Genomic DNA, 72,089 nt, shown 5'->3' with positions numbered 1-72,089 from the left:
TATGGCAAGTATAATTTCATCCAGTAAATTAAACTGTGTTATACCGACCAGTGTAAATATTTTGTAAACTAATCTAAACTATGCCAAAAATCGCCTCATAAAAGACTGTCCCTGTGTCCTGGCCCGGCGAGGGAGTCATAATAATTCTGTTGATTAAGTTGGGAGAAGTTTGGGACCCTCCAGCCGCTCAGCGCGTCCCGTCCCGTCTGTTTCTACTACCAGCCACGCCACGCCGGAGCCACGCCACGCCACCCCAGGGCCACGCCACAGTCACGCCAACCCAGAGCCACGCCACGTCACGCCAATCACACCAAGCCAGAGCCAAGCCACGCCACGCCAAGCCAGAGCCACGCCACGCCAGTCACACCAAGCCAGAGCCAAGCCACGTCAAGCCTGAGCCAAGCCACGCCACGCCACGCCAGAGCCACGCCAAGCCAGAGCCACGCCACGCCACAGCCACACGCCACGCCAGAGCCAAGCCACGCCACGCCAAGCCAGAGCCACGCCACACCACAGCCACACGCCAAGACAGAGCCAAGCCACGCCACGCCACGCCAGAGCCACGCCACACCACAGCCACACGCCAAGCCAGAGCCAAGCCACGCCAAGCCAGAGCCACGCCACACCACAGCCACACGCCAACCAGAGCCACGCCACACCACAGCCACACGCCAAGCCAGAGCCACGCCACACCACAGCCACACGCCACGCCAGAGCCACGCCACACCACAGCCCCACGCCACGCCAGAGCCATGCCACACCACAGCCACACGCCACGCCAGAGCCAGGCCACACCACTGGCACACGCCACGCCAGAGCCATGCCACACCACAGCCACACGCCAAGCCAGAGCCACGCCACACCACAGCCACACGCCACGCCAGAGCCACGCCACACCACAGCCACACGCCACGCCAGAGCCATGCCACACCACAGCCACACGCCACGCCAGAGCCATGCCACACCACAGCCACACGCCACGCCAGAGCCACGCCACACCACAGCCACACGCCAAGCCAGAGCCACGCCACACCACAGCCACACGCCACGCCAGAGCCACGCCACACCACAGCCACACGCCAAGCCAGAGCCACGCCACACCACAGCCACACGCCAAGCCAGAGCCACGCCACACCACAGCCACACGCCACGCCAGAGCCACGCCACACCACAGCCACACGCCACGCCAGAGCCACGCTACGCCACAGTCACGCCAAGTCAGAGCCACGCCAAGCCAGAGCTACGCCACACCACAGTCACGCCAAGCCAGTGCCACACCACAGCCACACGCCACGCCACGCCACACCACAGCCACGCCAAACCACAACCACGCCAGAGCCACGATCTTCTGCCCTCCCTCTCCGACACCAGCAGCGGCTCCAGTCCAAATGACGCCTTCCTGAGCTGCTGATTGATGAAGCCATGCTGGGACCCGCGACACACACACACACACACACACACACACACACACACGACTATTTTCCCTCCCTCCTAAACCGTCTACATTACCTCCACCTGCACCACCACCACAGCCTCCGCCTCGGCCACCATCCAGCCCCTCGACACGTTAATGTAGTCAGGTATTTCTTTCTTTCCCTTCCTATTGACATTTTCGAGCCGGCCAATTCAGGCTCGTACTCTCCAAATGCTTCCATAAATCACCGTAAATATTTGCATTTCTCGAGGTTTTCCCAAGGGTGTTTTTACAATCGGCAGCCCATCACTTCCCCTTCCCTCCTTTCCACCCCGCCTGGCTCCCTACGTAACTGCCTGCCTCTCCGCTCGTGCCGTGAAAAACTCGTCCCCACCTGCCTCAACTCTCTCGGGAATCGACAAACCGTTCTCGCCATTCATTATCCAGACAGCCGCGGCGTGAGTCTGCCAGTATTTGCCGCCGCGGAAACCTGTTCTTGGGCTGGTGCGGCGCCGCTGTGCTTATGAAGGCAGCAGCAGCACCACCACCACCAAGTTCCTCGCGCCGATAAATAACTCACGGTAAAATAAAATAAAATGTCTAAGTATGGATAGTGATTTTTATCCACGGCCTAAGTTGTAATATTTTCATGCAAGGATATGATTATCTATTACGATTTAACGATAACTACTTAACCGCTTATTCATTAATGATAAACTCCCGTCCATTCCGGCGTCCCCAGATGTCCTGCATTAGTCCTTGATGACGCCTTGCTGCCGCTGCGCCACACGCGGGAGGGAGGGATGCTGGCTTCCTCCTACCCTAGTCAGCGCTGGCGTTGCGACGTTGTAACTCTTGCAGATGCGTTGGCAGCTGACGGGCGGAGTCTAATTAGTTCTTTACACGATCACCGCTGAGTGCCACGGTGAAGGGTGCCCACGCCAGGCGTCTTGGTGCTCTTGGAGCCCCACGTAGGCGTTAGTTTACTCGGCCTAATGAGTTTTCTACATGTGTACAAGGACACGTTGTCACACCTAAATTAATATCCAGATGTACTCCAAGGTCTGACTTAGACGCTGCAATACATCGCAGTGCCCGCGGTAGATTTTAAGAATGCATGAAGCATGTTTATTTTAAGAAAGCGCCCTTCCGGTGCAGATAACATACTGCTGGGAAGCGTGGCTATCACCATCATCGCGGTTAACCTAAAATTTCCATTATAATACTGCCCCCTTCTCATGCCAATTTTCCCCCATGGAAGATAATTCCTTTTGAATCTTCACATGCCCCGTGAAAAGTGCATGCCCTCTGACAGACATCCACTTGCATACCCCAACTTTAAAATTAATGCTCACTTGACGTGTAAAGGCGCGCGCTCAGCCTCAAAAGACAGCACAGCGAGTCATGTTCGCTTCATCAGAGACCAGTGGCGGACTGCGGACGGGGGCGGCGGTAATCAGCCTCGAGCAAACAGTAATCATGGCTGAAAAGAGCGAACCGGAGACCCTCCGAGGCGCCGAGACGCTTCGCTGAGTCGGTGTGGGAAGGACGGGAAGGAGGCAAGGCGGCGGGTGGGAGGGAAAGGGGTGCGGGGTGAAGGGGGACAAAATTGGACTGAGATCAACGGAGTGGCTGACGATAACGAGGCTTCTCTGCTATTAATTAATGATGATGCCCTCCACCCAAAGGAGAGGTCACCGAGGATCCCATAATATTTACAAATCGCGTCTGCGCATCTGCGTGTGGCGGAGTGAGGGCGGCAGCGGGCGAGGCGAGGGGGAGGAAAGCGGAGCGGCGGCAGGCAGCTTCCAACAGATGAAAGGAATCAAACACTGGAGGCAGAAAACGACAAAGTGGCTTTAAAAACTCCGCGACGTCACAAAATTAAAGTCAACTACTGCGGACAAGACTGATGACTATTATGTTACTTTGAGAGGGCGGGATGATGCCTGCCTTCCTTTCCTCGCCAACTCAGTACAAATTTTACGGCGCAGTTCCCCGGATGGTGCAATGACGTAGAACGAACACACGAATTCCATACTTTATTTATAACACGCCAAGTACTGACACCAATCCTTATATGAAGCCTCTTCTCTCCTTCCCTGGCGGCTTCATCTTTACAATCACACATTTCACGTCTTATTTCTGCCTGCCAGCCTCGTATAGTTATTAGGTATACTGCGTAGTGTATTGTTCGCTGGTATATTTCTTCGATCAAGTTGAACGCAAAGTTCCATTGTTAGTCTCAGTAAACAGACCGCGGCCGCACACACACACACACACACACACACACACACACACACACACGGTTAATCACAAGCCTGCAATTTTTTCTCTATTGTTATGCTGGCGGCGGCGTTTTAAAGTGCTGGATTTTGTCATGTTAATTGTTTGCAGCAAATCACTCATTTCAGCGATGGGTGTTCTGTAGCGGGGAGGGGCCTATCTAATCACCACGCTGACAAATTAGTAGGGAACACACATTACCCCCCCACCCTTTTCCCTCATCACTTTTATTGAACCATCCATTAATTAAACTGTTATCGGGATTACAAAAAATTACGCAACGCAATATATATATTGAAGCAATGCACACAGCAAAGTCCTCAAAATATATTATAAACTAGATAAAAAGCTAGTGGGTATTTAACCACTCGCAGTTAGCCCCGCCCCGCCCCGCCGCCACGGACGGACACCAGCCAACCGGCCATTGTCCTAAATGGCACCGTGGTCCTTTCTCCACGCGTAGCCTGCATTGTCTGCAAGATGCACACACCCTCCTAAACAATGTAACGTAATTAAGGAAGTAGTTTTGCACCGCATTGCCTCCGTCGCTATCATGGCTGATGCTAGTTTGGTTGTAACTATCGGAAAGCCTAATTTTCCCCGCCCCTTCCCTCCCCTCGATGGACGCTCCTGCCTGAAGTGGGTCACGGGCATTGCTGCTGCTGTGAGGGCGTCATATTACCCGCTGTCCCACAGGCATTCATGCACCATGTCGTTGCTGACAATATAACATTCCTGTTCATCGCTGAACCCTGCTTCCCATCTACCCAACTAGGTATCCACTCATAACCATCATTATCATGTAAATATAATCATTCGATTGACTACTACTACTTCGATATATTTCACCCCCAAAATACCAATTTGACTACCTACTTTCAACGGTGAAGATGAGGGAGAGAGGGTACAATGCCAAAGCTTCTTGTTTTTAATAAAATATAAAGACCCTGACGATAGAAATTGGCACTGCCCTTCCCCCCCCCCCCCCTTACAGTTCATAATCCAAGCATCTAAAAGTGATAATGCCATGACCGTCCCCGACCTGAGTACTGGTGACTTTACCTGAGCTGAAGCACGCAGGCAGTCCGGGGTAAGGCACACCTCCATCTTGAGCTGCTGCAGGTCCTTGGGCCACAGGACGGTCATCACCAGCACGGCCACAGCCAGCACCAAGCACAAAAAACCGACCAGTATCAGCAGCAGCAGCCCCTTCTTGGTGAGGCCGTGCCGCTGCGCCACCTTCTGCAGCTTGCCCGGCTTGCCCTTGATGTCATCCTCGTCGTCGTCCTCGTGGGGCAGTGGGTATTTGACGTGGTGGTGGGCGAGCATGGTGTCTGTGGGCGCTGCGGCCTCGGCCTCGTGGTCATGGTGGTGGTGGTGGTGGTCATGCACGGACCCCCGTTTGTTCCCGTTGGGCCCCTTGTTCAGGTCCCCATTCACCGACAATGGGAAGTCAATGTTGGTCTCCAACACCCTCACCGGAGACTCCCCGACCCGCCTCATGGCTCTCTTTACTCGCGGCACTGATAAACTGTTTTCACGGATCCACAGATTCGGTAACTCACTCGACATTCACCATCTTGAACAATGCTTGTTCCGAGGTCCCTTGAACACTGCCCCGGGGATCTAACAAGGGGACTGGAGTCAGCACGGCTGCAACTCGGCGGCCACGACTCACTGGGTCAAACTTGACGGCAGCACAGCACAGCACACACTCAACAATTACATCACAGCTACAGCCAGCAACACAGCCCCTGTCACGCCCTACACAACAAGCCGCATCACCACCCACGGTTTCTGTACGTCTAGGAGTCGCAAAATGAACTTGTTTAAAGGAAAGTTATTTCGTAAATTAAGTAAAATCGAGAGCGCATGGAGAGGCCCCACGCGAGCATGAGTGACGCAACCAAACCAACACGAACGCTGGAAGCAGACTGACGAGCGTGCGGCCGTGCGGGTGTCGGGAGGAGGGACGACCCGCCGCCAGATGCCACCGAGCGCCGCCGGTGACGATTGTATCACCTTATTGTCAAGAACAGACAATGGTCACAGATCCGACTAGTGGTCATTCAAGAGAGACATCTTTTACTCGTTAGGGAGACGGAGAAACAAGCAATCGCACTAACAAACACTCGAATCACCACGATAAGTAACCTCATGTACGGCAAAATTTTGTCCATTTACAGGTAGAGTTAAAAATATATATACCATTCCACTAAATATTCCAAAAACACGGAAATATAATTACCCAACAAAATATATATTCAAACACAAATGATGTAATTGCTTTTGTTTTCCCTCACGATATTCCATGCGTTCATACATCCCTTTGCCATCATCCCATCCCCTACTACCACTAGTCCACCAAACAACCATACTATGACCCCACGATGCCACGTAGAGGTGTTCCATAGCAGGGGAAATTACACCCTGGGAATGAGGAAGAAAGGCAAGGGACGGTCTGTATGGCAAGAGCGGCCGAAGTGGGAGGAGGATTGAGGCTTGTCCCGCCCCCCTCACTCCCCTGCGCAGCTAAAGTCCCCTCCCTCAGCGCCCCCTTCCCCATCTAACACGCCCCCCACCCCCCTTTCCAAGTCCGAACCACCACGCCGGGAGAGGAAGGAGGAAGAGTGGAGGAAAGCCAAAACGGAGAGAAAGAATGGAATGTATAATGGAAGATAACGAGGGTGCGAAAGCGAGAGAGAAAAAGGGATAGATATGGAAGCCTAAAGAGAGTGGGAGCAGGGAGAACGATAGAGTTAATAGATGTGGAAAGTAAAGTAAGTAGTTCTCTCTCTCTCTTTCGAGTGTGGGAGTAAAATTACGCTGCAGAAAAAAAAATGCATAATGGAGGTCAGGCTTGGGGTGTGGGGGGAGGGGGGGGGCGTGTGAGGAGAGGAAAAAAAAAGTGCTGATAAAAGGAAAAGGTATAGTGAAAGGCATCGATAACATTAAAGAACTATCATTAACGAAGAACAAAAAGCTTCCTTATAAAGATGGTGGAGAAAAACAATAACAAAAACAAAGCTATGAATAATATAAATGATAATAATAGATATAATAATAATAATAATAATAATAATAATAATAATAATAATAATAATAATAATAAAAATAGTAATAACCAAACTCCCTAATTAATTTCTTTTTTTCCTTCTTTCATCTTCGTATTCTTTCCATTTATTTCACCTTCTTGAACAAAAATATATATAAAGAATAAGACGAAAACCCCATTTCTTTCCTTTGGGCCTGAGTGGCTGAACGCAGGCAATTAAATAAAAAAAAATGTTCTACCTGGAGCTTTTATTCAAGAGTTTCCTCTCTTTCTTTTCTTTTTTTCTTCCTTTTTTTTTCATCGCGGGTGTCCGACAAATGGTTCCCCCCCTGCAGCCACTCCTCACAACACTTGCCTCGGAGCCTTGGAGAGAGAAAAGCGAAGCAGAAATGAACCGAAATGTTGCCGCTTCTAGTTTTCCCTTCGAGACAACGAGCCATATTCTTAAACATTTCGGCACCTAAGCACACACACATTTGACAAGGCTTTCGTAGGCGTTTTTGGACATTTGCAAGGTAGTTTTATGACCCTTCTGGTAGTTTAATTCATCATTCTTTTGTGCCATGAACCCACAAAAACAAGGCTTTCGTGTGAATTTTGGGGCATTTGAAAGGTAGTTTTATGACCCTTCTGGTAGTCTGATCATTCTTCGGTGCCATGAATCTGCAATAACAAGGCTTTCGTAGAAGTTTTTGGGCATTTGCAAGGTAGTTTTATGACCCTTCTGGTAGGTTGATCATTCTCTTGTGCCATGAACCTACAAAACAAGGCTTTCGAAGGAGTTTTGGACATTTGCAAGGTAGTTTTATGATCCCTCTGGTAGGTTCATCATTCTCTTGTGCCATGAACCTACAAAAACAAGGCTTTCGAAGGAGTTTTGGACATTTGCAAAGTAGTTTTATGACCCGCCTGGTAGGTTCATCATTCTTTTGTGCCATGAAAATGCTAAAACACTCGTTAGAAGGCAGTTGATATTATATTCGGCCTTTGGAAATTGCGGATGTGAGAGATGGAGGCGTCTGAGAATACTGACCAACCTCCCTTCTTTTTTTATTTTGACAGCAGAGGAGACAGTGCAAGGGCGTAAAAAAAAAAAAAAAAAAAATGAAAAAAAAAGCCCGTTACTTACTCCTCCTTACCCCTCCCATCCAATCCCTACCACCACCATCTACCTTCACCGCCTTTGGGAGACTAAACGGAGATAGATTTACCATAGATGGCTTCTGTAGGGCGCTTGTAGATCCTTACGTAATTATTTTCGTGGGTGCTTTTCGATATCCCTGCCACCAATTGTTTTAGGTGAAGCATCTTGTTGGCGTTTACATCTTTTATCTGTTTATGCATTTATATATCTATCTATCGGTCTGTTTATCTATCATTGTGGCCATTTCTGTTGATATCTATGTATTTATAAGTTAATATATTCAGCTGTAATATTTTTCTGCTTAAAGGATACAGATATTCATTACACGAACTGGCCTCTTCCTCCTCCTTTTCTTCCTCTTCCTCCTCCTCCTCTGCCTCGTACTCCTCCTCCTCCTCCTCCTTTTCTTCCTTTTCCTCCTCCTCCTCTGCATGCCTCAAACTCCTTCTCCTCCTTCTCCTCCTCCTCTTCCTCCTCCACCTCCTCCCTAATCCTCATCCTTCTTGCCTTTTTCCTTCATCCTCGGCAAATGAACCTAAAAAAAGTATTTATATTAATTGCCTTCGTTACCTGAAAACATTTACTCCTCACCAAAGTTCGGAAGGAAAAGATTACAAGGAAGAAAAAAATATTCGAGACGCGATCTTCAGAAGTTTCTCGCAAGATTTTACGTCTAGCTTTTTTTTTTTTTTTTTTTTTTGGTGGCTAAGTGAGTACATTAATCTAAACTTGCACCGACTTTACATTTTCTGTCATGACGAGTTTACGTGTGTGTGTGTGTGTGTGTGTGTGTGTGTGTGTGTGTGTGTGTGTTACTGCAGACGTCTTGGTTTCTCTCTCTCTCTCTCTCTCTCTCTCTCTCTCTCTCTCTTGAAAGTAATAATATTTTCTTCTTTCACTTTTCTCTTTATTACTTCGTCTTTTTCGTCTCCTACATTTTTTTTCATAATTTCATCTTCCTCGTGTATGTGTGTGTGTGTGTGTGTGTGTGTGTGTGTGTGTGTGTTGATTAATCTATGTGGGTCGAGAAGATTCATTCAGCGCATGTATTTGGCTCTGCATGACACACACACACACACACACACACACACACACACACACACTCCCTTCGTCCTCTCTTAATAGCCTCGCCATGCATCAAGTTCAACTCATCCCTGAAATAGCACACCTCCCCCTCCCTCCACTCCACACCCCATCCCTTCATTTCTCACTCCCTTTCATCTTCACCCCTTCTCTTCCCATTACCTCTCTTCTTGCCTTCTTTCCTTCCCTCTCTCCTTCCTTTCTTCTTCTTGTCAACCTTCCCTTTCTCTCCTATCCTTCCTCTTACCTCCCCTTTCTCCTTCCCTTTTCATTACCTCTCCTTTCCTTTCTCTTCCTCTCGCCTTCTTTCTTTCCCTCTCTATTCTTCCTTTGGCTCAATCATCCCTTTCTCTCCTACTGTTGCCTTCATCCCATCTTTATTTCCTTCATCTTTCCTCCACTTTCTTCACGTTCTTCCCTGCCTCCTTCTCTTTCCATTACCTCTCTTTTTCTTGCATTCTTTCCTTCCCTCTCCGTCATTCTCTTTTTTTTTCCTTTTGCCAAACCTTCCCTTTGTCTGCTACCTTCATCCCTTCTTTCTTTCTCTCCTCTTTCCCCCCTTCCTTCACTCTCTTATTCCTTCTGTTTCCCCTCCCTTCCGTCCTTTTCCATTTTCTCTCTTCTCTCGCCCTCTTTCCTTTCTTCCTTTTTATATTTTCTTTTCACCAGTCCTTCCCTTTCTCTTCTATCCACTTACCTTATTCCCTTCCTCTCGTCTTCTCATATTTACTTCCCTTCCTTCATCCCGCCTCTCCTTCGTCCTACCTTCCCTCCCTCCCTTCCTCCTTTCCTTCCTATCTCTCCATAGATTGTTTAACCCCTTCGTCCTATTTTCCTCTCCCTCTCTTTCTTCCCTTCCCCCCTCTTTTTCATTCCATCTTTTCGCATCTTCCTCCCACCCTGCCTCTCCGTCCCTTCGCCCTCCTTCCCCCGACGCTTCAGTCTCCTTACCACCCAAATCGCCTCAGCTTCCCCCTCCCAAAAGGGCGAAAAAAGAGTAAAATGGGGAGAAAAGATTGACACATTTTTCTCACGGGTCTCAATACGGCGGCTGATTTTGAAAGAGTCCCCCACGCGGAGAAAGGGAAAGAAAGAATCGGAGGGAGCTAATCTTCAACTGGACATTTTAATATTGGGGACACTGCGCAATTAGAGTGTGTTTTCTTGTGGGAGTTTCTTTTTTATATATAATTCAGGATCACGTGAGGTAAGATGCAATACAAAAAGAGTACAGTTGTCTTCCGTTCGAATGTTAAAGGACAGCTCACCTCTCTTTAGCCTCCTTTGTTGGTCGACGTCCTAAGCTTTACATCGAGTGTGTGTGTGTGTGTGTGTGTGTGTGTGTGTGTGATGAATCAGTGAAAAAATGAGTAAGAGAAAAACATATAAATGGACATCTAAAAAGACATAACAGACATGCCATATGCGAGTGATCTTTAAACACAGATACCTCGTGCAGTGCTTCGTAGGGAGAGTGACTGAGATTTCCGGTTAGTAAGTTCAGTCCGTCTGCCTCTGAGTAGTCTTTCTAAAGGGATTGTGAATGCTCATGTTTTACAGTATAGGAGGCATCTTAAGGACCTATCTTTCGGCCACTCCTCTTAACTCTTTTGTAGGGGCAGTGAGTAGCGGGCTTTTTTTCATTATTGTTTCCCTTTTTTTTGCCCTTAAACTGTTTCCTCTACTGTAAAAAAAAAAAAAAGCCTCATTTGTTCGCATCTTTCGGCCACTCCTCTTGACTCTTTTGTAGGAACAGTTAGTAGCGGGCTTTTTTTCATTATTGTTTTCTATTTTTTTTTGCCCTTAATCCTCTCCTGTAAAAAAACAAAACAAAAATGACACAAAAAGCCTCATTTGTTTGCATCATTATCGCAAACAAACCAGGCCTACGCGAACCTAGTCACCATCAATGAGATTCAACCTTTCCCAGTCTTATCTACCGAGTGTACGCACGCAGCTTGCTTGTGGGCTTGTTAAGGATATACACTTCTTGTCGTACTTAATTAAAAAAAAAAATATTATTGTTTTCTTTTTTTGTATGCCCTTGAGCTGCCTCCTTTGTTGTAAAAAAAAAAAAAAAAAAAAAAAAAACGGTTAGATAAGAAAGCCGCTTGGGTGGTGGAGCGTGACTCACTGTATCTCTCAGTCGGGAGGTGCTTGGGCGGTCTCACGAATCACCGGTTATCACGAAGGTCGCTGATATGATGGAGCACGACTTATGTGAGACAGTGAGTAAATCTTGTCGTCATGAGTAAACTAGAAATCAACTTCACAATATAGATAGTAACAGAAGTCATGAGAGAAAATGAATAAAATTAAACAGAGTGATGAACATGAATAATAATAAAATGCTAAGAAATACTAAGCAGAAAAGATGATTAAGATAAGTAATAATAATAATAATAATAATAATAATAATAATAAGAAGAAGAAGAAGAAGAAGAATAGCGAATGATATGAGTGACAATAATAGCAATATCGAACACAACAACAACAACAACAACAACAACAACAACAACAACAACAACAACAACAACAACAATTCAAAGTCCTCCATCAGTAACAAAAATCAAAAGGAAATAAAAACACTCGCCTCCTTGTCTTCCTCCTTCCCCCTCCTCCTCCTCCTCCTCCTCCTCCTCGGCGGACCCAGCCATCTCCACCTCTGCTCTGGAGGATATCTGGGTCACTTGTGCCACAAAGCTACCAAGTGCTGTCTTTTTTTTTTCTTCTTCTTCTTCCTCTTCTTCTTCAACTTCTTCTTTTTCTTCTTTTTTTGTTTTTTTTCTTCTTTATCTAATTACTCCTCTTCCTGTTCTTCTTCTTCTTCTTCTTCTTCTTCTTCTCCACCACATTCTCTGTCTCTACTCCTACCTCTACCACACCGTACCATAACCACATCCTCCTCCTCCTCCTCCTCTAAGCTTTTTTACCTGCATTGCCACCACTACCATCCTCACCCCTCTCCTCCACCTCCTCCCCCACCTCCTCTTCTGCGGGCGGACTAATTTATATTCTTGATAGATAAATCTGCCAATACTCATTCTGCACCCGTCTCAACAGGGTCGTCAGAAAGCTGCACTAATTGGTTGTTAGCGGAGACGTCTCTGAGGGCTGTGCTGGGAAGGCAGGAGAGAGAGAGAGAAGAGGGAGGAGGGAGGGAGAGAGAGGGGAAGGGAACTAGGGAGGTAGAGGGAGAGAGAGGGAGGAGGGAGGGAAAGAGAGGATGGGGGAAGGGGCAGGAGAGAGAGAGAAGAGGGAGGAGGGAGGGAGAGAGAGAGAGGGGAAAGGAACTAGGGAGGTAGAGGGAGAGAGAGGGAGGAGGGAGGGAAAGAGAGGATGGGGGAAGGGGCAGGAGAGAGAGAGAGGCGGGAGGAGGGGAGTTGAAAGGAGAAGAAGAAGGGGGAAGAGGGAAGGGAAAGAGAGAGGTAGGTGAGAGAAGAGGGAAAGAGAGAGAGCACGGGGAGAGAAAGGGAGGGGAAAGAGGGAGGTAGACAGAGAGAGAGAGAGAGAAGGGGGAAAGAGAGAGAGGACGAAGAGGGAAGAGAGAGATAGACTGAGAGCAAAAAAAGACGAAAGAGAGGAGAGAGAGAGAGAGAGGACGGGAGGGAGAGGGAAAGGGAAGAGAAAGGTACTACAAGGAGGGTGAGAAGGGGGAAAAAGAGAGAAAGAGAGAGAGAGGAGGAGGGGGCAAGGGGAGGGGAAAGAGGGAGGCAGCAGAAGGAGAGACAGCAGATTGGAGGAGGGACGAGGAGGTGATCTATAAAGGAAAGGAGAGCGGGTGTAGTATTGGAGGCAAGGTTATTTTGGGAGTCTTATTTTGGGCTCAGGACGTACGTAAGGTCAAGAGGGGGGGGGGGGAGGGGGGGGGCGAGGGACCGGGGGGGGGGGCTTGGTTTGGGGGTTGGGGTGGGGGGGTGCGGGTGGTTCTGTGTGTGTGTGTGTGTGTGTGTGTGTGTGTGTGTGTGTGTGTGTGTGTGTGTGTGTGTGATGAATCAGTGAAGAAATGAGTAAGAGAAAAAAACATATAAAAGACAAAGAAGAAGAACAAGCAACAAACAAGTACACAGTAAACAGACGAACGAACAAACAAACAAAACAAACACGTATAACAGACAGACAGCGACGCAGCACAAAAGGACACAGACAAAACAGGCGGAAAATTTTAATGGTCTTACATAAACTTAAAATTCCTTTCACTTACACTCCTTTTTACGAACCCTCCTGCCCTCACCACCACCACCACCATCGCCTTCCCCTACACCACCACCACCACCAACAACAACAACAAAGACAACAACAGCAAGTACCGCCACCACCACCACAACAACAACAACAGCAACAGGAACACATTGCAGCCACCACCACCACCACCACCACCACCACTACCCCCCACCACCACCACCAACAACAACAACAACGTATTCATTCCCCTGAGAAGAAAGACAACCCCTTAAATTAGGTCTTTAAATTATCTCTTTCATGCCTCTTTTCTTCTCTCCAAACGCCTCCTCCTTCTTCTTCCTCGCCCTCTTCCTTTCCCCTATCCTCACCCTCCTCTTTATTTCCTTTCCCTCCTTTCCCTTCCTCTCTACTGATGATACTCCTCCTCCTCCTCCTCCTCCTGTAGCATCCTCTTTCCTCCTCCTTACTTCCTTCTACTTTCCATCCCCTCTCATGCCCTTCCTCCTTCAGTTTCCTCCTATCTCTCCTCTTTACTTCCTTCTCCTCTTTTCCCTTCCTCCTGGTATCCTCGTTTCCCCTCACCTTCCTCTTTCTCCTCCAAATCTTTTTTCCTCCTCCTCCTTCTTTCCCTCCCTCCTCCCTCAGCCTTCTCTCTCCATCTCCTTACTTCCTTTTCCTCCTTTTCTTTCCCTCTTCATGACCCCCCTCCCTCAGCCTCCCCTCTCCTCCTTCTCCTCCTCCTCCATATCTCCTTTCCCTCCCTCCTCCAGTCCTCCCTCAGTCTTATCTCTCCATATCCTTACATCCTTTTCCTCCCCTCCCTCACCCTCTCCTTTTCCTCCTCCATATCTCCTTTCCCTCCCTCCCGACACTCTCCCTTCCTCCCATTTTCCGTCGCACCTCTTCACAAGCAAAACAAGTAAGGCCTCTTCCGTAGATTTATTCCCGGCGTTAAGTGACGATCTGGCAACCCTCCAAGCCGCGGTGACCTAATGCAAATTAAAGCATTACACGACGTTAAATTATTAGACCAGATAATGCAACCACCGCGCGTGTGTGTGTGTATGTGTGACTCTCTCTCTCTCTCTCTCTCTCTCTCTCTCTCTCTCTCTCTCTCTCTCTCCATAATTTTTCCCTCCTACTTTCCCCCCCTTCTCCCCCTTCCCCCCCTTCTCCCCCTTCCCTCCCTTCTTCCTTCCCATTCTCCCTCGTCTTGCATACGCCCCTCACAAAATTTACGAATGGTTTTATTTACGGCAGTGCTTTTCACCTTCCCCGCCATTATTTACACACACACACACACACACACACACACACACACACACACACACAGACACACACACACACACACACACACACACACACACACACACACACAGTAAGGCAGGTGTAGCAGGTGTGTGGTGTCCATGATAGGCGGTAGGAGTCAGAATAATTAACATGCCAGGTGTGTAAATGCGTTACAGGTATGGGAAGGTGGTTCTGACAGATGTAGGAAAGGTTTTGTGGTAGTGGGAGCTGCGGGAGACAGGTGTGAATTTATTATTATTATTATTATTATTATTATTATTATTATTATTATTACTATAACTAACTCATCCTCGTCATTAAATTGATCAACACACAGTTAAAACACGTGGATATTCCCGCGTGTGCAGTATAACGGGGGGGTGACTCCAATCATACAGGAAGTTGAGGTTGTGAAACAGTCTTCCCTCAACTGATATTTGGCCGGGACACTCGTCAGAAGGGCCACGTGGCACTCCTGACTTCCCACTCGTGCTAACGGTCATTAACGGTGAGCTCCTGGTTCGTATCATTGTTAAACATATATACAATTATTCTTTCACTGATGAACTGTAAAGGTATATAGGAATAATCAAGAAGCCTGACATTCATACCGGCAAGCATATTAACACACACAAAGTCCCGGCCTATACGTAATTTTGTCTGTTAAATTACCGCCAAGAACCGAACAAAAAATGTCGGCTTGAAATATAATATGAATGACCGAACAACAACAACAAAAATACTACCAAGAACCGAAAAAAAAGTGATCCCCCGAAAGTGTTCCTCCCACGAAGATGACTAAAGAAAAAAAGATGAAATTAGTTGCAGATTCGTCTTGATACAACGGACATTATAACTGTTCTTCTTTCAGGACAGACGCACTCACTCTTTGACGCGGGCACCAGTAATTAATCTGCCACTGGGGAGGACTCTGGAAAACCCTCGTGGTGTGCGTTGTCGCGGTGTTGTAACGGGAAAAGCACGATAAGGACGGGAAGGACGGGAAGGACGGGAAGCACGATAAGGACGGGAAGGACGGGAAGCACGATAAGGACGGGAAGGACGGGGCACGGGGGAAGGAGTGTGTTGCCAAAGTCTGCTAGGGAGGAAAAGTGTGATGGAAGAGTAATTAATAAGTCTGAAGAAAAAATGACGGTAATTTAAATTCAGTGGAAAGAGGGAATCTGGACTTCATGGTATAAAAAATTGAGAAATAGTAAAAAATAAGAAAAACAATTTGATAACTACCCCCTCCCCCACCTACCCAATCCAGCCACTTTAGCTCTCTCCATCCCTTCCTCCTCCCTCAAACCGCATCCCACAGCCCTGCCCAAGGAGTCTAGAGCCGTGTCCCATCCCACCACCTCACGCTCTGGCTACTCCTCTCGTCACATCACCGCCCCTCACCCTCACCATTACCCCTCACCCCTCACACTGTGCCACCTCACTCCGCATCGCCTCCCCTCGCTAACTTAATAACAGCAGAGTATCATTATCATTATTCACATGTCGCCATTCCTCACCTCCTCCTCCTCCTCCTCCTCCTCCTCCCAGCTGCACCTGCCTTCATTACGATATTAAGCCAGGTGAGTCGGTCCCATACACGGCTGATTGACCGCTCCGCCACCCATCCGTTGATTACTGCAGCCCAAACACACCGTCCGTGCCCCCAACGCTTACCTGCCGCATCATATCAAAGCTCCCCCTTAATTGTGTGAGGCCGTGGCAGGTGTGTCAAGGTGTGAAGGGTGTTTGATGCTCTTTAGAAGGGGTGGAACGATATGACAGGTGTTTAGATGTGGCCAGGCGTGTGAAGGCGTGAGAGGGGTTTGAAGTTCTTTAGGAGGTGTGGAAAGACATGACAGGCATTTTGAGATGGTTCAGACCAGGCTTGGGTACAAGTATATGTACTCGTACTTGTACTCGTACTTAAGTGCACAATATAATGTACTTGTAATTGTACTCGGGGTCAAAACTTCCTTAGTACTTGTACTTGTACTTAAAAACTCGACAATTTTACGAGTACTTTCGAGTTCATTCGAGTAAACGAAAAAATGCAAACGTGTGGCTGGTGCGGTGTTTGACGACCTGCGTGGGTGTAGGTGAGGCCAGGGGGAGGGATTAACAGTGTGTCCTAAACTTGGGCCTTGGGGAGGTCAGGTGGCCTGGGTCCTGGGGAGGGGAAAGAGGAGGAGGAAAGGATGGGGAGGGATGAAGGGAGAGGATGACGAATTGGTAGAAATGAATGTGAAGGAACGTGTTGTTATACGGTCATTAACCTGATACTCCCTTTGGCATGGACTGGAAATGGTCCATCGCCACTGTAGCCATGAGAAGGAGAATTAGGATGAGGGGAAAGAGAAGGATGTAAAAAGAGGTGAATGAGAAAGATGAATGGGCGTTATCCTTTTCCTCGTCTGATTCTTCTTCAGTCTGCAATTCAATGTCAGATTTACACGAGGTCTCGCAGAAAAGAATTCACAAAAGAGGTCAATTTACGGGTCTGAAAACAAAATCAACAAGCAAACTAAGCAATGGGAAAGCCTGAATTGCTGGCGGGTGTTAGGCCTTGTGTGCGTGCGTGCGGACGTGCGGGCAGGCTGGCCGGAACAGTATGCTCGCCGCGTCATGTGCCCCCGAAGATGGCCGCGCGGCGTCAGGCGGGGCCAGGTATCCCTTATTTCCGGGGCATTTTGCGGCCTCCTTTCTCTCGGCACTTTCCGGAAGAGGTGCCGCGTGACGTATGAGGCGCCGCCCTGCAGGAGGCCGCTCGTCCCCGCCATTATCATAATCATTAATATAAACTTGACGCATTCTCTCGCGCCGCCGCGGTTAAGACGTTCCGCAGTGGTGTGCCGCGGCGGGTAATTGTCCGGCGTAGAAGCACCGCCGCGGCCCTCAGCGCGCCGCAAGTTTCCCCGTCAAACATCTGCTTCGGGGCAACGAGACGTGAGGAGCCGCGGGAGGCCGACGCTGACGCCGCCTGACGAGTGGCGCCGCGACACGCCCTCATCCCCTTCCTCCTCCTCCCTCTCCTCCACCTGCTACTCCTCATCCTCCTGCCCTTCCTCCTCCCACTATTCCTCCAAATTCTACTCCTGCCTTTCCTCATCCCTCTCTTCCTTCTCTTCCACCTGCTACTCCTCATCCTCCTGCCCTTCCTCCTTCCACTATTCCTCCAAATTCTACTCCTGCCCTTTCTCATCCCTCTCTTCCTTCTGCTCCACCTGATACTCCTTGTCCTCCTTCCCTTCCTTCTTCCTCTATTCCTCCTCATGCTTATACTCTTCACCATTCCTCTTTTCCTGCTACTTTCCTCCTACTGCCTTTCCTCCTTTCTCTCTTCCTCTTTTTCCTTCTGCTCCTTCTTCCTCTCTTGTCTCTTCCTCCTGCTGATTCTGCCCTTCCTTATTCCTCTCCTCCTTCCCTCCTTCTCCTGCCCTTCCTTCTTACTCTCTATCTCTTCCTCCTTTATTTCTTCTTCCTGCTCTTCCTGTCCTTCCTCCTTTTCCTCCTCCTCCTCCCCCTCCACTTCCTCCTCTTCGTCCTTTCCTCCAATCCTTCCCGTTTCCTTAAGGCTACATTCCCTTTCTATACGTCTTTCCATACCTTTCCATTTCCACCCAAACTCTTCCACATGGTAACTGTCCTCCACTCTCTCTCTCTCTCTCTCTCTCTCTCTCTCTCTCTCTCTCTCTCTCTCTCTCTCTCTCTCTCTCTTGCTCTCGCTTTCTCTTCATTTCTCTTCTCTCTTTTTCTCTTTTTTTATTCCTTTCCTTCTCTTTTCTTCTCCTTTCCTCCCTATTCTTCTGCTTCCATCTCTTCACTTCTCTTCACTTTTCTCTCACTCACCCCCCCCCCCTCTCTCTCTCTCTCTCTCTCTCTCTTTCCCTCCTTCCCCCCCACCTCTCCCTCCCTATACCCCCCGACCCTCTCCACCCCCACCCCTCTCTCCCTCCCTCCCTCCATCCCCACCTCATCCCCATCCCCACCTCTCCCTCCCTTTACCCCCCTGACCCCCTCCACCCTCACCACTCACTACCCTCTCCGAAATTGCCGGACAAACGCGAGGGGCCGTTCAGCGTCAACAAATGCCAAGTCCTTCACGCATGCACAAAGGAAAATTAATTCGGCCGTGAAATGTGTGGCGACAAGGCAGCACCGCGCCATTTGTAAACGACTAATGAGGTGCAGTTACGTGTCCACACCTGCCGCCTACCTGAACTTTCCTCCTCCTGGTATTTATTTATTTGTCGTATTTTTTTTTTATATATACGCAACATGTGATTTTTTTTTTTTTTTTTGGGGGGGGGGTTGTTTCTTCTCTTCCAACCTCTCCCCCCTCCTTTCTTGCTTGGTTCTTCCCCTCCTCCTCCTCCTCCTCCTCCTCCTCTTAGTATTCCTCTTTCCTTCCTTGTTTCTTCCTCATTCCTCTCTTTATTTCATTCCTTTTCCTTCTTCTTTTGTTCCTCTTGCCCAGCCACTTTCTTCTCTTTCTCTTCCTCCTTTATCTCCTCCTCCTCCTGCTCTTCCTGTCCTTCCTCCTCCTCCTCCTCCTTTGCCCCGATCCTTCCTGATTCCTCAAGGCAACATTCCTCCTCTATACGTCCTGCACCTGAATTAAGGATGAGGAATAATGCGAAACGAAGAAGGAAGACATAAATGAATGAATAGATCCTGGGATTCATAAAGGTACGTTTGCTTTTGTGTAACTAGAATATAAAACCATAAATTCATCTTCAAAAAGGAAAGAGGCATTGCTAATCTAACAGAAAGCGAGATAGATAATTCATAGCCATCTCTGTCCCTCTCTGTCTCTCTGCCTCCCCCCCCTCTCTCTCTCTCCTTCTCTCTCTCTCTCTCCCCATGTCCACATTAAAGAGGCTCGCTTATTATTAACTCGCTCAGGACAACAAACAAGAGAGTGAAGTCGAGGTTTTGACAAGAACATTTACACGCCTTGAAATATTACTGCTCGAGACACACACAATTATAGAAACACTAATACTAATAATACTGATAATACTAATGATAATAATGATAACAAGAGACGGGTTTTTTCCCTAATTATCCAACGTGTATTTAGTTATTTAGATACATTTTTACATCCTTATCTATCTATCTGTCTATCTATCTATATATTGTGCGGTGAGATAAAAATATAAACAATTGTCACCTAAATGTTGCTCATATAAAAGGGAAACACTAATAGGTCGAGGGTTTTGTTTATTATTCTCTCTCTCTCTCTCTCTCTCTCTCTCTCTCTCTCTCTCTCTCTCTCTCTCTCTCTCTCTCTCTCTCTCTCTCTCTCTCTCTCTCTCTCTCTCTCTCTCTCTCTCTCTCTCTCTCTCTCTCTCTCTCTCTCTCTCTCTCTCTCTCTCTCTCTCTCCCTCCCCACCCCCACCCCCACCCCCCGTAACAGCCCGTCGGGAGGTCATACATGCAAATGAAGGAGGTAGCGATCAACCCTCCATTACCCTCCCTCCCTCCTATTCTCCCTTTCTCCCTCCACCCCCAGCCTCAGCCTCCCTTCTTTCCTTTCCTTTCTCTCTTTCTTTCTCTTTCTTTTCATTTATTTCTCTTTCTTTCCTTTGTTTTACCTTCCACCTCAACCTTCCTCTTTTCCTCTTCTCTCCTTTTCTTTCCTCAGTTTTCTTCTCTTTCCTTTCCTTTCTCCCTGTTTCTCTCCTCGTTTTCCTTCTCTTTTCTTTTGCGTATTTCTCTTTCTTTCCCTCCTTCCTCTTATTCCTCTCATCTTTGTTTCATCTATTCGTGTCCCATTCTCAACCTCCCTTATTTCCTCTCCTCTCTCTTTCTCCCATTCGTTTCCTATCTTCAACCTCCCTTCTTTCCTCTTCTCTCTCTCTTCCTTTCGTTTTCTCCCCTCAACTCCTTCCTCTCCTCTCCTCTCTCTTCCTCCTCCTCCTTTTTTTTTCTCCGTTTTCACTCTTTTATTTCACCCTTATCCTCCATTCTCTCCCTGACAACCTCCTTTCCTCCCTCCCTCCCTTTTTCCCTCTCTCTGTCTCCCTTCCTTCTTTCCCTGCCTCTCTCCCTTCCTTCCCGTTCTCTCTCCCTCCTAGCCGGTTCTTATCCTACACTCCCTTCCTGCTAACTTCCTCCCTTCCCACCTACCTGCCTCCCCTTCTTTTAACTCCCCGCCCACTGTTCTCCCTCCCTGCTAACCTCTTTCCTTTCTTCATGCCTCCCTTCCCTTCTTTCAGCTCCCCTTCCACTCTTCTCCCTCCCTGCTAACCTCCCTTCTTTCAACTCCCTTTCCACTATTCTTCTCTCCCACTCAACCTCTTCCCTTTTATTTTGTCTGGTTATCCCTCCTTCCTCCTCTCTTCCACTCTTCCTCCCTCCCTAGCTTCCTTCCTCCCCTCGCTGCCTCTCCCCTCCTCTTCCTCCACCTTCCTCCCCTCTGCCTCTCCTCTCATCCTCCCCTCCTCCCCCCTTCGTTACTCCCCACTGAATCGTAGTAATTAAGATCAAAAAGAGCATCGTTTGCCTCTGCCCCGACGAGGAGAATAATAGTAATTAAAACTGAAAGAGATGTTGATTGCATAATGGAGCGCGAGGTGCCACTACACCTGGCGAGCACAACCCTCGTACACCTGCCGACCTGCCATCCGCATGCTTTCACTTTCACATGCTCCTGCTCTTTAATATCCTCTTTCATTTTTCTCTTCCTATTCCTCCTTCTAATCTTCCTCCTCCTTCTCCTCCTCCTCCTCCTCCTCCTGCGTGTCTTCTCTTTCTCATGTTCTTGGTTTTTCATACTCCTCCTTCTCTTCCTTAATGCTCTTCCTCTGTCGTTTCCTCTTCTTTCTCCTCCTCCTTCTCCTCTTCCTCCTCATTCTTCTCCTCCTCCTCCTCCTCCTGCGTGTCTTCTCTTTCTCATGTTCTTGGTCTTTCATCCTCCTCCTCCTCCTCTTCCTTCATGCTCTTCCTCTGTTGTTTCCTCTTCTTCCTCCTCTTCCTCATTCTCCTCCTCTTCCTCATTCTCCTCCTCTTTTCCGCATGCTCTATCTTTCTCATGGTCTTGCTGTCATTTCCTCTTTTTTTTTTCTTTTCCTCCTCTTCCTCTTCCTCCTTCTCTTCCCTCATTCCCTCTTTTTCTCATGCTTTTCCTCTTTCATTTCCTCTTCCTCCTCCTTTTTCTCCCTCCTCTTCCCCCTTTTCCTTCTCCTCCTCCTCCTCTAACTCCTACTCCCGCTATTCCTACTCTTACTTTCCTTCTCTTTTTTTTGTTATATGTTTCTTTTCCCTTGTTCTCCTCTTACGTTCCTCTCCTTCCCCTGCCAGTTGCTTCTACTACTACTACTACTACTACTACTACTACTACTACTACTACTACTACTACCACTACTACTACTACTGCTGCTACTGCTGTTATTAATATACCCTGTTCTGACACTCTGTACTCTGCTCTCTATCCTGCTCTATTTTGCTCTCTTCCTTGTGCTTCCTCTGTTCTGCTATGTTATGTTCTGCTTTCCGTTTTTTTATCTGCTAGTTCTGCTTTTCCTATTGTTGTCATATCCTGTTCTCCCCTGTTGTACTTGCTTTTCTCTGTTTCATTTTGTCCTCTTCATCCTCCTCCTTTTCCTCTCTTCTAAGTCTACTCTCCTTTTTTCGTCTTTTTTTAGTTTGCCCTGCGATATATTTTCCCCTCTTTCTTTCTTCCCTTAATTTTTTCTTATGAGTATTATTGTCGTTCAGCAAATCACAATTATTTTCTCTATTTCTTCGGATTTCTTCTGTCTTTTTTGTTCTCGCTCTCGCTCTCGCTCTCGCTCTGTCTCTGTCTCTGTCTCTCTGTCTCTGTCTCTCTCTCTCTCTCTCTCTCTCTCTCTCTCTCTCTCTCTCTCTCTCTCTCTCTCTCTCTCTCTCTCTCTCTCTCTCTCTCTCTCTCTCTCTCTCTCTCTCTCTCTCTCTCTCTCTCTCTCTCTCTCTCTCTCTCTCTCTCTCTATCTCTCTCTCTCTCTCTCTCTCTCTCTCTCTCTCTCTCTCTCTCTCTCTCTCTCTCTCTCTCTCTCTCTCTCTCTCTCTCTCTCTCTCTCTCTCTCTCTCTCTCTCTCTCTCTCTCTCTCTTTCTCTCTCTCTCTCTCTCTCTCTCTCTCTCTCTCTCTCTCTCTCTCTCTCTCTCTCTCTCTCTCTCTCTCTCTCTCTCTCTCTCTCTCTCTCTCCAATGGCGGTGAAAGAATAATTAACCGTCTTTTCGTGAATCGGCAGAATGAACCTTTTAAGACTAATTCCTCCACTCCCTCTTTTTGCTCTACCTTTTTAATGTTCCCACCTCTCCACCTTCGCTACCACCACCATCACTCCCACTTGTACTAATCTCCTACCATCATCATCAGTACCATCATCTTCACTATCGCTTGTACTATCTAAGGTCTCCACGTCCTTCACCATCGCCTGCATCATCACCAATCCACTATGTCAAGTGTAATGGTTGCCTCTCCTTCTTTTTACCATCACCATCACCATCACCAGAACACCGTCACCATCAACAGCCTTATTGTCACTGTTACCATTTCCTCTCAGCGCCTAGGGAATGTTAGATAATCCTTCAATTCATTAATACAAGTTCTGTCTTTCATTTTTCCCTTTTTTTATATTTCTTTTTTGTTCTCCTCCTTTTTTTTGGGTTATCATCCTTTGTCTATTTCCCCATATTCTTTCTAATTAACGTCCATTCTTTCTTTAGTAATCTGTCGGAATCATCTTTTATTTTTTTTTACGTATTTTTACATCGATGCTAAAGTCCCTCACTCCCTCATTTCCCACCCTTCCCACATCCTTGTTCTCACCCTGCTAACCTCCTATTATCTTTTGTCTTTATTTTCCCCCCCGCTCTCTCTAATTTACATCCATTCTTCAATTTATAATCTGTCGGAATCATCTTTTTTTTTTTTTTTTACTTATTTTTACATCGGTGCTCAAGTCCCTCACTCCCACATTCCTCACCCTTCCCACACATTTGTCCTCACTCCACTAATATCCTTTATTCCTCCTCTAATGCTCTGATATCCCTTTCACCCTTTAGCTCTTAGAACCTTCCCTCGTTTTACTTCCTCGTTATTCTTTATATTTCCTCAAAAGTCCATCACTCCCTTACATATCAGTATTTGCACATATTAATCTCCTTCATCTCCCAATATTTCTTCTCTTCACTCTCCATTCGTCGTTCTATAGGTAGGAGGTATCTCACCTTGTAATCTTACCTACCTTTTTTTTCCTTTTTATCAACCGCTTCCCTTTCCGTTACCCATTCATCCCCTTTCGAATAGTTACCCTCCCATAACCTCTCCACCCGAAATAGACCTCTCCTTTGGTCACTCTACTGTTGCCTGTTGAGGGAGCGGTGAGTAGCGGCCTTTTTTTCTCTTTTTGATGCCCTTGAGCCGTCTCCTTTGTTGTAAAAAAAAAAAAAAAAGAATCCTCTATGCACCTATCACCTATTAGTTATTTTACCTCCTGTCATCTCCATTACCTTCTCATCTCCGTCACGGTCACACCTTTTCTCAGTTTCCCTTACATCACATATTATCGTCTACCTCACACCTGTAGGCATCCGGTTCACCTTTCCTTTCTCATCTTCCAACCCCCATCATCTCTTTCCCTTCTACTCTTCTTCCCACTCTCCCCTGCTCGCTCCCTTCACCACCTGTCCTTTACCTGTCCCTCCCATCACCTCCTCTTAACCTGTCACATCCTTCCTCCTCCATCTTGCTAACACCCACCTTACACCCTCATTACTTTTTTTTTTTGCCTTTTCTCACACTCCTCTTAAACATCCACTATCCTCTCCTCACACCCTTCACCATCTTTCCTTCTTTATCTATGTCACCCATCACCTCCTCTTAGCCTGTCACATCCTCCCCACACATCCATCTTGCTAACACCCACCTTTCACAATCATTACATATTTTACCTGTCCTCACATCCTTCCCATCCCTTACTATCCCAAGACACACTTTTCACCCTCACTGAAACTCTCCCTTACATCACAATCCCTCACTTATTCACCCCCACCACAATCACTACCACTTCTATAACCACAACTTACTACCCGCCATCCCTTACATAGTCTTGACACACCCTTCCCATCTCTACAGAAACAGCCCACTACACACCACTATCCCTCACCTCACCCCCATCACCCCTTACTACCCCTCCCACTTTACAGAAACAATCCACAGTCCCTCACCTCACCCCTACCACCACCACCATCACCACCATCACGCAAGCGCACAGGACCAGCCAACCCCAGTCTGCATGCCCGTGAGCCAAGCGAACCAACCACCAACCAGAAAATCTTGCATTATAATCACACCTCAAGCCTTTCTGCACTCTCTTATTCTTGCCTCCTAACCCCCCCCCCACACACACACACACACATTCCCTTTTCCTGTCGTAAACTTTAATGCCCCCTCCTCCTCTTCTCTTCCTCCTCCATCTCCTCTTTCGTCTCCTTTTCTTTTTACTATCCTTCTCTTTTTCCTTTCCTGTTTGTCTTTCTGCTTTTCCTCTTTCCTTTATTCTTTCTCCCTTATCCCCCTTTCGGTACGTATAGATTAACTCCCTTTCCTCTTCCTCCATCTCTTCTTCCTTTTACCGTGTTTTTTTGCTTCTCCTTCTCTTCCTCTTCTTTCTTCCTATACCTCCCCTTTGAAACGTACGGCTTAAACCTCTTTCTTCTTCTTCCTCCACTACTTCTGCTCCTCTTCCTCCTCTTCTTCTTCCTTCTCCCTTTGCTTTCCCTTCTTTTTTCTTTCTGCTTATCTTCTTCCTCTTCCTCTTCCTCCCTAACCCTCTTCCTAAGTGTACACTCACATCCCTTTCTTTCTCCACTACCTCTCCTCCTCTTCCTCCTTTCCTCCATCTCCTCCTCTTTTACTTTCCCGTTTAATTCTGTTTCTTCTCTTCCTCTTATTCTTCTTCCCTAATACCCTCCAAACGCATACCTCAACCCCCTTCTTCCTCCACCTGCTCCTCCTCCTCCTCCTCCTACCTTTTCGTACTTGCTTCCTCTCTCGTCTCACGCTCCCTCTCCACCTCCTCCTCCTCTCTCCGTTCCTCCATCCCTCCCACACCCCAATTACAGATATGGACCATTCACTACATCATTTTTAATTAATTCTAAGAGGCTTCACTCCGGCACAACCGCGGCTGCTGGGTTCAAGGTGGCCCGGGCTAAGTGAAGGAACGGGTTAAGTAAAGGGAAAAGGGGGAAAGGAGGCGAAAAACAAAGGTTAGACTGAACATAGAGGAAGAAGGGAAAAAAGGGCTGCTTGAGGGGGAAATTAAGGAAGGAGAGAAGAAAGGGTAAGGGGAAAAAGAGGTGGAAAACAAAGGGTAAGACTGAACATAGAGGAATAAGGAAAAAGGGCTGTTTGAGAGGGGAAATAAGGATAGGGAGAAGAAAGGAGAAGGACGCGAAGAAAGGGATATGGGTAAAAGAAGCGGAAAATAAAAGGGAAGACTTGAACATAGAAGGATTAGGGGAAAAAGAGAATAAGAAGGAGATAATAGAGGGAACAAAATGGAAGGAAAAGGAGAGAAAATTAATAAAGAGGAAAGAATAAAGGAATATGAAGGTAAATCAGTGGAAGGGAAAGAAAAGATGAGATAAAAGAAGGAAAAGGAGAGAAAATGAATAAAAAGGAAAGAAAGAAAGGAAAGGAAAAGAAAGAAAAGGAGAGAAAGGGAATAAAGAGGAAAGAAAAAAAGGAGTGGGGAGTAAATGAGATGAATGGAATGAAAGGGTGAGAAAAAAGAAGGGAAAGGAGAGAATAATAATAAAGAGGAAAGTAGAAAGGAATGGAAAGTAAATCAGGGAAAGGAAAAGGAAGGAAAATTATTAAAGAGGAAAGAAAGAAAGGAGTGGGAAGTAAATGAGATGAATGGAATGAAAGAGTGAGAAAAAAGAAGGAATAGGAGAGAATATGAATAAAAATGAAAGCATAAGGGAGTGGAAAAGGCGCCTTGCAGACCGCAGGTGAAATCTCCGCCCCTCGGCCCTCCATCATTACCTTCGTTGTACCTGTCATCTTATTCTTTTACTCTCACCTTTTCCTCCTCCTCCTCCTCCTCCTCCTTTTCCTCGTCGCCTTTGTCGTTCTTTCTCTTTTCTTTCCGGTTTTCTTCTCTTTCTTTCTTTCTTTCTTTCTTCATTTATTTTTCATCTGAGGACGTTACTGTGTCTGTCTGTCTGTCTGTCTGTTAACCTCATTGTGTGTCTGCATGTCTGTCTGCTTGCTTCTTTCTGTCTGTCTGTCTATCTGTTTGTCTGCCGATCTTTATTTGTTTATTGATTTGTGTGTTTGAATTTTTTTTTGTATATGTGTGTGTGTGCGTGTGTTGCCATGTGCGTGCTTTTGTGTGCATATATCTTACTAATTGCCTAATTTATAACTGTCTGTCTGCTTGCTTTTGTCTGTCTGCCTGTCTGCCTGTCTCTGTCTCTGTCTCAGATGTCTGCGTCTCTCTCTCTCTCTCTCTCTCTCTCTCTCTCTCTCTCTCTCTCTCTCTCTCTCTCTCTCTCTCTCTCTCTCTCTCTCTCTCTCTCTCTCTCTCTCTCTCTCTCTCTTTCTTTTCCCCAACAGAACCACATGTAACTTTACGGGTCATTAAGACGATTAGCATTTTGAGTGTAATGGTGTGATGGTGGTGGAGGAGGAGGAGGAGGAGGAGGAGGTGGTGGTGGTGGTGGTGGTGATGGTGGTGGTGGTGGTGTAGGTGCTGGTGATGTTACACGCTATATGCTTCTCCGTTCCCAGTACAGGTATAATTAGACTTAGATATGTATCCCATGAATTAACAAACTAAATAGTGAAAATGCATTAAAGAACACTTAACATTTAACACACACACACACACACACACACACACACACACACACACACACACAAACGGACACACATACATACACATTCCGAACATACTAATACTCTCTCTCTCTCTCTCTCTCTCTCTCTCTCTCTCTCTCTCTCTCTCTCTCTCTCTCTCTCTCTCTCTCTCTCTCTCTCTCTCTCTCTCTCTCTCTCTCCCCACCCCACCCCACCCTCCTTATTAATCACTTTTCAACCCTTCTCATCCTATTCACGAGGTCTTCTGCAAATCCGTCGTTGACCTTTGTGATGCAAGCTGTTGCCCGCCGAACAAGACTGAGTTGCTGATTAGAACTTCTTTCTCGATACAAAGGGACAGGTAGAGACTTCGCCCCGAGAGAAAGGTGTGTGTGTGTGTGTGTGTGTGTGTGTGTGTGTGTGTGTGCGTGATCCGATGAATAGGTAGACACAAGGCGATGAAAAAAAGATTAAAAAAAACATAAAAGAGGATTCATGATATATAAACCATTAGCCATATAAATAAATGAAGAGGGAATAAAAAAAGAGTATATTTAAAGAAGTTATCATTGAAGAAGGAGAATTAGTAAACAGACGTAAATAGTTAAATCCATGAATACAACGGTACATACATACATACATACACACATACATACGTACATATAAAGACTGGTAGATGGACCGTTCGTATTGGCTCGTGGGGAGGGAGTGGGGGAGAGGGATGGACGTCTGGCTGGCTGGCTGCTGGCGGTCATCGCAAAAAAAATGGCAAAAAACTGCGCTCGTCATAACTTTTAAATGACTTTTCACCATTCGTTCGTTCATAAATTTTCACATTAAACTCTACGAAAAAATGACACCAGAAAATAGAAATAACGCGATAACGAATATCCTGAAAATGTACGTAGGAAAAAGATCCAGTAAAGTGCGGGGGAGAAAATACCACTCTTTGTCCACGTGCGTCAGAAAGGTGCGCAGCGAAGGGAGGGATTGGACGCATTTATTATTTGATCTTGTGATAGCAGATACGTCTAGAGGGCGAATTATTATTATTACTACTATTACCATTGTTGTTGTTGTTGTTGTTGTTGTTGTTGTTGTCAGTATCATCATAATCAATGCTACTAATATTGCTACTACTATGCTAATGATGATGATTACTATTGATATACTTTCATTGTCTTGAAAAATAAGCTCAATTGTGACACGGAATAGAAATAAATGACAGCTATCCTTGCTTAACTTGTCCGTCCTAATTATTACGCATTGGTATCTTTTCTACAGTTCGTATTTCTCTGATTATAAAAAAAAAGTCGCTTCAGTAAACACAATTTTTATATCAGCACTAAGAAGCAGCAGGCGCGGTGGTGAGGTACGACAAAGAGATAAACAAAAGGCAAATATAAACTGCATGAATATTCCAAAGGTAAGATTATTAATTAAAAAGAAAAAGGACAAGATGTGAAACTCTACGGAAAGGGTGACCAGTGTTTGAGTATGCAGACAGGTAAAGTTGGAAGCATATGCAGGCCTCAGTGTAGTATTAGTATTAGTAGTATTAGTATTATTAGTAGTAGTGGTAGTAGTAGTAGTAGTAGTAGTAGTAGTAGTAAAAAAAAAATATGGTAGTTGTGGTGGTGGTTGTGTTGGCAGTGGTGATGGTGGTGGGGGAAGCCGGTAAGTATCACAGTCTTAAGATCATTATCCTTACTTTCTTACGATACTAATTGATGTGGCCTCAGTTTGACGATCATGAAAAACAACCTTAATTGGTCTCTGGTTACAAAGCGAGAGCGATGACGTCACGCTCCTGCCTCCTTCCCTCTGTGTCTCTGTCTTCAGCCTTTCCTCTATTCTTTTTTTGTTTTCCTTTGTCTGTTTTCTAAGTATTTGATCGTGGTGGAAAGAGAGTGCGCATTGTGGTTTTGTTGTTGTTCTTTTTTTTTGTACCTCCCGTTTTCCTTCTCTTTTCTTTTTCCTCCTCCTCCTCCTCTTCTTCTCCTCGTTCTTATTCTTGTTCTTTACCCTTTTATTCTTGCTTTCCTGTCTCTTCCTCTTCTTTTTTATAATCCTTCTCATTCCTTTATCTTCTTATCAGGTGGTACTACGACTCTTGTTATCATATTTTTGTTATTCTTCTTTCCGTCTTTCTTTTCGTTCAGTTCAATACACAGTTGTTCTTATCACCAAGCTCTTCCTTCTTCTTTTCTTCTTTTCTTTCATTATCGATCATTTTCTCATTCTTCAGTCGGTCTATTATTTCCAAGCTTTTCTGTACTTCAAGCTGCTTCATTTCGGTTTCTGATTCTACATTATTTTCTCTCTTTCTTTCCTTTTCTTCTTTTCTTTCATTATCGATCATTTTCTCATTCTTCAGTCGGTCTATTATTTCCAAGCTTTTCTGTACTTCAAGCTGCTTCATTTCGGTTTCTGATTCTACATTATTTTCTCTCTTCCTTTTCCTTTTCTTCTTTTCTTTCATTATCGATCATTTTCTCATTCTTCAGTCGATCTATTATTTCCAAGCTTTTCTGTACATCAAGCTGCTTCATTTCGGTTTCTGATTCTACATTATTTTCTCTCTTTCTTTTCCTTTTCTTCTTTTCTTTCATTATCGATCATTTTCTCATTCTTCAGTCGGTCTATTATTTCCAAGCTTTTCTGTACTTCAAGCTGCTTCATTTCGGTTTCTGATTCTACATTATTTTCTCTCTTTCTTTTCCTTTTCTTCTTTTCTTTCATTATCGATCATTTTCTCATTCTTCAGTCGGTCTATTATTTCCAAGCTTTTCTGTACATCAAGCTGCTTCATTTCGGTTTCTGATTCTACATTATTTTCTCTCTTTCTTTTTCATTCCATAATCTTTTCACCTTAGATTTTCCTTGCTATTAATTCCTTTCCTTCGAATTTTCGTATCTTCTTATATGATTTTCTTTTATTTTCTCTCTTTCCTTCTTCTTTTTGTTATTCTTTGGCTGCTCTATTTTTCTTCGCTTCCTTTTCTCCAAATCCATGACCTTCATCTGCTCTTGCTTTCTCCTCATTTTGTTTCGTCCCAGTCGCAGTTTATTTTTAGTATTTCCTTCTCCTTGTCCAACCACTACGCCGCTCCTTCTTGCATCACCCCATTCTTCTCCTCTCGCTACCTCCTTCCCCTCCTCCCCCTCCTCCTTCTCCTGCACACGCACACACTTACACCTGTCGGCCACTCTCACCTCACCAATTACCGCGGGACCAAAACACGTCCTGAGGGATGCTTCGATAATCAATATTTGACTCCTGACATCTTAAGAGCGGGATGTCAAGACCTATCCCCCTCCACCTCCTTTCCTCTTCCTCCTCCTCCTCCTTACCTCTTAACCCTTGCCCTCCACCTGCCCTCCCTAGGTTCCTCTCTTCTTTTATTCTCCTCCCTCCTCACCTTTACCTTCCTTTGTTTTCTCTGTCTCTTTCTCTCTCCTCTCTTTCACCTCTCCCTTGCTCACTTCAATCCCCTTCGCTCTTAAACTAAATACCCTTTCTATTGCACCCCCCCCTTCTCTCTCTCTCTCTCTCTCTCTCTCTCTCTCTCTCTCTCTCTCTCTCTCTCTCTCTCTCTCTCTCTCTCTCTCTCTCTCTCTCTCTCTCTCTCTCTCTCTCTCTCTCTCTCTCTCTCTCTCTCTCTCTCTCTCTCTCTCTCTCTCTCTCTCTCTCTCTCTCTCTCTCTCTCTCTCTCTCTCTCTCTCTCTCTCTCTCTCTCTCTCTCTCTCTCTCTCTCTCTCTCTCTCTCTCTCTCTCTCTCTCTCTCTCTCTCATTGTCTTCTTTCTTTTTTTAATCTATCGTGCGTTCTTTATTCTTCTTTACCCCCCTTCCTCCTCCTCCTCCTCCTCCTCCTCCTCCTCCTCTTCCTTTGATCGAGTGTCCTTACGTAAATAATGAGGAGTCAATATTCGGATTACCAATGATGAAACAGAGGCACTAAAAAAAGATATTAGGAGAAAAATGAAGGAGGGAAAGAAAGCCGAAAAGATGACGAGAGGGAAGGAAGAAAAAGAAAAGGGGGGAACGTGAACACCAAAGACTTATGAGGAGGCAAAGGATGAGGAGGAAGAATAGGAGGAGGAGGAGGAGGAGGAGGAAGATGATGGCTGAAGAAAAGAAGAACTAGGAGAATGATAAACAGGAAGAAGAGGAGGAGGAGGAAGATGATGGCTGAAGAAAAGAATGGGAGAATGATAAACAGCAGGAAGAGGAGGAGGAGGAAGAGAAAGATGATAATGAGTGAGGAATAGAAAAACTAGGAGAAAGATGAGCAAGAGAAGGAGGAAGAGGAGGAAGAGGAGGAAGATGATGACAAGGAAGAGAAGAACCAGAAGAAAGAAGATGAGAAGCAGGAGGAGGAGGAGGAGGAGGAGGAGAAAGAATATGAAATGGAGGAGGAAGAGAAGAAGAAGGAGGAGGAAGAGGAGAAAAAGGGGAAGAATACAGAAGATACAAAAAAAAAAAACTATATATAATTACAAGCTTCATGAGGATGAGAACAACAGGGATGAGGAGAGGAGGAACGAATGCAAGAAGGAGGAGGAGGAGGAGGCAATAATCTCTCCTTCCCATGCAGATGAGGATGCCGAAACGAACGTGATCCATCGACACCATTATCGTTAGAGCTTCCTGCCTGTGCATTCCCCTTCTTCCCCTTCCTTCATCTTCTTCCTTCATTCCCTTCAATCCCTCTTCATTCCCTCTCAGACTTTTGTCCTTCAACCCTCTCTCTCTCTCTCTCTCTCTCTCTCTCTCTCTCTCTCTCTCTCCTGGGTTTTCACATTCAGTAATATTTCTTTTTCGGTAAATTCAAGCGTGTTCATGTGTTTTCTTGGCTTTTTGATCACCACTATCACCTATTAGCTTAGTTTCCCTCTTTTCTTTATAATCATCATACTACTTTCGACATCAACGCATATTCATTCCATATCTTTTGTGGGTAACCGTTCCTGCGCGCTCTCTGAACACCGTTTTCTGTTGGCCGCGAGAGAACGGGACGTGATATCGGTGATGTTGCGTCTACCGCTAACTAATGCTTTCTACTTTTTTTTATCTCGGTATGCTCAGACGCTTCCACCTCTCACATCAACTCTTTCCAAAGGTCGAAAAGAGGATCAATCGGATTTTCATGAGTCCTAGTTCACAATCATAGCATAGAAGAACGGTCAAACTACCACCAGGGCCATTAGACTATCCCTGGAAATGCCTCAAACTCCTACGAAAAGCGTGTCAAATTTGGGTTTCCATGAGTGCTTTGTCACAATCATAGCATAGAAGAAGGGTCAAACTACCACCAGGGTCATTAGACTACCCTGGAAATGCCGTAAACTCCAAAGGAAAGCATGTCAAATTTGAGTTTCCATGAGTGCTTTTTTACAATCATAGCATAGAAGATGGGCCATTAAACTACCCCTGGAAATGCCGTAAACTCCAAAGAAAAGCATGTCAAATATGGGTTTTCATGAGTGCTTTTTTACAATCATAGCATAGAAGAAGGGTCAAATTACCACCAGGGCCATTAGACTACCCCTGGAAATGCCCAAAACTCCTACGAAAAGCGTGTGTAATATGTGTACTAGGGCGACGAAAGGTTTGAGATATGGCTCCTGCTAACCTAACCTAACCTAACCTAACCTGACCCAACCTAACCTAACCTAACCTAACCTGTCCTCTGTTTTCGTTCCCTCTCTGTATAATGTAGGCGTGGGCATTTGTGGAACTTCTTAGCTTCCCTCTCTATCCTCTATCTAACTCTCTTCATATTCTTCTTCTTTTACTTCTCTTATTCGAGGTTTCATTATCTTTTTCTTTTTCTTCTCTTTGTACCAACCGTCTTCCATGTCATTACTTTCCGATGCCTTTTCTTTTTTATGTTCCTCTCTATTTCTTTATTTATGTTTCTCTCCTCATTCCTATTCCTTCCATTCCTCCATTTTCATCTCCCTCCTCTCGTACTTATACTCGAAGTGGTCCAGATGTTCCTCTATGTTGCCCTATTCCTCCTCCTCCTCCTCCTCCTCCTCCTCCTCCATGTTACCTTCGTCAGTCCCTTCTCCTTCTCCCTATTTCTTTCCCTCTTCCATTTCGTCTTCTTTCCTCCCTCTTTCACGTCACCCTCTTCCGTCCCTCCTCCACCCCTTTTCCCTACTTCTTTCCCTCTTCCATCGTCTTTCCTTTCCTCCCTCTTCCTCCCCTCTCCATCACCGTTCTCTCCCTTCAACTCCTTCCACCCCATCTCTCTTTTATCTCTCTTCCTCCTCCTCCTCCTCCTCCTACCTTCTCCGCCCCTTCGCTATAAACCCTCCCCTTTCTCTCTCTCTCTCTCTCTCTCTCTCTCTCTCTCCCTCCCCGTTCTCTCTCTCTCTCTCTCTCTCTCTCTCTCTCTCTCTCTCTCTCTCTCTCTCTCTCTCTCTCTCTCTCTCTCTCTCTCTCTCTCTCTCTCTCAGTGTTGCCAGCTCTTCACTTAAGAAATAGACAGGCGGTCAGTCGTGTGTTAAACAGTCTGTCCATTTCTCTGATATGGTAACACTGTCGAGATCCTTTGAGAGAGAGAGAGAGAGACTTAGTGTGATGGCCGGCCAACTGGAGGTGATTCAGCTTTTGACGTGAAGCCAAAGACGTCTGAAGGAAAAAGAAAAGAAAAAAAGATCAGAAAAAAATGTGTGTGTGTGTGTGTGTGTGTGTGTGTGTGTGTGTGTGTGTGTGTGTGTGTGTGTTGTTGTTGTTGTTGTTGTTGTTGTTGTAGAAATCGTGGTCGTTATCGTAGTAATAGTCGTAGTCGTAGTAGTAGTGGTAGTAGTAGTAGTAGTAGTAATAATGGGTGACTCCTGTTTGAATATAAGTTTATAATCTATATATCTTTTAAAAACAATGCCTGCCCTAACCTGACAGTGATCCAGGTGGTGTGATGACATTGGATTAGAGCATTTACGGGAGCAGGACGGAGTACAGTAATATAAACACCAATAAACCTGTATTTCTGGAGATATATTTTTTTCTGAGACAAATAAATTAACATGAAAAACTGCAACCTGACATGTCACTTCCCGTCATCCGAACTCGACACTGCACGGGTTAACCTCAGACAGAGAGGGCGAAGGATGCTGGAAAAGGCTTTAATTAATCCTGCGGTGAACTGGTAAAGGCTGAAAATGATGACTGTAATGATGATGAAAATGACGTGGTGATGGTGGTCGTTAATGATGCTGAAATTGACCTGTCTTTCGGCCACTCCTTTAACTCTTTATAGGAGCAGTGAGTAGCGGGCTTTTTTTCCACATTTGTTACCTTTTTTTATCCCCTTGAACTGACTCCTCTGATGTAAAAAAAATAAAAAAATAAAAGATCGTAGTAGTGATGAAAGTGGTGGGGATGGTTCTCGGTGTTGGTGTGTGTGTGTGACGTGGGGGGGTGGGGGTGGAGGGAGGGTGCACTGGTGGTGGTGGTGGTGGTGGTGGCTGCTGGCGGTAAGGTGTATGGGTGGTGATGGCGACGGTGGCGGTGGTGGTGGTGGTGGTGGTGAGTGACGTGTCCAAAACAAATGCAACCCAGCGAGACAAATACTTATTCGGAGTTTCAGAGTTTCGCCACTAACTCGAAACTAAAAAACAGTGAGAGGTTATGAAAGTTGACGTCACAAAACTCTCTCTCTCTCTCTCTCTCTCTCTCTCTCTCTCTCTCTCTCTCTCTCATATACAGAAAAGACTTTGACACATCCATGCTCTCTCCCTTTCCTTTTCATGTGTGTGTGTGTGTGTGTGTGTGTGTGTGTGTGGCTGGGTGGGTGTTCGAAGGGGAGGATGCGCGCCGAGAGAGAGAGAGAGAGAGAGAGAGAGAGAGAGAGAGAGAGAATAACAACACCTTGAGAATGACATTTACCGTGAGCATTGGCACCGGGAGAAGCAAAACAACTTCGTAAATAAGAGATCTGCAGAAAAAAAAAATCTTCCTTCACAGCATCATACGCATGTGCCTGTCTGCCTGACCGACCTACTGACGCCTCGACTTGGAAGTACACAAACCAGAGAATAAAAAAGGGGCGTTAGTTTGACCCTGTGTACTCTGTGGCGTGAATGAGGCTCCTGATGATAAAGTTACTGCCTGATTGACTGACTAGATGACTGACTGACTGACTAGATGACTGACTTACTGACTGGATGGCACGCTGTTGGATACCTCATCGACTTCAAGATTCACAAAACCGAACGAGTGAGTGAGTCTGCGAATAGTGTGGAAGATACCCTTGATGGAAATTCTATAGACTGACTGACTCTGATTCGGGAGTTGACTAAATGACAGGATTTCTTTCTTATTTTTTTAGATAAGACATTCACTGGTTTATTGTAATGGGACTCGTCAACTTCAAAGATCACAATACCGAGTGAATGAGCTTGACTGAATTTGTGTCCTTGGCGCGGGACGAGTTCTTTAAACATTAATAAGGTTCATATTCTCGAACCTTTCGAGACTCACAAACAAACATTTCATAGGTTGATATTATAAGACTCTATCACTTCTCACATTAACAATTTCTAAAGGTTCAAGAAGGGGTCAGTCGAGTTCTTTAGAGTGTTTCCTTAGGTTCATGGTACAGAAGAAGGGTCAAACTAACACCAGGGTCATAAAACTATTCCTGGAAATGCCCACAACTCCTGGGAAAGCCTTGTCAAATATGTGTTTGTTTAGGTTCATGGTACAGAGGAAGGATCAAACTACCACCTGGGTCATAAAACTACACCTGGAAATGCCTACAACTCCTGGGAAAGCCTTGTCAGATATGTGCTTCCTTAGGTTCATGGTACAGAAGAAGGGTCAAACTACCACCAGGGTCATAAAACTACTCCTGGAAATGCCCACAACTCCTACGAAAGACTTGTCAAATATGTGTTCTTGGGCGGCGAAATGTCTTAAAATACGACCCATAAAAGTCTTCGTAGAGGTTGTGGGTATTTTCATGGGTAGTTTTTTGAGCCTGTTGATAGTTTGACAAGGCCTCTACACCATGAACGTGAAAAACACTCATGAAAACCGAACTAATGTTCTTTGTGGCCCTTGAGAATCGTTGTGAGAGCCAAAACTGTCTGAAAATATGGTCCTTGGTCTGCCTGGCTCACTACCTGCCTGCGTGAGTGACTGGCTGCCTGGGATGCTGTTGGACGCCTCTTCTCCGACATGGCAGTTCGCAAGACCGCGCGAGCCAGTGAGCGAGACGGAGTTGGAGTCTGTGGCGTGGCAGAAGCTCTTGATATTTCTCCTGGTGCGACGCGAGGGCACGGCGGCATTAGCGGGGCGTTAGTTCCCGGCGGCAGGAAGGACACGAGTGTTATGTAGAGCTCTTATAAACCTCGCGGAATACTGGATCGCACCATAAACACTTTGGGCGCGGTAGGAGGCGGCCCACCAAACTGCCGCCAGCTTCCGACGGCGCCCCTGTTCCCCCTGCACCTTCTCCCCGCCTCCTATATATGTCTTCCCTCTTCTTCGTCGCCACCTCCTCTTCCTCCTCCTCTTCTTGCCCTCCTCCTCCTCTTATATCTCGTTCTTCTTCTTCCTCTTCCTCTTCTTCTTCTTTACCTCCTCCTCCCTGTTCTGTCGTTTCCTTTCCATCCCTCCTCTTCTTCCTCCTCCTCCTCCTCCATGTTCTTCGCGGTTTTCTCTTTCCACGCTCCATCTTTCCTGATTCCTCTCCGATACTTTTCTTTCTTTTGTCTTTTCTTTTTTTTTTTTTACTTTGCTTTCTATCTCTCAGGCCTCTTGTGCACTCCTCCTCCTCCTCCTCCTTCCTCCTTTTTCCTTCCTCACTCTTTTTTTAGGATATCTCCCCAACCAGTCTTCCTCCCCTCCCTCCCACTTTTCTTCCCTTCCTCTTCACGATATTCTTTCATCTTCGAGCCCTTGTTCCTCCGTCCTTTGCATGTGTGTCCCGTCTGTGCCTCTCTCTCCTCCTCCTCCTCTTCTTCCTCCTCCTCCTCTACCCAAATACCAACGCTCATTCCCCCTTTCCTTACCTTCCTCTCTCTCTCTCTCTCTCTCTCTCTCTCTCTCTCTCTCTCTCTCTCTCTCTCTCTCTCTCTCTCTCTCTCTCTCTCTCTCTCTCTCTCTCTCTTAGTCTCTCACTGCGGACTTCTCTTCTTTTCTACCTTTTTCCTTCTACTCTCTATCCTTTTTTTCCTACCTATTTTGTCCGCTTCTTACCCCTTCTTTCTTTTCTTCTTTTTTTTTGTTTCTCTCTCTACCTTTTCCTCCATTCTGTCCCCTTTTCTCTTCCTTCTTTCCTCCGTCTCCTCTTCAACCTTACTTCCTCTCCTCCTCCTCCTCTCCTCCTCACTCGTTTCCTGACCCTCCTAGGCTAAGGTCACGACCCCCGCTCGCTCCGGCTAGAGTGTTAACCGTGATACAGTGATTCAGTGTTAACCGTGATCCCTTGATTTAGTGTTAACCGTGATACAGTGTTAACCGCTATTCCGTGTTTCAGTGTTAACCGTGATTCAGTGATTCAGTGTTAACCGCTATTCCGTGTTTCAGTGTTAACCGTGATACAGTGATTCAGTGTTAACCGCTATTCCGTGTTTCAGTGTTAACCGTGATTCAGTGATTCAGTGTTAACCGCTGTTCCGTGTTTCAGTGTTAACCGTGATTCAGTGATTCAGTGTTAACCGCTATTCCGTGTTTCAGTGTTAACCGTGATACAGTGATTCAGTGTTAACCGCTATTCCGTGTTTCAGTGTTAACCGTGATACAGTGATTCAGTGTTGACCGCTATTCCGTGTTTCAGTGTTAACCGTGATTCAGTGATTTAGTGCTGACCGTGATCCCTTGATTTAGTGTTAACCGCTATTCCGTGAGTCAGTGTTAATCGCGACTCTGTGATTCGGTGTTAACCGCGATACCGTGATTCAGTGTTAACCGTGATTCCGTAATTCAGTGCTCATCGTGATTCCTCAATTTACTGTTAACCGCGATTCCGTGAATTAGTGTTCACCAAGTGTGTTGTGCAATCTTTATACGCCATCGAGGACTTTAACTGTAGTTGATATTACTTGAAGAGGTTGGACATCGCTCATCGGTAACTTCATCGTCGCTTCACTGCCTAAGCAGACATCACAGACGCTGTGGAACGCTAAGTGTCATAATTCTACTGCTTCCCGTACCTGTCACAGGGTAACAAAGTAAAGTATTTCAACAACAGCACACACATTGTTTAAACATAAACCAGGTGATACATTTACACACTTATTATAGCGAGTATTTTATTTATTTTATTACTATAGTAAACGGTCAGATCACAACTCACTGTATTTTCTTGTTCATTACCAATCGTTCCTGAACCCCGCCCTATTTATTTCCAGGGGTATAATTACTCCCGGTACCTCCGTTAAGTCTGAAATTTTCCGGGATTAGTGAGGTCGGCTAATCTTTTCACCGGCACTCCTCACCAAGACAGTCAGGTGTTCACACAAGACCCAGGTGTTCACACACCGCCCATATCCCACAGCCACCGAGGGCTTAACGAAGGAAACCACCCGGCACTCCTTAAATAATCCTAATCAACACAGGTATTTCTAATTCTATTTTAATCACCTTCCCTACTCCTCCTTCTCCGCCCAAACCCATATTTCCTCCTCCGCCTCCTCCTTTAACCATTTCCTCCTCCTCTAACTATTTCCTCCTCCTCCTCCTCCTTTGTGCTCCTTTGTGTTCCTTTAACTAAACAAGCCTCTCTACCGTCCAACTAATTACCCTGCGGGACTCGACCTGACCCCTACCTAACTCCTTCCAGGTGTTCAGTTGAGCTCCTTCCTGGTATTCAGCAAGCCACCCACGCGGTTTCTAAATATATCATAACTAAAGTTTCTTGCTACAGAAAAAAGAAAAGAAAAAAGGAATTGTAATCATGCCCAAATATTTCACTTGCGGTAATTGTTCGCAGAAATTTGCCACGATCCACTTTCAACTCAGCGAGTCTAAATGTAAATATTGTGTCTTGGACTCGCGTATCCAAGCACTTATCTGTGTACCAAATCTCTCATTATTGCATGCATGGATGTGTAAATAACAGTCACTGGAAAAATATCATCAGAACAGTGAAACATTAAATTAAGTTTATGAAATCACTTTGGAAAATTCTTTTTCATGACACTCAGAAGATGAAGGAAATGGTATATGTAACCGTATGACATGAACATTTTAGATCTTGAAACTTTGTTTACTATGGGGCCAAATGTTAAAAGAGAAAGCTTAAAAAAAAACTTAAGAACAACGTGGTTAAAATAATAAGAGGAGATTCATGGTACAAACTCAACAGAAGAAAAACATGTCTCAAGAACTTTCATTGAATTAAAAAGAAGACTTTTGTATTCGCAAGGACACTCTAAATAGTTAATACATAAATCAACAGGATGATTCTAACTTACTGTTTCACTGCATCAAGGAATGTCCAGCTGGTCCAGAAGGTATCATCTGTGCAAGCTCCAGTCAGGTTGTTCACAAAGGTCAACTTATGGTAGGAATTTGGTGCTGTGGGAAAAAAAGGGTTGCTGTTTATGAAGCTTTAAAATTGTATTCCTTGTTTTCAAAAGGTATCACTTGTGGCTTCACTGTATGCGTGCGTCTCGCATATACTTGATGCCGTCCAGGAGGATGGTTCAACTCACAATTCTGATGAAGGGGTCTGGAGAATGCAACCCGCGGCCCTCACCCAGAAGGTTGGATGCACCACGTGGGAGGGACTTGAGGTTTTTGGGCGCACAGCTTCGGTCCAATCATCTGGTACAAGCCTGCTTCAGCCGAGTGGAAGCTTGGCATGCTGGACTTTGGGGGTTCCTCCAGCAAGGTAGAGCAAGTGTAGTCATCAGCAATCAGCTGCTCCAGAGTTGACAACACATACCTAGAGGTACAAACAATGCTAGCATAACTCAAAGTGGCTACTCATTATAATAAAGATATTGTAATGAAAAATTGTAAATACAATTTTTCATTATAATGAGAGTGTACGTTCTAACACATTCACATTGCCCTGCCATATTGGCCAGTTTTTATGCCACTTATGTGCTGGAGAGTTAAGGAATTTGTACAGTAAAGACATCTGGGTGTATTAGTTATATACTTTTTATCATATTTCAAACTAGAGCTACATATTTTCCCTTGAAATAAGGAAAACAATTATTACATCAAACAAAATATGCATTCTGTATCATGGATGTCAAGAGGACTTTTACTGCACAGGACATTTCTGATGATATATAGCATTTCATGACTGCAGAAATTAGTAAATTCTAACCACCACCTCGAACTCACAGGAATAAGTTATCCATGACGATTGTAGTCTCTCAGAGCGGTCAGGAAGCTGGCAGGCGCTGACTATGACGGCATTCTGGTTCTGGCCGAGGTAGCCATGACTCACGCACTGGTGGGGGTGATATCAAATGGTAAAGACACTTTGAATGGGACGAATGACTTTTATTATCCTTAAAAATATATCTAGTTACATATGTACTTTAGTATTCAAGGATGTGAAGTGGGGATGAGCTGCTTGTGAAGGGTTTGTGGACTAAGAAATGGACTATAGCAAGAAATAAGTAAGTGGATAGGTGGACAAGCATAAAAGAAAGGTTTTGGGAGAAGTCGGCTTTTCTTTTGTGGAGAGTCGTTCAAGGGAATGACTGAAGGAACTGGGAGTATGACCTCTATAGGCAGATAGGCTACACAGCATGAAACACAAATCAGCAATTCAGAAAACTATGCAAATATTAATGTTCAACTGAACTAATTATAAAGAAACCAGTAGGAAAATAACTTTTATAGAGCATGATTAACCCACCTTCTTATACGGAGCAATAACCTTCATGTCAATCCTGTGCCACACGCCACCGATCACGACATTTCCAGTGCCTCTCCTCAAAGCTCTCCTCGGCCGCTGTGAGCTCCGGGATCAGCTGTGGCGGCGGGAGGGGCAGTGGCTCAAGGTGCGGATCATCACGAACTTGAAGTGTGCTGCAGGGATCTTGGTTTTGAAGGTTTCTATGTCATCCTGATGGTAAAGAAATCAGAAATTAAATTCATTGCAATGTCAATACTCCTCCCCGATCTTCTTACCTTAAACCCCAATCTTTAATCTAACCCTCAACCCAGTCGTCTACTCCCTTTCCCCCTTCCCTTACTCTCCCCTTTTCTCCCTTACTTTCCCATTATCCACTTCCTCCCCTCATCCCTTCCTCCGGCACCTAACCAACAGTGGAAATAAAGGGCACTGAATGAGGAAGAGGGTTATCAGGAGCAAGGGAGCAAAATGATGGGATGGACAGAATAACTGGAATGAATTTCTAGCAAGGGCAGTAAAGCAAAAAGTTCATGAACACAGTACTACATATATGGAAGCAAATACAAAAAGATGTCAACTTGTTAAAGGACAGCCAGTCAATTGGATTGAAAGAGTTGAGGTCTGCATGAGGGGGGCATATAAGATGTGAAGTGCTTGCGTTACAAAAAGAGAGTATGAAAAGAAGAAATGGAGACTATATCAACATGGGCACCCCTTCACTGAGGGGTCAGGACATCAGAGTTATACATACTCATTTATACAGATGTGGAAAGAAATATAAAGGACAAAATTTGTAATGACATACCACAATCCTTCTAAAATAATATTTATTACTTTATAAGAGCCCATGGAGCTATACTGAGGCTCTGTTGATGTTCAACAGAGACTGAGATGATCTTCATAACTATAGGACAAATTTATGTCCTAGGTACTTCACAACTTTCAAACCAAACCATCTTGTACAGAATATGAACAAATTAAGTGTATTAGAATCATAAGCTACAAAGCAACACATTTTTACTTTGTCACTCACCTCAACTTCATCTTCACAGTCACTCCGCTGGCTGAAGGCCGAGGCAACAGAGATGCTGTCATCATCGGGGATCAAGGATGTCTTCAGCCACAGATATTCTTCTTCGGTGAAGTGAAATTTCATAATCCTCAAATCTGGTTTTGTCTGCAAAAGAAACTATTGTATAACAACTGATATTGATTTTTTGTGAGCAGGAGTCTTGAGAAATTTTCTTCCTTTTAATCAAAAGTTAAACTTTAAAAAGTACCATGACATTGTCTTTCAGCTTATATTTGAATTTAAAATGCAATTTAATAAGAAGGTAATTATTACACATAGCTGAGTTGTAGAGCCGTGTAATCGACAATAGTTTTCAGTAAATAAAAATGCTACATACCTTCCTCTGGGATGATGTCATTGAGGTGTCTGACACCTCAGGAGACTCACTTCCTGTGTACCTACTACACTTTGGTAAAACATAGACTGCCGTCCTCATCTATGACAGACTCTCTGCGGCATCAGTGATGACAATATCTGGGACAACAGAGGCTGGAGTCTCACCACCCTGCTCAGCAGTGGAAGGTTCAGGGGATGGCAGAGGATGGCTCCCCAGCCTGTGACTGGCTGACATCAGTGTTGGAGAGGTCTGGGACATCATTCAGTTCGTCTGAAGTGTTTTTCAATCAAGTCTATGGTTGGGGCTTTGATCTTCTTCAGGCCAATGTCTTGTGATTTGCTCTCAACAAAGACCCCCTCAACTTCCACCTCCTTCTTCCCTTCCTTCCCAAGTCTGAAGGACCTGCGATGCTCTAGCCTGAAGCCAGCAGCCTCATCCTCAAGGTCATCATCAACAAATGCACACGAGGACCTCTTGGAGGTGTTACCTTGATCTTCTTCACTTCTAGGATCACTGTCATCAATCACAGCCCGAATGTCAGCATCATCTTCCTGCTCTACTTCCACACCTTCAACACAAATTACCTTTTTGGGACATGAAATGCCACTATCAAACTGACCAGTAATACTGAGCGAGTTCTGCTGCTCCTGTACGGAGTTGTGTAGTGCTTCTATGACTTCTTTGTTCACGTACTCACTGTACTTTTCAGAATTATTTAGAATTTCTTCAACTTCTAAGTCAGTGAGTATGTCTTGCAGTCTTCCACTGAGAACATAGATATCCTTCAACTTAGTAAAGTCCAAACACTCACGAACCTTCATCATTGTGGTCTGTTCTATGCTCATGTTATCATCACTAATGTTTTCTTCTTTAGGGCTCATAAAGTAGCTTTCTTTCTTCAGCATCACCGTTTGAGCCGGTGTTTGTGCTGGACTTGGTGGACGTAATGCCCTGAATATCTGCCACGGATAAGCCTCTCTCTTCACTCCTTTCATTTGACAGATCACCAATTATATCAGACACATCTCCAACTTCATCATCAAGCATACTCTCGATTTCTCTCAAGTCTTTAGCAAATGCTCCTGTCATCTCACTATTCATGTTGGACCGAGTTTCCTGGGTGCTCTCGTTAAGCTCGGAGGGGCTCTGGCCATTCTCGAGAACTATGCTTGACTCCTCTGGCACCATCTTCCTCCTGATACTTCCATGTCTCTGGAACTCTCCTGCGCGAACGAGGCCTTCAATCTTCTCTGCGTCGGGGGCATCAATGGGCGTCAGGTGAACCTTGCGCCTAAAACTCTTGTGCCTCACGAATGCGTTCTCGTGAGAGTTGGGCAGGTGGTACTCCTCAAAGTAATCCTCCTCTAGGTCACTACTAACTTCAAAGCCATTGCCTTGCTTAGGAGCGTCATCATAGGACTCAAAATCATCTGCAAGCAAAGCCGCCAATTACTACAGCATACGATGGGGTCATACTCATTACTTAAACTCTCACTAAGACCTACAGTTACTTGAAGCATAGAGTAACAAAAAAAATGGATTACAGTCATGGACTATAGGGGATGCTAAATAACTTTTGCTTCTTATCTACATATTAAAATGTTTTACAAGGAATAGTTCTGTAGCTGTCCATCTATCTCCAATATTTTTTATCTCTATATATATTTTTTTACAGCAGAGGAAACAGCTCAAGGGCAAAAAAAAAAAGGAAACAATGAAAAAAAAAGCCCACTACTCGCTGCTCCTATAAAGCACTCAGAGGAGTGGCCAAAAGATAGGTCAATTTTGGGAGGAGAGGTGTCCTGATACCCTCCTCTTGAGAGAGTTAAAGTGTAAGGCAAGAGGAAATACAGATGAAGGGAAAATTGTTCCAGAGTTTATCTGCGCGAGGGATGAAAGTGAAGATGCTGATTAACTCGTGCGTAAGGGATTTGGACAGTAAAGGGATGAGCTTGAGCAGAGAGTTGTGTGTGGCGAGGCCGTGGGAGGGGGGGAGGCATGCAGTTAGCAAGTTCAGAAGAGCAGTCAGTATGAAAATATCGATAGAGTAAGAGAGGCAACATGGCGGCGGAATTTAAGAGGTAGAAGACTATCAGTAAGAGGAGGAGAGCTGATGAGACAAAGAGCCTTAGACTCCACTTTGTCCAAGAGAGCTGTGTGAGTGGAGCCCCCCACACGTGAGATGCATACTCCATACGAGGGCGGACAAGGCCCCTGTATATGGATAGCAACTGTGCGGGGGAGAAGAACTGGTGGAGACGATACAGAACGCTCAACCTTGAGGAAGCTGATTTAGTGAGAGAAGAGTTGTGAAGATTCCAGTTAAGATTTTGAGTTAAGGATAGACCGAGGATGTTTAGTGTTGAAGAAGGTGACAGCTGAGTGTTGTTGAAGAATAGGGGATAGGTGTTTGGAAGATTGTGTCAAGTTGGTAGGTGGAGATATTGGGTTTTTGAGGCACTGAAAGACAAGGTTCCTTTTACCTGAATCGGAAATGTTAGCAAGGTCTGAGGTTAAGCTTTCTGCAGCCTCCAGTCTGGAGTCTTGTAATTCCTGTTGATAGGGTCTTTTGTTGAAGGAAGTTGAATAATGCAGAGTGGAGTCATCAGTGTATGAGTAGATAGGACAGTTCGTTTTGGAAAGATCATCATCAATGAACAACAGAAAGAGAGTGGGAGATAGGACAGAGCCCTGTGGGACACCACTGTTGATAGGTTTAGGGGAAGAACAGTAACCGTCTACCACAGCAGAGATAGAACGGCCGGAAAGGAAACTGGAGATAAAAGGAACAGAGAGAAGGATAGAATCCGAAAGAGGGCAGTTTAGAAAGCAAAGAGTTGTGCCCATCAAGGAGATTGCCAGTAGAACGCCCCTTGCGGAACCCATACTGACGATCAGATAGAAGGTCAGAAGTGGAAAGGTGCTTTTGAATCTTCCGGTCAAGGACTGATTCAAAAGCTTTAGATAAACCGGAAAGTAAAGCTATAGGAATTGGAACGGTTACCCTTCTTAGGCACAGGCTGTATGAAGGCGTACTTCCAACAGGAAGGAAAGGTAGATGTTAATAGGCGGAGACGAAAGAGTTTGACCAGGCAGGGTGTCAGCACGGAGGCAAAGTTTTTAAGGACAATAGGAGGCACTCCATCAGGTCCATAAGCCTTCTGAGAGTTGAGGTCAGAGAGGGCATAGAAAACATCATTCTTAATTAAGAATCTTATTAACAGCCATAAAGGGGTCAGAGGGGGGGATGAGCATTAGGGATATGCCCAGAATCATCCAGGGTGAAGTTTTTACAGAAAGTTTGAGAGAAAAGTTCAGCCTTAGAGATAGATGAGACGGCGGTGCTGCCATCAGGGTTAAGGAGAGGAGGGAAAGATGAAGTGAAATTGGAAGAGATATTTTTGGTTAGGTGCCAGAAGTCTCTGGAAGAATTAGAAAAAGCAAGGTTTTAACATTTACTATGGATGAAAGAGCTTTCGGTAAGTTGAAGAATAGATTTGGCACGATTCCGGGCAGAAATGTAAAGATAATGGTCAGCAGGAGTGCGAAGGCTCTGGTACTTTCGTGAGCTGCCTCTCTATCTTTGATAGAACGAGAACAACCGTGATTAAACCAAAGCTTTTTAGCTTGAGGAATAGAAACAGTACGTGGATGTGTGCCTCCATTCCAGAGACAATCACCCCTGCGATGCGCTGGGGACACACAGAGGGGTCTCTCTCCTGGAAGCAATAATCATTCCACGGGAAATCGGAAAAATACATCCTCAGGTCGTCCCACCGAGCTGAAGCAAAATGCCAGCAGCATCGCCTCTTCGGTGGGTCCAGAGGATGTACAGGAGCGATAGGACAGGATACAGAAATAAGGTAGTGATCGGATCTCGAGGAGCCCAACGGAAAGAACAGTTTGACAGAGTAAGCAGAAGTGTTAGAGGTAAGGAAGAGGTCTATTATGATGGGCCTGTCTCCAAGACGGTCGGGAATACGTGTAGGACTCCCCCCCCAGGCGGGGACTCCGAGGCTATGTTAAAGTACGCCATTTTGAATTTGTAAAATTTGGGGAAATAGTGTGTATGTTGTGTGAATGTAGTGTGGTGTGAAAAGAGAGTATCTGTCTTTAGAGAGCATGCTGAACTACTCTCTGGTGTTGAGACAATAGGGAAACGGAAAGTTAGGACATGGGAAGGGTCTTTGGAGGGCTTCAGCACCCTCTTCACTTCCCATATATGCCTCTCCGGGAGTGACTTACGCCCGTTTGCCTTCCTGTTTTAGTTAGCTAGCCATACTCTGGACTCGCACACACTTTCACTCTTTTTCATAGCCTACAGGATGCTAAACAACTATAGATGGCGTTCCTATCTACAAATATATCAAAATGGTGTAAAAAGGATAGTTCAGTACGTGTCCAACTATCTCCATTATTTATATTTCTACTTTAGTTATCCAGTCATACTTTGGACGTACTAACTTCCACTAGAGGTAACACCAGCTCCGGAAATACTACTACGCACAAAGATAATTACACAGAGGGATAATGATACAACAACTGTGAACATTTTACATAAACATCCTATACTCTAAAGCTATCTAAATTACCCTCAAGATACCCTATAGGAGCTTACATCGCCCCTCCCGGCTTCGTTCTCCCCCCCGAACTCACCCGTCTTGTAGTTTGGCGTGAGGTAGTTCGTGGTGAGCACTTCGTCGGTCTCCAAGAAGCAGACTCCCGCGGCGCGACGGCCTCCACCCTTGAGCGACCGCGGGCTGGTCGGGAACTCAACTGAAACGCGTGCAGACTGTCATACACTAGCCACCTCAAAGCAGGCACTGAGGGGCGGTGTGTGTGTGTGCGTGCGTGACTGTGTGAATGTATGTGTGTGTGTTATCAATGAGCATGCTTTTTAGTCACCTCATGAGCATTGCCTTATTTGTAGGGTTTAATATTGGCATGGAGGTTAGAAGAGTGAAGCACATGTACATTCTAACTTCCCTGGTACACGAGATCAGTATTTCCATCAAGTAAACAAGTGTATATACGCATAAGCCTCTCTATCATAGCACACCACTGAGTTGTTTTGTTGCAGGAAGGCAAAGTATTACAACCTACGTAGTCACAAGTGTTTGATAACTGAGAGAGAGAATTTCCACTTCCGGTCCTGCGAATTATTCACCTCCCTTTCCCTCGTGATTCAGTGTGTCCCGGCGGCCCCTCCACCCACCACCGCCCACGCCCACACATTACACGCGGGTTCAGTCAGGGGCACATCCACCAACAACCCCGCCCCAGCCTGTCACTGCAGCTACTGTTCGTCCCTTCAACTGGATACGGGGTCTATATACGCTGCTAACGACGCCTCACCCCATCCACTTTTTTCCTGATCCCAATATAGTCATAATATTTAAAGCACTACAGGGAACATATACATGCAGTCCCGCCCCAGCCTATCAGCCTACTGTTTATCCCTTCATGCAACTGGATACATAGTCTATATACGTTGCTAACGATGCCTTACCCCATCCACTTTCTTCCTGATCACATGAGTCAATATTTAAAGCACTACAGGGAACATATACATACAGTCCCGCCCCAGCCTATCAACTTACTGTTTGTCCCTTCTACATGCGTGGCTAACGATGCCACGCCCCTTTTTGCTTCCTTCCTGATCACACGAGTCAATGATTGAAGCACTACGGGAACATAGTCTATAGTAGTACCGTACATTAAGTCCCGCCCCAGCCTATGAGTATACTACTGTTTGTCCTTCAACCATAATATGCGCTGCTAACGATTCCACGCCCCATGCACTTCCTTCCTGATCACACAAGTCAATGGCTGAAGCACTACGGGGATATATCCATGCAGTTCCGCCCCAGCCGTACACTGTTTGTCCCTCCAACTATTGAGCAACTTTAACACGACTTTCCACCGAGATGATATAACAAGACAACAAATTTGACCAGCATCCGTCACTCACCTGTCTCCGCCGTGTACTCTTCAGGGGCGGGCAAGGTGAGTTCGGGTGCCACCAGGCCGAAGGAGGAGGCGGGTCTGGAGGGCGGGTCTGACGGCGATGGGGACTCGGGGGTCAGGTCCAGGTCCGTGGCGGGGAGGGACACCTGCGAGGATGAGGGAGGCCGGGAAGACGCCGCGGAGGAGTACGCTGAAGAGGTGACTAGGTCGGGGTCACTGGTGGTCAGGTCACTCGGAGCCAGGGACACTTGGGAGACGGCAGCGCTGAGGGGTGGACTGGCCGTTCCCTTCACGCCCACCCCCTCGTGCCGCACCATGTCCCCTATCCCGCCCACCACGGCTTCACTGCTCTCGCCACGCATCACGCCCTGCCGGGAAAACACGTCGATCATTAGCCATTTGTTCCACTTTCGGGACGTCAAAGAAAGCCATTTTTTGAAAGGTTTTGAGAGAAGCCATTTAGTTATACTTTTTGGGAGATCAAAGAAAGCCATTTTTTGAGAGGTTTTGAGAGAAGCCATTTAGTTATACTTTTGGGGACGCCAAAGAAAGCCATTTTTTTTTGAGGTTTTGAGAGAAGCCATTTAGTTATACTTTTTTGGGAGGTCAAAGAAAGCCATTTAACAAGAAGAGGGAATGGCGAAACACAGATACAAGGTACAGAGTTGATGCAAAACTTGTCTCATTCTATTTGCACAGTTGATAAAGTTACGGCACTACTTATAAGATTGATCTCTTTGCACACGGGAGTAGACTGGCACCTGAGCCTTCCGAGTGTAAGCAGAGGGTCGGTCACTCCCTCTCACCCTGAACGAAAGTGATAGTTCATCTTGGCAAACTGTGAACATGGAGATCGTGGTGAGTCTGACAATGATGGCCAGAGGGGAAAAAAACACAGAAACACGACCCACAACTTTCTTTGTTCATTGTTTTTCTTATGTGTACTAGAGAAACACTGCACTTAAAAACCAACAAGTCAAAATTTTCTCTTTCACCTTTCCAAGTTTAAATATAGAGAAAAAAATAAACGGATGAAAAAGATGGATATATAGCCTACCATGTTAAAGGAAAGTCTCGTTAACTTCATAAAAAGCTAAAAGGAAAAAAGATTGATTGATTCATTTATAGTTTACTGTTGCAAGTAAACAACAAAGGAGAAGGGAGAAGCATGCCATCCCAACCCCCAGGCAGTACAGAGTGTGGAAAAAGGTGGAATGGAAAACTATAAAGGAAAAGTTACTTTCTGCACACAAAACGGTAAAAGGAAATAAAGGAAGGAGTGTCAAAGGTCGGAGAAAACTAAGTAAAAAATGGTAAAATTATACAATGGAAGGAGGGGGAGAGGAGGAAAGAGGCAACAGGTTAGGGGTTGAGAGGGAGGGAAGGGGGAGAGGAAACACGAGGGGCAGGAGGGGGGCGCAAGAACGGTTAAGGATGGAAGTGGGAGAGCTTAAGCAGTTGAAGGTAGCACTGCACAAAACGCAACATAACTAACTGATTACATTTCACTCACACATCTAAATTCATACCACATTCCCTGCAACATAAAAATCCTTCACTACATATAATCTCTACGTTTTAAAGTTACCATCGGCGTCTCTATACACTCACAGAACATAAACAGACAACCACAGCCTCTCATTGCGTTCATTCGCTTATCCAACATGACCCCTTCGTTCACTACACCTCTTCCTTATTATAGTTAGGTTACCATACATCACACATACGGTCATACGGTACGCCCCACGACAGAGCTAGGTTTTAATTTGTTTTATAGGTAGCGATGGTGTCCTTTAAATAGCTTTCGTTTTACATAGATAAGACGCAAGAGACGTATAAGAGAGGCAAGGAAGTGTATTAAGAAAAGTCATATGTGTAATTCAAGCAGACGATTGGACAACACTCATTAGTCCACTCCTATGGTTAAGAGACAATCACTTTCCCTTCAGACTCCCCCCCTCCCAACCCCTACTCCTACTACGTGTGTGTGGGCTGGGGTGTCATTCTCATCATGATTTCTGGTCAGCTGTGAAAAGAGCTTAGCCTTGCATGACGTATAAGGCCACACAGTCATAGTCATGTTATACGCCTCTACGTGTGTGTGTGTGTGTGTGTGTGTGTGATTATTACGTCATCTCTAAATCCTGCCATGAGAAAACGCACGAGCCACCAACTAATTTAAATCCCACTGCAAAAGGGAAGACAAACTTTTTATCGCTCTCATACATTAACGGACTAACTGCACCACATCAACAAAGGAGCTAAAGAGAACACAGACTCCTCCTTTAACCCGCCTTAGCCAGGACGTGCAGGTGCCTGTCTTAACCGGGGAATAAAGGAGGAAACACCAAAATCATCGGAGGCGGGTGGCGGCGGCCAGTGAAGGGCCCCGTAACCGTCCACACACCTTGACACACCTGCCCACATCCGCTGTTTAAAAGTCCAGCGGCGCCTCACACACCCACTTCACTCACCTCTACTTAAGCTTCAGGCCGCCAAGGAACCCAGGAAACTCACGTGGCTCGCCTCCATGCGCTGGTATACGGGTATGGGTTAGGGACATCCACACGAACACGAAGTTAAGATCATCACTGGGTCGTCCCGTGCCCAGTGAAAGGTCCCCCGCCGCCGCCCGCTTGCAGGACCGCGGTGCCGGGCGTGGGGGTTAGATACTGTCGTACTGCACTGTTGAAATTGCCTCCCCGGTGTAGCAGGATAAATTTCCCCCCAGACTGAAGTTTCCCCCGGGGAGTGTTGCTACCCTTACTACTGCTCGGGGTAATCTGGCACTCGGCTGCTCCCCATCGCCTGTTGTTGCCTACTTTTTTTTTTTTTTCGTAATGTTTTAGTCCCCGTTTCGTGATGATCGAATCACTGTAGTGTTAGGCTTAAGTGATTTGCCAGTTTGCCTCGTTATGTTGGAGTTAACGTTTTGCAATGCGGTGCGTTGACTCGCTACGGCCATAGTTGTAAACATTCACTTCATCCTTCCCGCTAGTGGTCCTTCTTACCCTGGATCCTCCCTTATTATTGAAGACTTAGAAAAGTTGAATTTCTTGTATACATTACATCAGTATTGTTAAAAGAATGACGGTTTAATTTATGTCATTGTTTCATATGTTTAGTGATATTGTGGTTGTGTGTGTGTGTGTGTGGGAAGGGGGGGAATATTGGCAAGGAGGGAATCTTATCCTGGGTCAAAATTCCCTCTCGGGGAGATCTATCCTGGGCCAGATTTCCCTCTGGGAGAATTTCAGACGGGGGGAAATACAGACTGGTACACCTGTAGCGAAACTTTACCATAGATTCGAGGTAGTCATTTCCCCATCTTTTCCAACCCTTACCTTCCTGTAGCTAAGTGGGATGAGGCTGCACGTGAGGAATAAACATAATGCAGTACTTATTTTTTTTTATATTCTAGTTAAAAATCTGACTCTTGATAATACGTTTTACAGTTAAACGAGATACTATCGGGTGCGTGTAAGAGGGAAATCGATGCAGCATTAAATGCCCATCGACAACCAGAACGAAGCAACAGGCGCCCGGAAGCAGCAGCAGGTGGTTGGTGGGTTGCAAGGATGGGGTGACGCGGACCAAAGCACCCACTCGTCTCCCTCACCTGGGCGGGGCGGGGCGGGGAGGGACTGCTGGTGGATGCCGCGGAAGGAAGGAACAAGCAGCCACGCCTATGTTTAGCTCAATAATCTCCCTACGAATAATTCCAACGCATTAGGGATGTAGGCTGAAGCGCTGCAGGTGGAACTAATCCCTACATTCAATAATATACAGCAAATCACCAGCCTTTTCAATCCTATTCTGGTATTGATGTATCCGTAATCCATGTCTTTGTAACGGTAGCAATTAATTAATAACAATTAAAGTAACTACAGGTAAACAGATGCCCATGCATTAAGACTCGTTACACCTGTAGTTTCAGATTTACACCCAAGTCAGTTCTCAGAGCATGAGATTATCCAGATTTCGGTGTCACATCCTTTCTCTGGCGTCCCCAAGATGACCACCAGCCCGCACCAGCCTCGGCCAGCCTACGATTTTTAACATACCTCGCTACTATTAAAAATCGTTCATCCTACTTTAAACCCTCCGTAAACCGCTGGTAAATGAAAATACACGGCTCCAGAGCTTGATATTTACTTTTTTTCAATCTTCCCTCCCCCGCACAGGCTTACCGTAACCTTTTCTCGTCCTCACGCGTGGGTTTAAACCATGTGATTGTACACCTGTTTTCAGACTAGCAGGTACACTCAACCCTTCGTGCCTAGGGGAATACCTCTTTTGACGTGCGTGTTTAATTAGTTTTATTAATCTAGCTTAGTGGGGAGCCCGAAATTGACCTCTCCTTTGGCCACTTTTCTTTACTTTTAGAGCAGTGCTTAGCGTTTATTTTTTTTCATTTATTTTTTGCCCTTGAGCTGCTTCCTTTACTGTAAAAAAGTTATCATAATTTAATTACTTATATATATATATATATATATATATATATATATATATATATATATATATATATATATATATATATATATATATATATATATATATATATATCAACTAATTCATATGATCACTTGTTTCGATGGCCCAGATTTGACAGGGAGTGCGCATGTTTCTTTAAATTGAAAAGAGGAAAAATTGAGTCTCACAAAAGTAAACTTATATCCTTCGGTATCTCGTTGCACGGCTTTCACTGTAAATTTGTCTTTCGAAACTATACTATAAGGGAGAAATGTACATAAGTATTATTATTATATGTGTAGTAGTAGTAGTAGTAGGAGTAGGAGGAGGAGGAGGAGGAGGAGGAGCAGGAAGAGGAGTAACTATCATTAGCAGCATCAGTTATCGTGAACACAAAACACCCGCATCTCCGCTCCCAGCTCTTCCTGCCTACGCGAGAGTTAATCTATAAGGCTACACTGCTATGGGGGCGGACGAGAGGGTGGGGGCGGCGGTGGCAACGACCCCTGAGAGGACCAGACCGAGGCACGACTGGATGCTACTTAGAAATGTAGATAATGAAAATAAAGGAATACATCTTTAAATACTAACAAATCATCTGCTCCTTTTCGGTAACCTTTTCTCGCAAACCACACCTGCTTGAGGCTGAGTATGGGCGTGGACCTGTCTCAACACCCTCACCCTACTTGAGGTCAGGTCAGTAGGGTAGAGCAACCTGAGTTCAGAGACACTGAGGTAAGCGTGGTCAGGCCAGGAAGGTGTGGCAGTATGTGACGGGTGTGTATTTATTTTTATTCCTGTGGCTTTGTTTACTTCATGGTCTGCCTTTTCTTACCTTAAAAAAAACAGCAACAATAATATTAACCGTTTGTGCTCTTGTCTCTTTTTTTTCTGAAGCGTAACTGATAACAAGACACAAACTGCTCCCGTACCGTTAAATATAATAAGTTTCTACTCTGTTTTGTCTCTTTTTTATCTTGAGTGTAACATCGAACACAACAAAGGCCAGGCGAATGTTTACGGGGTGAGGGCGGGACGCAGCGGAGGCGTGGCAGTGAAGGTTTGGGTTTGGCAACGAGACTTCAGAGGACGATCGTATAAAGATGAGAATAATCAACGCATACTCTCACTCTTGTTGATAGCTCGCCCTGCACCCTTGTAACCCTGCTCGTAAAGGTGAGTCATGATGATGATGATGATGACTTTCAATTTTACGAAGGTGGCATGGGTACAAGGCAAGATATATCAACAAAAGCGAGTGAGTTTAGAAGTAATAAACACCAAAAATCCGCTCTTGTTGATGCAATGAAAAACAGAGAACGAGAAATTGAAGGACATCTGAAAAAAAATAATACAAAAAACTAGAAACCCAGGCAGAGCACGAAACCAATGGGAGAAAAGTGAAAAGAAAACAATAATGATAAAAATAAATAATAATAATAATAATAAAGTAATATGATAAAATAATAACAAGGAATAAGATGTGTGTGTGTGTGTGTGTGTGTGTGTGTGTGTGTGTGTGTGTGTGTGTGTGTGTGTGTGTGTGTGTGTGTGTGTGTGTGTGTGTGTGTGTGTGTGTGTGTGTGTGTGTGTGTGTGTGTGTAATTTATGGGAGGAAAATGATGTAAGAAAGGAAAGTGTGGGGTACCATAAATCCTCCTCCTCCTCCTCCTCTTCCTCCTCCTTTTTCCTATTCACTCGCTGCACAACTGTCTTCCTGCCCCGCCTCCCCCAACCCCCAGTCCCACACACCTTCTGCTCCAACCTCTCCATAACATCAGTACACACCCGACCCTATGGCAAGCACGTTCCTACTGACCACACTCCTTCCTGTGCATCCCTTCCTTTAGCACACTCTCCTTCCTTTGCATATCTCTTCTTCCCTTTAAAATTCTTCCCCTTCTATGTAATCTCCATTTGCTTCCATCTTTCCTTTGGTACGCTCCTCTTTTTCCTTTGTTATCTTCCTTGGGTTTCATCTTCCTTTAATTGTAAAACTTCCTTCGCTTACATTCTCCTTTTAGTATATTCTCATTCCTCCTTTGTTACCTCCCTTCGCTTACGTCTTCATTTTACTACTCTCTTCTTCTCCCTTCCTTCTTTCTTCCCTTGACTTACGCTCTTCCTTCATGTCAAGTGGCGTAAGGTTGTAAGTCACTCATTCCGAAATACATACAAGTGTTTAAACCTACGCCGTCCTGAGTTTTGGTTTCATATCATTCTACTTTCTACTCTGCCCGTGTTTCCTCCCCTCCTCTAAACGCCTCTCATGCCCCTTCCTCAACAACAGAGCGGGGCACGTGGTTTGAGGTCCGTCCCTTTCCCTTCCCCCGCCATCAGGTCCTCCTTCCCAGCTGTTCCTTCCTTCACCCGCTCAATTACAATGCTGATCACGGAGCGGCTCGTGTGGCAGCTCCTAGCCTCGTTATTACATCTACAGGCGTCATGCACCATCTCCACCCTTCCCGAGAGATCACCGCTAATCATCAGTGTGACGCGACATATGTGGAGGCGAAGTCAACACATGCACCGAGGAGTGAAGTGGTCCGTTTGTGTGTGCGGTGTTGCGCTAGAACACTCCGGCGCCCCAGCACACTTATTTGACAAGGCTTTCGTAGGAGTTTCGGGCATTTCCAAGGGTAATTTATTGACCCTAGTGGTAGTTTGACCCTTCTTCTGTGGCATGAACCTACAAAAACACTCATTAGAACCCGACTGATCTCATTTTTGGCCTTTGGAAATAGTTGATGTAAGAGTCGGAACTGTCTAAGAATACCAACCTTGGCCCAGTATTCCTCATCGTATCGGAGCCTCAGTTTGCCTGTTTAAAAAGCCTCTCGTAGTAGTTCCTGTGCTTTGTTTGGACCGTGTTGTGATCCTAGTGATAATTTTACCCAACTTCTACATCTTGAACGGGGAAAAATCACCCATGAAAACCCAGTTAGTCTTCTTTGTAGTCGTGGAAAATAGTTTTAAAAAGCCTCTCGTAGTAGTTCCTGTGCTTTGTTTGGACCGTTTTGTGACCCTGGTGATAATTTTACCAGACTTCTACATCTTGAACGAGTGAAAAAAACCAGTTATTCTTCTTTGTAGTCATAAGGCTCGAGTGGTTCTGTCTTAGCAGCACGGAAGAAGGCTACTCGCAAACTGGTTCTGATTCTACAATAAGGCTACGGCTGTCACCTCGCCAACCATCCATGACGTGCATTAGAAGCCCTACGGTGGAGAGGCTAATGGGGTTGGTTTTGTCAGACACTTCCACTCCCTCACATCAACTATTTTCAAAGGCAAAGAAGGAGAGTGTTCTTTTAGGTTCATGGTACAGAAGAAGGGTTAAACTACCACTAGGCTCATAAAACTACCCCTGGAAATGCCCACAACTCCTACGAAAGCCTTGTCAAATGTGTGCTTGGGCGCCTAAGTGCCCGTTTTACAGTCCACTACAGCAAGTTCGTAAGCTCCCTAACCAAACACGAAATACCACGAAAATTCCTTGTCTAGTGTTTGGCGTCGATATAAAAAGGAGGAAATTTTAGGAAACCACACGGGAAATCTCTCTAGTATCTGGTATTGAATAGAAATAGCGGATCATTGTGGAGAATATAGTTTGGTTTGGGCACTTACAATGGCTGGGTTGGACTGTCGAACTGGCCCTCTATGTTTAGGAATATGCCCCTCAGTGCGTCGCAGCGGCTCGGCAGTGTAAAGCATCGCCCCTTTAAGGACAGGATCAGGTTCTTGTAGCCTGTAGGTGTCGGTGCAGTTATACACGGCGCCCACGGTTAGGAAAAAAGCGGTTGTTACGTCAAGTCCCATCAGTGGTCGGTATGGTACGTTACATAAGCTTCGTTGAGTGTCTTGCTATTGCTGAAGACTATAGGTGACGGTATAGTTATGTAGCAACAACGACAGGGGGAAATAAACGAGATATCCAATAGTGACTTCGTTAGAGTGTCTTGCTATTGCTGAAGACGATAGGTGACGGTATAGTAATGTAGCAACAACGACAGGGGAAAATAAACGAGATATCCAATAGTGAGAGTATGGAAAGCTACGCCAATGATGTAGGAGCGCCACCTTCCCATTGGTGGTGCGGTTTGGTTAGTACAACTGCCCCAAAAATGAAATAATAAGCAAAAACTAGAGAGGACTGACCTTGCTAAATGTAAATTATGTATATCTTGGCCGGTTTTCATATCACTGAACAACCAGGAGGATTATTTTGTTTCCTCGATGCTATGATTATAGATATTTGCAGGAGTCCCCCAGAAGAAGTAGCACAGAGAAAAGGTATTATTGAATTTATCGTATATGATCGTGTAACATTTTTTTTTCTGTTATTTTTTTCGATAAAGTTTAGGCGGTCAATTCTTACATGAATGCTAATTATTAAGGGCACTACTCTTACTACTACTATAACTACTACTACTACTACTACTACTACTACTTCCTTGGTGGATTGTCAAAGAGAAAGTCTAGTCATCTCGTTGGTTCTGAGGAGTGTAGTAAGGGAACACCTGGGGCAGACGAGCGCTTCCCTTCCTCCTTTCTCTGATACGCTTCCCAGCCTCACCAACCCACCCACCCACCAGCTGACTCCAGTCCTGCTCAGCGCTACCAGATGATCGTGCTGAGAACATTACATTTATCAGTTTCTGCCTAAAACCTATCACACGCACAGATGACGGTATTCAGTCAAACTTATCACCTAAAACTAAATGATTACTACATTCTTATGCAAGTGGAAAGCATAAATCAACGCTAATGAACCTGATTTGACCGTCGTATTTATGTATGTACTTATGTATGTTGCGTCTCAGGCTCAGTATTCCTCATCGTATCGGAGCTTCAGTTTGCCTGTTTAAAAAGCCTCTCGTAGTAGTTCCTGTGCTTTTTTTTAACCGTTTTGTGACCCTGGTGATAGTTTTACCCAACTTCTACATCTTGAACGGGAAACGCACATATGATACCAGATAATCGTACTCAGAACATTATCAGTTTATGCCTAAAAGCTGTCACACCCACACACATGACGGTATTCACTCAAACGTGTAACCTAAACCTTGATCATTATTCTATACGAGTGGAAAGAACAAAGCAAGAATAAGGTAAGCTGACTTGACCGTCGTATCTTGGAATCATCGTCGCGTCTATGAGAACACTATCCCGCTGCTCTCCCAGGAATGTAAAAGTAGGAATCGTTGGCATTCTCTCGCCATACGAAGACATTAACCTGTGCCACTTCTACCTGTTGATAATTAGAACTGAAAGTGATGTTAGCGTGCGGGGTCAGGCGTGTAGGGCACCTGATCCTGCGCAAGTTGCAGGCTCATGCACTCAAGCGAGGATCGGCTTGCATCACACACACACACAGGCGTTGGCTAAGCGTGGGTGTTACAGGCGACTCGAGTCGGAGGTTGGCCAGAGTTAGATACAGAACAACAAGGAGGATTAGATACTGAACAACAAGAAGGATTAGATACTGAACAACAAGGAGGATTAGATACTGAACAACGTTGCCAGATTGTCGTATTCAGCCTCTTATATTTACCGACTTCCGACCCCAAAAACTGTCTCCTGGGCCCAAATGACAAGATTAATTTATATTTATCGTTAAAATAGTTAATTCCTGATGCTTCCTGGCAACAGTTATGCGTCAGAAACCAGTAAATACTATGCTCTGAGTACGATAATATGGCAACGGTGATACTGAATAAGATATAAGGATTACAGATATAGAGCAGCAAGAAGGATCAAACACAAAACAATAAAGATTAGATACAAAACATCAAGGTGGATTACAGACTGAACGACCAGGAGGATTATTTTGTTTTCTTGATATTTGCAGGAGTTCCCCGGAAGAAGAAGCACAGAAAAGAGATATTATTAAATTTATCGTATATGATCGTGTAACATTTTTTTTCTGCTATTTTTTTCCGTCAAAGTTTAGGCGGTCAACTCTTACATGATTGCTAATTATTAAGGGCACTACTATCACTACTACTATAACTACTACTACTACTACTACTACTACTACTACTGTTACTGCTACTTCTACTATTACTATTATTACTACTACTACTACTACTACTACTACTACTACTACTACTACTACTACTACTTCTACTACCGCTACCTTTTAAGTGGATTTAAGATTTATTCCTCAACTGAACTTAATATAGCCATGTAATCTACTTTTCCAGCACCAACTCATTATTTCCACAGTTGTTCTTTTAAATGTCATTATTCAATCAATTCATTAATCACATTCTATTTATTTATGATCCTGTGTAACACTTCTGGACGGGGGGACCGACTGTGCACGGCGCTTTCACGATACTCCTTTTCTTGATCTGAAACGAGTTCTATTTTGTAACTGGTTCAGCTATAAAGATGCCGAATCCCTTGCCCCTTTACCTTCTACCCCCCCCCCTCCCACCCTTCTGTTACTTCACCCCCCATCTCTCTCTAAAAAATAAATAAATAAATAAATAAATAAATCGCCATCAAGAGAGACAGTTGTGGCGGGTCAGGCATCACACAGGTACAGTTAACGCCTAGGAGCAGAACAAGCACAAAGCATGCACGTGTAACCCCCATCACAGGCCACACGGCAACATCCCCATCCACCCACACAGGAGGCTAAGGTCGGTATTTGCAGACGCCTCCACCTCTCACATCAACTATTTCCAAAAGCCGAAAAGGAGATCAGTCGGGTCCCCATGAGTGTTTTTTTAGGTTCACGGTACAGAAGAAAGGTCAAACTACCACCAAGGTCATTAAACTACCCCTGGAAATGCCCACAACTCCTATGAAACCTTGTCAAATGTATGTGCTTACTTGGGAGCTGAGATGTTTAAGAATATGTCCCTCGTCTCTCCGTTCTAAGGCTCTGCAGCACGGAGGAGAGAAGGGGGGAAGGAGGGGAGGCTGCTAGGTGTTGATGGACCGCCGGAATGTGCACCAAGTGGATAAAACACGCTAAACTGCATTAACGGTGAGTCCTTGATGTGTGTGTGTGTTGGGTGGGTGTGGGGAAGAGGCGCCAGGTGAGGAGGCCAGCTGATTGTGGCCTTGCCGGGGGGGATGAGGTGGTGGAAGAGGAGGAGGAGGAGGAGGAGGAGTAGGAGGAGGAGGAGGAGGAGGGAAGAAAGGAATAATACTGAGAAGAGTCTGAATAAGAATAAGAAGCAGAAAAAGTAGAAGAAAAAGAAAGAGAAGAAAAAAAAGAAAGATTGTAAGAATGAACGAGAACAACAAGAACAAAAATAAAAGAAGAAGAAGAAGAAGAAGAAGAAGAAGAAGAGTCAGAAGAAGAAGAAGAAGAAGAAGAAGAAGAAGAAGAAGAAGAAGAAGAAGAAGAAGAAGAAGATAGCAAAAAAACAAGAAAAAATGAGGAACAAGCAGATGAAAACGATAACACACACACACACACACACACACACACACACACACACACACACACACACACACACACACACACACACACACACACACACACAAATAAAGAGACAAACCCCCCAAACTAAAACCTTCCACCCTTTCCAAACCCCACTACGACCTTGCTTCCTTTGCACACTAATAAACAAAACAACAAATAAAAACAAAACACGGTGCAAGCTAGCGGGAACGATCCATCAGACACTCAGGAGAGTCACCCACTGCAACACCTCACGACTCGGAACACCAGTCACTCGCCGAAGAAGGAAAGGGAGGACATAACAGAAAGGGGGCGTAGCGTTAGGGACAGGAAAGGGAGGATTAGAAGGGAAGCAAGACAGAACGAGTCGGCCCTTTAGTCAACCCTCGAGTCAGCCCTTGAGTCGGTTCCTGAGTCAGTTGTTGTGTGCCGTTCCTGAGTCCTCATGCACTCTTTTGGGTCGCTGCCAGACAAGCTGCAACGCCGAAGTTATTGCTGTTTTGACCTCCACGCTCTCACAACGCCCGTACCCGTCCCTCCTGCCTTTTCCTATCCCTAGCCTGGCATGCCTCTCCCTTCCCCCCTCGCATTGCCTTTACTCTTTCCAAGGAGGTATAGAGGGTGGAATCGATCTTAGTGCCTGACCTGTGAAGCCGCCGAACTGTCATTCTCTAGTCGGCAAGATGGCGGATAACTGTCATGTGTCAGAGAGTCATGTAAGACTCGTCCACCTGCATGGGTTTCCGCAGTGTGAAGGGATTATAGCAGACTCATTTTCAGTTCAGCTGTGAGACCAATAGGATGTAGGAAAACAGTTTACAGCAAGAAGCGCTGCTCTAAAATCTGTTAAAAGCAGGAACACTATGAATAAGTTAGTGAAGATTCGTGGCAGACATACAAACACCTTATAGTCACGCCTTCATTCTCACTCTTTGTCACGCCTCCCCAACGCACTTCCCTGTACATCAACGCCACGCCCCTCCACGCCTCCATGCACCTTATAGACTTCCACGCCTCCTCTCCTTGCTCCACGCCTCCATTCGCTGTCCCTATCTCCCTGCTGCACCCTTCCGCACCCCGGCCAGCTCACCCTCTCCTCCTGAACAATCTGCTCCTCTCCCACGCTGCCCCATGATGCCGCCGCCCCCGCCCACAGTGAAGCCTATAGTAAATTTTCTGCCTCTCGACGCTAAACACGGCAACTCACGCCATCTACACGCACGCACGCACACACGCTCCGCCGAGGTATACCGAGGTTTACGAGAAGGTTTAAACGACTACGCGTCACTCACGAGGGAAAATAGGGAGGAAGTTGATGAAGTTTCGTTATACTTGGACGTGTGCTGGACGAAATGCGTTGCAGTAGGCTTTGTTTTTTTCATAATGATGTGCAATGCAAAGGAAAGAAAGAAGGAAGGCGATTACAAGGAACGAAAGAAAACAGAGAAGTAGTTAATGTGTTGGTCATGTTTGGATGGTTAGGGAAAAAGAGAAAGAAACCTGGGAACGAAGGATTACGAGGAATGGAGGAAAGAAAGACATAAGGAAAGAGGTAAGAACAGGCTGTGGGAAAGGAATTAAAGAATGAATAAAGTAACGGAAGTAGTGTAAGGAAGGATAAGAAGGAAGGAAGGAAAGGAAGAAATGAGGAAGATGGAGAGCAATGACTGGTGGAATGCAGGAAGCAGAAGGAAGGAAGGAAAGAAAGAAAGGAGAGGAAGAAATGAGGAAGAAGGAGAGCAATGACTGGCGGAATGCAGGAAGCAGAAGGAAGGCCGTGGAGGTTACGTGGCTGGCTCCTCCTCCTGCTCTCTGGCCGCCGCCTCGCGCTGGTCACGCACGAAAATGTTCCCCGGAGCGCAGCGGGACACACAGGCCCGTTACCGTGATTTGCTGGCCTTTACGCGGCGCTGGTGGAGTCGAACGGCGGTGTTAGCATAGCGGGGGATGATGAGCCACGATGCTTGTTTTCCCGCGTGTGGAGGAGGAAAAATGTTTAAACTTTGGAAGGAGGATGAACGACCTTGTTTTTCTTGTGTATGAAGGTTAAAAAAAGTTACTCTCTCTCTCTCTCTCTCTCTCTCTCTCTCTCTCTCTCTCTCTCTCTCTCTCTCTCTCATATAACTTAAACCCATTATAGTTCCAGACGTAGGCTTCAGCGCGCACTACGTATAAGGTCTTTGCTGCCAAATACAATACTAATATCAATCCAATTTCATGTATTATCAAAGGGCGACGAGTGTGGGCGAACCTGCTGTGGCGGCCTGCACGAACGGGGCTTCAGTTTTTACTCTTTTGTTGGCGTTATAATCTGCCGGTGGATTGTGGATTGTGAGGGACTGAAGGATGGTGGAAGGACGTGTGTGTGTGTGTGTGTGTGTGTGTGTGTGTGTGTGTGTGTGTGTGTGTGTGTGTGTGTGTGTGTGTGAGGACTCGGTGCATGAGGAGAGTTTCAGTTTTCATCCCTTTGTTTTCTTTATAATACCAGTGGATAGCGAGGGACTGGAAAGGTGGTGGAAGGACATGTAGGCTGTGTGAATGGGCTATGTGTGTGTGTGTGGGGGGGGGGGGTAGGCGTTATAGGTAGGGTGTGTTTGGTAATGACTGTGTATGTGTGTGTGTGTGTGTGTGGTTATAGCTGAGTGGGTTAGGTGTGTGGGGGAAGGCTGGGTGGATTAGGTATGTCAGTGTGAGTGGCTGGGTAACAAAGGGCGATGGGTGTGGGTGTATATAATAGCAAACAAACAAGGAAACAGAGTCAGGCGGGCGTGTGAAAGGAGAATTAGGGTATAGTGGAGGCGTAAGGAGGCAGCTCAACGGCAAAAAAAAAAAAACTAGCTACGAAAAAGCCCGCTAGACGCAACTAAAACAACAACAACAAAGAAAACAGAACGAGAGGCCAGAGGAGAGGTCAATGTCGGATGGAGAGGCGTCTTGATACTCTCCTCTTCAATATGTTCAAGTCGTAGGCAGGAGGAGATACAGATACATGTGAGGGAGTGGCCGCGTAACAAAGGTGTATAGATATGTATCAGAAAACAAGGTAACAAAGAGCGAACAGGTGTGAAGGGAGGTAAATAGTGGAGGTAGGTGTGTGCGTGTGTGTGTGCGTGTGGGCGGTGAGAGGTGACGGAGGGGCGTGGGAGAGGGCGGATGATAGGAAGGACGTAGAGGAGGAAGGAAGGGAGGGAGGGAGGGAGGGAGGAAAGGATGATTATGTGAAGGTGTGGGAAGGAAGAGGAAGAGGGGGTAGGGATAACGGAACAAGTGGAAGGGGAAAAGAGGGGGAAAGGGAGGGAGAGAGGGAAGGGATGGGGAAGAAAGAGGAGGAGGAGGAGAAGTAAGGGGAAAGAGGAGGGTAGAAGAGAGGGAAAGAGAAATGGAGGGGTGATGATAAGGTGGAAAAGGGAATTGGAAGAAAATAAAGAGAAAAGGGAAGATTGATAGTAGGGAGAGAGGGAGGAGAAGGAAGAAAGAAGCGAAGGGTGAGGGAGAGGGAAGAAAGGAAGGGAGAGAGAAGGGAGGGGAAAGAGAGGGAAGAAAAAGGAAGGAAGGGAGGAGAGGGTAAAAAAGGAAGGTGGGGATGGGCGAAAGGAAAGGAAGAGAGTGAGGAGAAGGGAGGGAGAAAGGAAGAGGAGAGGGAATGATTGAAAGCAAGGGAAAGAAAAAGGAAAACTGAACGTAAGAAGAAGGAACGGAAGAGCTTGAAAGTGAGAAGGAAGGCAGAAAGGAAGGGGAGAGGGAGAGAATGAGGAAAAGGAAAGCAGAGAGGTAGAAGAGAGACCAAGCAAGGAGAAGAAAGGCAGAAAGGAAAGGAAGAGGTTGAAAGTGAGAAGGATGGCAGAAAAGGAAGGGAAGAGGGAGAGAGTGAAGAAAAGGAAAGCAGAGAGGAAGAAGAGAAAGAGAGAGCAAGGAGAAGAAAGGCAGAAAGGAAAGGAAGAGGTTGAAAATGAAAAGGAAGGCAGAAAAGGAATGGAAGAGGGAGAGAGTGAGGAGAAGGAAGGAAGAGAGGAAGAAGAGAGAGAGCAAGAAGAAAGGCAGAAAGGAAAGGAAAAGGTTGAGAGTGAAGCGAAGACAGGAAGAAAGGAAGGGGTTGGTGGCTGGCCTCTGACACGGCACCGACCCACCAACAAACGGGTCTACGGGAACGAGAGCGTGACGGCCCCCGGGATCACCTGTGTGGTAATCAGGCGTCCTCAGGTGGGCGGGCAGGTGAACGCGGCGCCTCCCAGGTAACCACAACGACAGGGAGGTAATTGATGAGTGTTTTGTTGATTTTGTGTGTGTGTGTGATTTACGGTGGTTTTATTTGGTTTTGCTTTTTATCTTTATTTTTGTTTTTGTTTGTTATTGTTGTTTTCTTTCTAATTCTTCTTCGTGTTCGTGTGCCCTTGTGATTTATGGGGGGTTACTTTATATATATTTTTTTCTTATTTTCTTCTTGTTATTGTTGTTTTTCTTCCTTCTTCTTCTTCTTCGTGTTTTTATTTTGTCTTCCTTCTTCTTTTTCTTCTTGTTCCTCTTGTTCTTGTTCTTTTTTTCTTTTTCTTCTTCTACTTCTTCTTTATCTTCTTATTATTACACTGATTTACGTTCTGTTGTGTTATAGTCACGTGTTTCTACTGGCCTGAATTTAGTGGACAGACAGACAGACAGACAGACAGACACATAAATCGTGACCACCTTTGTTTCACCTTCTCTTTCTCCCCCTTCCACTTCTACCATCACCTCCACCTCTTCCTCCTATACCATATGTGCGTGAGACAGGGGGGGAGGGAGGAAGGAGGAGGAGAGAGAGGACAAATATGGAGGTAATGACGGAGGGGTTGCGGGTTGCAGGTCCTCAGAGGCGTCGGTGCAGCGGACAAAGAAAGCCTCACGTTCTCAGCCAGACTTTCTTTACTTTTATACCGGCGGTTCACGGGCGCGAGGGAGGGGGAGGAGAGGCGGAGCAAACAGCTGGAGGGAGGCGGGACGGCGTGGGCGCGGCGAGCCTTTAAAGGAAAGTCAAGGTCCCATTCAGAAGGAGGGAGAGAGGCCCATTGAGAGAGGCCGAGTCGGGGTGTTGATTTGACCCACCCTTGCCTCCTCCCACCTGTCTCTCCCTCCCTATCTCTCTCTGTACTTGTGTTGCAGCAGCCTCCACCACCACCACCACCAACAGCATCACCATGACCACCTCCAACACTATTACCAGGACTAAATCACCACCAGCACTATCATCAGGATCATCAGTAACTTGCAAGAGGAGAATATCTAAACACCTTCTTCACCCGAAATTGACCTCACTTTTGGGCACTCATCCATACTTTTTTTTTTATAACGGCAGTGATTAGCGGACTTTTTTCTGCTCATTTATTTTTTTGCCCTTGAGCTGCTTCCTTTACTGTAAACGACAAAGAAAACACACCATCCTACCACCACCACCACCACCACTATAATCATCACCAGTAACCACAAACATTTTCAGTACTACCATAAACATCGCCAGCATTACTAAACCATCACCATCACCACAACTACAACCACCACCACTACCATCACCAGTAACCACAAACACCTCCAACACAATAACCATCGCTAACATTACTCTGGTATCATCACCACCATCACCACCACCACCATCATCAGTAACCACAAACACCTCCAACACCATAACCATCGCTAACATTACTGTACCATCACCACCACTACCATCATCAGTAACCACAAACACCTCCAATACCATAACCATCGCTAACATTACTCTGCCATCATCATCACCACCACCACAACGACACACTAAAGCATCACTGTCACCATCTTATCTCCTGCACCACCACCAGCATCACCATCACCACCACCTACCAGCATCACCACCAGCACTACCACTACCACCACCACCACCACCATTACCACCTCCAACACTATTACCAGGACTAAATCACCACCACTTCCAGTACCATCACCAAGAGCAAGATAGATAGATGGATAGATAGATAGTGAAAGATATAGAGAGGAGGACATGTCTGTGCTGTGAATATCAATGTGGAGAGAGTTATGTATTCTCTCTCTCTCTCTCTCTTCTCGACCGTATAGGATGGTTGTCATTGTTACCAAGTCAGCAGTAACTCTTTTCCCTTCTCTTCTTCTCGCCTTCCTACAACAGTTTAACAGGGGAGTGAGAGCGGGAAGAAAAAAAAAAGAAAAAGAAGTTGGTTGTTTGTCTTTAACCAATAAGAACAAACGAAAGTGAAGATACAACTTTAAAAACATGCACGTAAGAAATAAAACGTAACATGAGACACAACAACAAGTAACCTCACACAATAATAAAAAAATAAAAAAAGAAAATGAGAGAAAATACGAAATAGTGAATAGAAATCTGAGAGGAAATAACTTTAGAGACATACACGAAAGAGAAGAAAAAAGTAACATGACACACACAGCAACAACCAGTAACAGCGGAGAAAAAAAAGGAAGAAAAAAGTAAGAAAAAGAAGCGAAAGTACTAATCTTTGACCAATAAGAAAACAAGAAAAGGAAGAGTAAACAATTTTAGAGATAAGCATGAATGAAAGAAAACGTAACATAGCAAACAACAAGAACCAGTAACAGGAGAAAAAAAGAAAAAAAAAAGAAAAAAAAAGAAAGAAACGAGAAAGTATATCAATCTTTAACCAGCAAGAAACAAAACAAAAAAAACAAAAAGAGAGAGGAAACAACTAAACTAACAAACAAAGATGAGAAAAAAAAGTAACATGAACAAACAGCAACATCAAGTAACCTCACAGAAAGAACCAAACAAAAACTAAGACAAAAAGCAAGAGAAAGTTCGAAACACACACACGCACACACACACACTTATAAATGAATGGACACGTAATAGGTCTGCTTTAGCTCGCTTCTGCTTCTTCAGGTTCTAATACTTTCGCTTTTCTCTCTCACTCAATCCCTTAAGCGCCCTTTCTCTCGCACTCCGCTTACTTTCTCTTGCGCCGTCTGAAGTCTACCGCCTGATTGTAAGAACGTCGTATTAGGAAAGACAACAATAACGTGGCTGATATACCTTTCTGGATCCGTTTTTAAGGCGTGGTTAGTTTATTCCCTCTCAGTCTTTTACGAATGGAGTGGAAGGAACAGGGAACTGGAAGAGAACGGATTGGAATGGAGGGGACAGGGAAGAGAGAAGGAAGGGGCTGGATGAGAGGAAAGGAAGAAAAGGGGAAAGGAAGGGAAGTTGTGGAGTGGCAGGAGGAGGGAAGTGGAAGGGAAGGGATTTTGTGGAAGGGAGCATAGGAGAAATGGAAGGAAGATGATAAGGCGGAAGGAAAAGAAGAGGGAAGACAGATTATAGGGAGAGAAAGAGAGAGAAAGAATGGAAGGAGGAAAGAAGCATAAAGGGAAGGGGTTGGGAAGGGGTGATGGAAGGGAGAGAAGAAAATAATGGAAAATGAGAGATAAGAGGGAGGGAAAATGGATTGCAAGGGAGAGATAAGAAGAAAAGAAGGGTAGTTGTGGAGTGGAAGGAAGAAAAAAGAGGAATGGAAGAGATTAGAATGAGAGGAGAGAGAGAAAGAGTGGAAAATGAGAGAGAGGAAAGAGGGAAAGTGGATTGCAAGGGAGAGAGAGATAGGAGGAAAAGGGAAAAGAAAGAGGAATGGAAGAGATTGGAATGAGAGAGGAGAGAGAGAGAAAGAATGGAAAAGGAGAGAGAGGAGAGAGGGAATGTGGAATGCAAGGGAGAGATAAGAGGAGAAGAGAAGAAAGAAAAAAGAGGAAAGGAAGAGACTGGAATGAGAGAGGAGAGAGAGAAAGAATGGAAAAGGAGAGAGAGGAGAGAGGGAAAGTGGAATGCAAGGGAGAGATAAGAGGAGAAGAGAAGAAAGAAAAAGGAGGAATGGAAGAGACTGGAATGAGAGAGGAGAGAGAGAAAGAATGGAAAAGGAGGGAGAGGAGAGAGGGAAAATTAAGTGAAAGGAAGAGGGAAGTGGACAGGAAAGAGGTTAACTGGTGCTTTCAAGAGACATAAGGACAGTCAAGTGAATTACAGTTGTTCGTTCCCCAGAGTGCTGAGAACTCGGCCTAGGGAAGTCTTATAAACAACGGGACGGACGTAACCTGTTTGTCCGCTGCCCCCAAGGTCACTCCGCACACACAAGACACCGTAACGGGCCTGGGTAACTCCTGCTCCCACGCACACACACACACACACACACACACACACACACACGCTGACACACACACACACAAACACACATTCAAACCCGCAAAAGTTTAGACAAGAAAGAACAGAAAAGAAGTAAAGTTAAGCAAGAACACTCTGGCACACTTCTACACACACACACACACACACACACACACACACACGAATTCCCCCCACCCCTCTCCCCACACACACACACGTACACACACTTCACCGAACGCTTCCTGTGATCATTAGGGGGAACAACCCATCTTTAAGATCAGGTTGTTTAAATGTTTATATATAAGAAAAAGAGAGAGGGAGAAGGGAAGAGAAAGAGAGAGAGAAGCGAGAGGCAGCAACTAAGGAAGAGGTAACTGACCATCTTACATCAGCCGCAGGAGAAGATAATGATTAAACTTACTTTCATTTTTACTTTCTCCGATACGGGTCACCTTTTTTTCTCTCTCTCTCTCAGCCTCCTCGTGGTCTTATGGCATTAGAGAGACGTCTACTAACTACTACACTCCACTATTTACCTGTTTATAATTATTAGTACCTGCGCTGTTTCTGTTTTTTGTGTTTTACTTTCGCTGGTGATTGTTCTCTTTTTTTTTTTTTTTTCCTTTTCAATCTCGTGGTTTTATGAAATTGCAAGGCTTCACATAATTTTTTTTCTTTCTTTCTTTCTTTGTCTGTTTGTCTATCTGTTTGTCTATCTCTCTATCTATTTATCTATCTATCTATCTATCTATCTGTCTGTTTATCCATCATTCTATCATTCTGTTTATCTATGTATTATCTATTTTCTATATATACTAGTTCCGATACCTTGTTTAAGGTCCTTTCTATTGAACGAATGGGATGTTATTAGTATACCTGCATTGCCTTAATATATAATCTACTTGTATTTACTCCTTTCCATTAAATACATGTTTGGGAGAGGGACATTACCCCTTGCTTTATTTCCCTTACGTCTATTACATGTTCGTCTATTATACAGGGACGTTTAAAAAGGAATATTACCTCTTTCATTACTTACTTAACTTCTATTACATTCTCGTCTCTTACACACGTTTTTAAAGGGCTGTTACTTCTTCTTATTACATGTTCGTCTCTTACAATCGGAGTTTTACACATACGCGGTGGACGAGGGGACGTTAGTAGTCTTCCTCCTAACCAGACTTGTTGATTCAGCGAAGAGAAGGAGAGAGCGAGGTGCGTTGTGTGTATAGGTGAGCCTGGAGAGCCGTATAAGAGGCCGCAGGGTAGGGAGAGGGGGAGAGAGTGGTCGAATGAAGGTTGGAAAGGTTGATGGACGGATGGAAGATGGAATGAGGGAGAGAGGAAGGAAGGGAAGGGTAGGGTAGGTGCATAAGTGAGGAACAAAGGGACAGAAGAGGAGAGGAGATGAAAGGGAAGAAAGAAGATAGAAAAGGTGAGAGAAGGAATACATAAAGATGGGAGGAGGAGGAAGGGAAGAAAAGAAGATGAAAGGGAGAGAGAAGAAACATATATACAGTCGTGGAATAGAGAGATAAGGAGGAAAGAATGGAGGAAAGGTGAGAAAGGAGAGATAGAAGTAGTTAAGGGGGAGAGGAAAGGAGAATGATAGGAAAGAAAAGAAGAAAGAAGGGAACATATGCAACTAAGGAAAGGAGAGGAAAAAAAGGGAAAGAGGAAGGGAGAGAATGAAGCACAGAGGAAGGAGGTAAAACAAACATAAAGAAAGGGAAGGAGAAAAAGAAAGAGTAGGTTAAGGTTAAATACAGGGCGATAGGGAGGAGAGGGAGAGAGGGGAAGAGGAGAGGAGATAGGAGGGAAGGGAGGGAGAGGATAGGGGTAGCAATGTACACAAAACAGGTAGGGAGGAGAAGGGGAAGGAGAGGAGAGGGAGAGGACAGGAAAGGTAGGTAAGAGGTAGGGAGGTGAAGGAGTGGAGAGGAGGGGAGGGAGAAGACAGATGTAATAAGGTAGGTAACACAGGGAGGTGAAGAGGAGGGGGAGGGAGAGGAGAGGGGAGGGAAGGTGAGGGGAGAGGACAGGTAAGGTAGCACAGGTAGGGAGGCAGGTGAAGGGGAAGGGTTAGTCAGCAGGTGGGTGGGAGGGTGCGTGGCTTTGCTTGTGGGTCTTCCCGAAGCAACTCAACGCAACCCAACTCGCCGCGACCTTCCACTTCGGTTCATCGGTCTACAACACACAAAAAACAAGACTCACGTAACCCTGACCTTCCTCGACCTTTTGTTATCCTTTATTATGCATTTGTTATTTCTTTGTTATTCTTTTGTTTTTCCTTTGTTTTCTTTACTCAATTTGTTACGATCTTTCACCTCGCTTCATCGACCTACAACACATAAAAACAAAACTCACGTAACCTTGACTTTCCTTGACCTTTTGTTATTCCTCTGTTATGCATTTGTTATTCTTTTGTTTTTCCTTTGTTTTCTTTACTGAACTTGTTACGATCTTCCATCTCGCTTCATCGACTTAAAGCACACAAATACAAGACTCACGTAACTGAATTTCCTCGTCCTTTTGTTGTTCTTTTGTTATGCATTTGTTATTCTTTTATTTTTCCTTTGTTTTCTTTACTCAATTTGTTACGATCTTCCACCTCGCTTCATCGCATTACAGCACACAAATACAAGACTCACGTAACTCTGAATTTCCTCGCTCCTTTGTTTTTCCTTTGTTATTCTTTTGTTTTCTTTTGTTTTATTCACTTAATTTGCCAAGACCTTCCACTTCGGCTTTGTTATTCCCCTGACAATTTTTTTGACTTTTTTTTTGACGCATATCAGTCTCATTTTACACCGAATGAGGAAGTTCAAGAAATAAAAAAAAAAGACGAAAAAAAACAGCTAGGAAAAAAAAGCTCGCTAGAAACAAAAACAACAACAATGACAACAACAAAAGAAAACAGAGGAAAAATACCCATTAGAAAAAAAAGAGAGAAAACAATACCTCTGGAAACAACAACAACAACAAGGTCCTAGAAATGAACAAGCCCACTAAAAAAAAAAAAAAGAGAGGAGAGGGAAGGGAGAGGAAAGGGGTGGTAAGGTGGATAACACAGGTAGGGAGGTGAAGGAGAGAAGAGGAGGGGAGGGAGAAGAAAGGGGTGGTAAGGTAGGACACACAGGTAGGGAGGTGAAGGGGAGAAGAGGAGGGGAGGGAGAGGAAAGGGGTGGTAAGGTAGGAAACACAGGTAGGGAGGTGAAGGGGAGAAGAGGAGGGGAGGGAAAGGGGTGGTAAGGTAGGAAACACTGGTAGGGAGGCGAAGGAGAAAAGGAGGGGAGGGAGAGGAAAGGGGTGGTAAGGTAGGGAGGTGAAGGAGAGAAGAGGAGGGGAGGGAGAAAACAGGTGAGGCAGGTACATAACACAGGTAGGAGGGAGGTGAAGGGGAATGAGGGGAAGAATTAGCAACATAAGTTCGTTAGTACCTGGTTTAAGTCAAGTTCTGGTTTACGATCCTAATCCCAGCTATGTTATTCTTC

General features: G+C 45.3%; 1 protein-coding gene and 1 pseudogene across 1 annotated transcript in view; one reads left to right on the top strand and one right to left on the bottom strand.

Moving 5' to 3' along the window:
- The window catches only part of LOC126982305 (uncharacterized), a 3,408-nt gene extending 1,997 nt beyond the window's left edge, over positions 1-1,411 (top strand). The window contains exons 2-4 of the mRNA XM_050834304.1: positions 184-675; positions 885-1,037; positions 1,157-1,411. Coding sequence (XP_050690261.1) covers positions 184-675; positions 885-1,037; positions 1,157-1,411 — 900 coding nt within the window. The remainder of the gene's footprint in view (positions 1-183; positions 676-884; positions 1,038-1,156) is intronic.
- A 38,354-nt stretch (positions 1,412-39,765) lies between these two features.
- Positions 39,766-51,265, bottom strand: LOC126982300 (uncharacterized; annotated as a pseudogene).
- Positions 51,266-72,089: the final 20,824 nt, after the last annotated feature.

The sequence above is a fragment of the Eriocheir sinensis genome, chromosome 4 (assembly GCF_024679095.1).
Source record: "Eriocheir sinensis breed Jianghai 21 chromosome 4, ASM2467909v1, whole genome shotgun sequence".
NCBI classification, from domain to species: domain Eukaryota; kingdom Metazoa; phylum Arthropoda; class Malacostraca; order Decapoda; family Varunidae; genus Eriocheir; species Eriocheir sinensis.
This window is presented reverse-complemented; position numbering and strand designations above follow the sequence as displayed.